General features: G+C 45.1%; 2 protein-coding genes across 2 annotated transcripts; both read left to right on the top strand.

The window, feature by feature from the left end:
* Positions 1-17,501: 17,501 nt before the first annotated feature.
* LOC130367482 (securin-like) lies at positions 17,502-49,201 on the top strand. Its single transcript, XM_056569906.1, has 6 exons — positions 17,502-17,577; positions 38,336-38,425; positions 41,273-41,406; positions 46,256-46,337; positions 48,686-48,865; positions 49,140-49,201. Exons 2-6 carry the CDS (start codon positions 38,350-38,352, stop codon positions 49,199-49,201), a joined length of 534 nt encoding a protein of 177 aa, XP_056425881.1. The 5' UTR covers positions 17,502-17,577; positions 38,336-38,349.
* Positions 49,202-67,639: 18,438 nt separating this feature from the next.
* LOC130267252 (protein spinster homolog 1-like) lies at positions 67,640-70,939 on the top strand. Its single transcript, XM_056516692.1, has 2 exons — positions 67,640-67,754; positions 69,337-70,939. Exon 2 carries the CDS (start codon positions 69,362-69,364, stop codon positions 70,874-70,876), a length of 1,515 nt encoding a protein of 504 aa, XP_056372667.1. The 5' UTR covers positions 67,640-67,754; positions 69,337-69,361; the 3' UTR covers positions 70,877-70,939.
* The last annotated feature ends 1,150 nt before the right edge of the window (positions 70,940-72,089 follow it).

The raw sequence follows: 72,089 nt of genomic DNA, 5'->3' as shown, positions 1-72,089 counted from the left end.
TAGTGTAGTGTAGTGTTTTTAGGGTACAGTCGCACGGGCGGGGGTTCACAGTAGTTTCTCGCTGGCAGTTTGAGCTGCAGCAGAAAGTTTGCGGCAGCTCAAACTTGCAGCCAGATACTTAATGTAATCCTCCGCCCATGTGAGTGTACCCTGTACGTTCACATTGGGGGGGGGGGGGGGGGGGGCATCCAGCTGTTGCATAACTACAACTCCCAGCATGCCCGTTGGCTGTCGGTGACTGCTGAGAGTTGTAGTTTTGCAACAACTGTAGGCACACTGGTTATGTATCACTGAGTTTGTGACCTAACTCAGTGTTTCACAACCAGTGTGCCTTCAGCTGTTGCAAAACTACAACTCTCAGCAGTCACCGACAGCCAACGGGCATGCTGGGAGTTGTAGTTATGCAACCAGCAGATGCACCACTACAACTCCCAGCATGCACTTTAGCTGTTTGTGCAAGCTGGGAGTTGTAGTTATACAACAGCTGAAGGTACAGTTTTCCATAGAAAAAATGTGCCTCCAGCTGTTGCAAAACCATAAGTCCCAGCATGCCCATAAGGGAATGCTGGGAGTTGTGGTGGTCTTCCTCCTGCTGTTGCATAACTACAGCTCCCAGCTTGCCCTTTTTGCATGCTGGGAGCTGTTGCTAAGCAACAGCAGGAGGCTGTCACTCACCTCCAACGATCCACGCCGGAGAGTCAGTCCCGCCGCCGCCGCTGCTCCTGGGGCACCGATCCCAACATTAACGCCGGGGATCGGGGTCCCCAGCACCCGGGGTCGTCTTCCCGCACCCGCTCACATCCTCCAGAAGAGGGGCGGAGCGGGTGCGGGAGTGACACCCGCAGCAGGCGCCCTGATTGGTCGGCCGGTAGTTCGGCCGACGAATCAGGGTGATCGTGAGGTGGCACCAGTGCCACCTCACCCCTGCAGGCTCTGGCTGTTCGGGGCCGTCAGAGACGGCCCCGAACAGCCAGTAATTCCGGGTCACCAGGTCACTGGAGACTCGATTGACCCGGAATCGCCGCAGATCGCTGGACTGAATTATCCAGCGATCTGCGGCGATCGCCGACATGGGGGGGCATAATGACCCCCCTGGGCGATATGCCGGGATGCCTGCTGAACGATTTCAGCAGGCATCCGGATCCGGTCCCCAACCGGCTAGCGGTGGGGGCCGGAATTCCCACGGGCGTATGGATACGCCCTCGGTCCTTAAGGACTCGGGTGGCAGGGCGTATCCATACGCCCTATGTCCTGAAGAGGTTAAAGGGCCAGCAGCATGTCTAATGTGCTCTTGCATGCGTTTTTTATGGGACCTTTTGGTGGAACCCACATATGTTAAGTGACATTGTGTGCACATGATTTTATATAAAACAAAAGTGCTATCACAGTTTATAAAGTTGTGAATGACATGGCATTTGCCATCCACCGTACCTTCTATTTTCTGGCATTTTTCGGCAAAGGGACATACCACACACCGCGATTTACCGCACTTGTGGAAGCCCTTGGTGCTAATCCACTGGGTGGTAACACTAGCCGTGTCCACCATACTGGGAACAAGGAGATTGGATAGAGTAGGTGCCCGCCTCGCTGCAAATCTCACACCTGACTTTATAATCTCCCCTACCGTGGGATCTGTTGATAGCAAAGGTAAGTGTTTAATTACAATGCGTTTGATGTAATTAAATTCTGGACTGTACGTGGTGACAAATGTAGGACAATCTTGTGATTCAGTTGGTTGCTTACTTGTAAAAAGGGATTTTCGATCCATAGGATCCACTCTCGACCAAGCTTTTTTCAAGAGCCATCCAGGGTAACCTCGAGCCGCCAGGCGTGTGCATGCTGCATCAGCTTCCCTGCGGTACACCTCGGCGGAAGAACTGTTCCGCTTAATTCGTATAAGTTCACCTACTGGTATGGCTCTTACTGTTTGTTTGGAATGGCATGAATTCGCCCCTTCGGATGGTATTGCCTGATATCTTTTTTCTGTAAGGATCAACCTCAATTTTATTTGTATCAGGGTTGCCACGTAATATGACATCCAAAAAGGGGGTTTCACTTTTACACCATGTGTGGGTAAACGTAAGATTGAACTGATTATTATTGATATATGTCATGAATGCATCAACGGTCAGATGGTCAGACGACCAAATGATGACCACATCGTCTACATACCTCCCATACCATGCGAGGCATGTGGAAAATGGATTGGTGTCAGAAAAAATAAACTGCTCCTCCCACCAAAAAACAAAAAGCTTAGCCCAAGCTGGTGATGACTTTGCTCCCATTGAAGCACCCGTGCGCTGCAAATAAAAATTGTTACCAAACATCAAATAATTGTGTTTTAACACAAAATCTACCACCTCAATAATGTAATGTCTCAAATCCACAGAATATTTAGAAAATCTCATCAGTATATCCGAGATAGCTGATAATTCCAGGTTTTGCGGAATACTGGAATAGAGCGATTCAATGTCACAAGTAAGCCACGACAGAGAATCGCTCCATGTGAATTCATCCATGATTTTTAGCAAGTGCTTAGTGTCCTTGATATAACTTGGGCATTGCATAACCAGAGGTTGCAGTACTGAGTCCAACCACTCGCATAGGTGCTCCTTAAGGGATCCGATCCCCGCCACGATCGGACGCATCGGCGGCGGGAATCGGTCCTTATGCAGCTTGGGTAGCGAGTGGAAGATAGGAATAATTGGAGCAGGCACGAAAATATAATCCACTTCTTTTTGGGTCAAAATAGATCTGGCTTTCCCCTCTTCCAACAGAGTCAACAGTTCTTTTTTAAAAGGTTCAGGTTGGATCCCCACAAAGTTTAAGGTAAGTTTTATCATAAGATAGTAGATTTTCATTTAAATTGATATACAGTCCCGTGTCCATACATACTACCGAGCCGCCTTTATCGGCGGATCGGATCGTCAAATTTTTGTTTTTCTTTAATTTCTTTATGGCAGCAGCCTCCTTTTTATTCAAATTAGGACGAGTTGTATTGGACATTACTTTTCATTGTAGATTAACCAAATGTTTCATGATAAGGTCCTGGAACCAATCAAAAATTGCTGGTCTGGTCTGTATGGGGTAAAAATTTTGGTTTTTAGTGGAGAAGGTATGTGCAGTATTCACTTCATCACAAATTGATATCCCACTATTTTCAAGGAGACAGAGATCTCTAAAAGCAATTTGTTCTGCTAACGTATGCATTAGTGGTAAATCAGGGTTTATAGAAAGTTGAGGTGGGTCCGATGGTTCATCAGCATTTTCCACAAAAAAATGTTTCTTAACTGTTAAAGTTCTCACAAATGTATTTATATCCAAAATTGTCCGATAAACATCAAAATGATGTGTAGGAGAGAAACCCAGTCCTTTCCACAGGACCGAGGTTTCTTCGTCTGTAATGATTTGTGCAGAAATGTTAATGACTTGAAAATCCTCTTTTATTACTTTTTCCGTTTGTCCTTGTTACGCTCCGAAGCTCTTCTTCCTATGTTTTCTGCCACCGCGCCTTTCTCGTTTTTTGACTGTCTTCTCGCATTGCGATTCATGTGAGTGTTCACATATTGCGGTTCTGAGTCCCCGCTAGTGTCTGTGGTATCTGAACAATCTGAATTTTCAGAAAACTCCTGGTCAGAAGAATTAAATTCACATGGAGCGATTCTCTGTCGTGGCTTACTTGCGACATTGAATCGCTCTATTCCAGTATTCCGGAAACCTGGCATTATCAGCTATCTCGGATATACTGATGAGATTTTCTAAATATTCTGTGGATTTGAGACATTACATTATTGAGGTGGTAGATTTTGTGTTAAAACACAATTATTTTATGTTTGGTAACAATTTTTATTTGTAGCGCACGGGTGCTTCAATGGGAGCAAAGTCATCACCAGCTCGGGCTAAGCTTTTTGTTTTTTGGTGGGAGGAGCAGTTTTTCTGACACCAATCCATTTTCCACATGCCTCGCATGGTATGGGAGGTATGTAGACGATGTGGTCATCATTTGGTCGTCCGACCATCTGACCGTTGATGCATTCATGACATATATCAATAATAATCGGTTCAATCTTAAAGGGGTATTCTAGGCAAAAACTTTTTTATATATATCAACTGGCTCCAGAAAGTTAAACAGATTTGTAAATGACTTCTATTAAAAAATCTTAACCCTTTCAGTACTTATGAGCTTCTGAAGTTAATGTTGTTATTTTCTGTCTAAGTGCTCTCTGATGACACCTGTCTCAGGAAACGCCCACTTTAGAAGAGGTTTGCTAAGGGGATTTGCTTCTAAACACGGCGCGTTGCCCGAGACAGGTGTCATCAGATAGGACTTAGACAGAAAAAAACAACCTTAACTTCAGAAGATCATAAGTACTGAAAGGATTAAGATTTCTTAATAGAAGTAATTTACAAATCTGTTTAACTTTCTGGAGCCAGTTGATATATAAAAAAAAGTTTTGGCCTGGAATACCCCTTTAAGTCCCAGGATGCCCTTGGTCCTAGTGGGGTTAAAAGGTCAAAAGATTAAAATATATAAACTAAGAAGACACTGTGAAGTACGGGGATATACTCGGCAGGCCTGGAGAAATATTTTTCTAAAAGATGTTTTTATGTACTTGATGTATTTCTAGGTGTATATTAATATATATATATATATATAATGTGTCAAAGAATAAAGCAGCACTCCTAAAGCGTGAGTAGGTGCCTCCAGCTAGGATCCGGGTCCAGGATCCTGCATACGTAGTTCCAAGGAAAATGCTGTGGCACTCAAGGTATGGTGAAAAAATGAAAACTATTTATTCATCCCAAATGTGCAAAGAGCAGCGTTTCGATGGTCTCACACCATCATTATCAAGTGGCTTGATAATGATGGTGTAAGACCATTGAAACGTTGCTCTTTGCACATTTGGGATGAATAAATAGTTTTCATTTTTTCACCATACCTTGAGTGCCACAGCATTTTCCTTGGAACTACGTATGCCGGATCCTGGACACGGATCCTAGCTGAAGGCACCTACTCACGATTGGAACTATATATATATATATATATATATATATATATATATATATATATACACAAATCAAAAAATATGTTGCAGTCTCTTGTAATACCTTTTTTATTGGACTAACAGAATTTTGTAGAGACAAGCTTTCAGGATTCCTCCCTTTATCAAGTCCAATAGTCAAGGACTAATGATCAAAGGACTTGATAAATTATCAGGGAGGAATCCCAAAAGTTTGTCTCTACAAAATTCTGTTAGTCCAATAAAAAAGGTATTACAATCTGCATCACTGGACTAATATGGCTACTCACATTTACTATACAGATATACACATACCTGAAGATGGTTTAGAACCCTGTGATGTCACACATGCTTGTGATGATGTCAGCGTAAGCCGTACAAGGAGGTGCGAGCCGGCTGCAGTCTCTTCAGTGTGTTTTGCATTCACAACCTGTGGTGCAAAGTGTTTCTTAGAGAGTTTCTATTTGCGATAGAGAATTCAAGATTTTGACCGTTCCTTGTCTGAAGAGAGAACCACAAGGTAAGTCTCAGCCTCTTCTATTCATACATACACAGGGCTTTTTGTTTGACAGTTTTTTTTTTATTGTTGTTGCTTTTTTTTTTAGCAAAAAAAAACAAGTAATTAATTTCCAAAAGAAATAACAAAAGTTATATTTCTCATAGCATTATGAAAATACTTGGCTTATGCATTAAACATAATAAAACGCACATATAGTATCCATAGGCGTGCGCACAGGGTGTGCCGGGTGTGCCCAGGCACACCCTAATCACCGCGGCCGTGGAGCAAAAGGGGCAGCTGCCCCGGGCCCTGTAATTCCTGGGGGCCCGAAAGCAGCTCGCCCCATGGGCCCTGATAAAGCTGATAAAGGCTGGCGGGCCAGGTGTCAGGGGCCCGGCCAAAATGTTAGTGGGAGGGGGACCAGGGGGAAGGAGAGGGCCCGGGGGGGGGGGCGGGTTTGCGCCGCACGCTACCTTTTTATGTTCGCCGCCGTCGTCACTCATCCCCAGGCAGCCAGTACCGCAATGGCTGTCTGGGAGATGGTCACGTGACGTGCGACGTCACGGGCGGCATCATAGAGAGGAGCGGAGCAGAGAGAGTCTCCCGCTCCTCTCAGTCCCCACACGGCCGCTTCCAGGATCCAGGCCGCAGCAGGGGACCCACCGCCGGATATGTGAGTATGTATAATGTGTGTGTGTGTGTGTGTGTGTGTGGGATTATATAATGTGAGGGGGGATTTATTATATAGTGTGGGGGGGATTTATTATATAATGTGAGGGGGGATTTATTATATAGTGTGGGGGTGGGGGGGATTTATTATATAATGTGAGGGGGGGATTTATTATATAATGTGAGGGGGGATTTATTATATAGTGTGGGGGGGATTTATTATATAATGTGGGGGGGGGGGGTTATATAGTGTGGAGGGGATTTATTATATAGTGTGTGTGTGTGTGGGGGGGGGGGTGGGGGGTATTATATAATGTGAGGGGGGATTTATTATATAGTGTGGGGGTGAGGGGGATTTATTATATAATGTAAGGGGGGATTTATTATATAGTGTGGGGGGGATTTATTATATAATGTGGGGGGGGGGTATATAGTGTGGGGGGGATTTATTATATAGTGTGTGTGTGTGGGGTGGGGGGTATTATATAATGTGAGGGGGGATTTATTATATAGTGTGGGGGGGATTTATTATATAGTGTGGGGGGGATTTATTATATAGTGTGGGGGGATTTATTATATAATGTGAGGGGGGATTTATTATATAGTGTGGGGGATTTATTATATAATGTGAGGGGGGATTTATTATATAATGTGGGGGTGGGGGGATTTATTATATAATGTGAGGGGGGATTTATTATATAGTGTGGGGGGATTTATTATATAATGTGAGGGGGGATTTATTATATAGTGTGGGGGGGATTTATTATATAATGTGAGGGGGGATTTATTATATAGTGTGGGGGGGATTTATTATATAATGTGAGGGGGGATTTATTATATAGTGTGGGGGGGATTTATTATATAATGTGAGGGGGGATTTATTATATAGTGTGGGGGGGATTTATTATATAATGTGAGGGGGGATTTATTATATAGTGTGGGGGATTTATTATATAATGTGAGGGGGGATTTATTATATAATGTGGGGGTGGGGGGATTTATTATATAATGTGAGGGGGGATTTATTATATAGTGTGGGGGGATTTATTATATAATGTGAGGGGGGATTTATTATATAGTGTGGGGGGGATTTATTATATAATGTGAGGGGGGATTTATTATATAGTGTGGGGGGGATTTATTATATAATGTGAGGGGGGATTTATTATATAGTGTGTGGGATTTATTATATAATGTGAGGGGGGATTTATTATATAGTGTGGGGGGGATTTATTATATAATGTGAGGGGGGATTTATTATATAGTGTGGGGGGGATTTATTATATAATGTGAGGGGGGATTTATTATATAGTGTGGGGGTTTTATTATATAATGTGAGGGGGGATTTATTATATAGTGTGGGGGTGGGGGGATTTATTATATAATGTGAGGGGGGATTTATTATATAGTGTGGGGGGGATTTATTATATAATGTGAAGGGGTATTTATTATATAGTGTGGGGGATTTATTATATAATGTGAGGGGGGATTTATTATATAGTGTGGGGGTGGGGGGGATTTATTATATAATGTGAGAGGGGATTTATTATATAGTGTGGGGGTGGGGGGATTTATTATATAATGTGAGGGGGGATTTATTATTTAGTGTGGGGGGGATTTATATAATGTGAGGGGGGATTTATTATATAGTGTGGGGGGGATTTATTATATAATGTGAGGGGGGATTTATTATATAGTGTGGGGGGGATTTATTATATAATGTGAGAAGGGAGGAAATTATGCATGTGAGGGGAGGATAATAATGATTATTATAATCCTCCCCTCACATATATGTAACATCTCCCCCTCACATATATAATCTGATAATCCCCTCCTCACATTGATAATCCCTTCACATATAATATCATAATCAGATTATATGTGAAGGGATAATCAATGTGAGGAGGGGATTATCAGATTATACATGTGAGGGGGAGATGTTACATATATGTGAGGGGAGGATTATAATAATCATTATTATCCTCCCCTCACATGCATAATCTGATAATCCCCTCCCCCATACGTATCCTGTACTGATCCTGAGTTATATCCTGTATTATACTCCAGAGCTGTACTCACTATTCTGCTGGTGAGGTCACTGTGTACATACATTACATTACTGATCCTGTACTGATCCCGAGTGTGTGTGGGATGGGGGTGGCGGACCGGGGGGGACCAAAAAAAATTGCTTGCCCAGCGTCCAATCAAAATTAAAGACGGCCCTGTCCATTATACATACACTGTACAGCAATCATACATCCATTATACATACACTGTACAGCAATCATACATCCATTATACATACACTGTACAGCAATCATACATCCATTATACATACACTGTACAGCAATCATACATTCATTATACATACACTGTACAGCAATCATACATTCATTATACATACACTGTACAGCAATCATACATCCATTATACATGCACTGTACAGCAATCATACCTCCATTATACATACACTGTACAGCAATCATACCTCCATTATACATACACTGTACAGCAATCATACCTCCATTATACATACACTGTACAGAAATCATACCTCCATTATACATACACTGTACAGCAAGCATACCACCATTATACATACACTCTACAGCAATCATACCTCCATTATACATACACTGTGACTGTACAGCAATCATACATCCATTATACATACACTGTACAGCAATCATACATCCATTATACATACACTGTACAGCAATCATACATCCATTATACATACACTGTACAGCAATCATACATCCATTATACATACACTGTACAGCAAACTTACCAGTATTATACATACACTGTACAGCAAGCATACCACCATTATACATACACTGTGACTGTACAGCAATCATACATCCATTATACATACACTGTGACTGTACAGCAATCATACATCCATTATACATACACTGTACAGCAATCATACATCCATTATACATACACTGTACAGCAAACTTACCAGTATTATACATACACTGTACAGCAAGCATACCACCATTATACATACACTCTACAGCAATCATACCTCTATTAAACATACACTGTCTGTGACTGTACAGCAATCATACATCCTATCCATTATTAATGGATTGGATGTATGATTGCTGTACAGTCACAGTGTATGTATAATGGAGGTATGATTGCTGTACAGTGTATGTATAATGGATGTATGATTGCTGTACAGTGTATGTATAATGGATGTATGATTGCTGTACAGTGTATGTATAATGGAGGTATGATTGCTGTACAGTGCATGTATAATGGAGGTATGATTGCTGTACAGTGTATGTATAATGGATGTATGATTGCTGTACAGTGTATGTATAATGGATGTATGATTGCTGTACAGTGTATGTATAATGGATGTATGATTGCTGTACAGTGTATGTATAATGGAGGTATGATTGCTGTACAGTGTATGTATAATGGATGTATGATTGCTGTACAGTGTATGTATAATGGAGCCTCCAATCCAAAAAAAAGCCTCCAATCCAAAAAAAAGTTTTAATAAAGTTTTTCATTTTGTTTGTATTGATATTTATGAGTGTAGGTCTGTTTATGTATGTGTGCATGCAAGCAAGAGTGTGTGTGTGTGTATATATATCACACACACACACGCGTGCGCTGCGTGAGTTTGTGCTTTAGGGTGCACACCCTAATGCAATAGGCTGCGCACGCCTATGATAGTATCATGACCAGAGCTTTTTCTTGCAAAACTGCTAAAATGCAATTATGCCCAAAAAAGCCCCCAAGAAAAAGAGTCCTAATTCATGAAGTTCTAAAAGATATAAGTCTATGAGAAAGATTTGGTGGTGTAGTAAAAGAATAACAGAAAGATTAGGGCAAAAATATAATATTATATAATAGAATTCTGTGTGTACTAACAATAGAAATACTCTGGGTACTCCGAAAGGGAAAATTTTCAAATCAACTAGTGGCAGAAAGTCATATAGGGGATGGATAGATCGCAATCAGGTGGGGTAGGTTTATTATTAGTAAATGTATATAGCAGGATAGCCCAATTGTATCTACAGTATGAAGTTCACATGGCCCAGTGACCATACAGCCAAGCCCTTATAATCCACCATTACTGGGACAGATTCAGGGTTATCAGATATTACTTTGACCGGAGAGATTCAGGTTTATCAGATATTACTAGGACCGGACAGGTTCAGGGTTATCAGATATTACTGGGACCGGACAGGTTCAGGGTTATCAGATATTACTAAGACCGGACAGCTTCAGGGTTATCAGATATTACTAGGACTGGACAGGTTCAGGGTTATCAGATATTACTAGGACCGGACAGGTTCAGGGTTATCAGATATTACTAGGACCGGACAGGTTCAGGGTTATCAGATATTACTAGGACCGGACAGGTTCAGGGTTATCAGACATTGGTAACCTCAGGGAAGCTGTCTCCATATAAAACACTTATAGAGAAGCGTCTTCTTCTGAGGCTGCGATGGTCTTAGTGTTATCTTGTGGTTCTGTGCTGGACATTTCTGCTCTGTATGAAGGATCTATTGTATAATGACAGGAATGATGACATGTTGTCTAATGTGTTCACTTATCTCTCTCTCTAGTGTTTTCAGGCTCTGACCTGTGACCATGGCCTCTCCACAAGACCCATTGCTGAAGGAGGAGGAAGAAGCAATGGAGGACCATAGTGATATGGATGTAGAAAAGGGCGATATCCCTGAGAGGCAGAACCTGCCATCTCTAAGCGTGATGTCCACCGCACGTTCCATCATCACCGTAGTGATCCTCGCCTTTGTTAATTTGCTCATCTATGCAAATCGCTCCAGCGTGGCGGGGGTGCTGCCTTATATACAGAAAGCATATGACACCAATGCTAGTCTGTCCGGCTTATTGAATACATTGTTTATTGGAAGCTACGTGCTGGTCGCACCAATTGCCGGATATTTGGGCGACCACTGTAATAAGAAATATACTGTTTGCGCAGGAGTCATCGTTTGGCTGAGCATGACACTTACCCTGTCATTCATCCCTGACGGGTACTTCCTGCTCTTCCTGCTGACGAGTGGACTGGTTGGAGCCGGAGAGGCGACTTTCTGCACCATCGCCCCCTCCATCATTGCAGACCTTTTTACAAGTGACCAGCGGACCCGCATGCTGAACGTGTTTTACTCCGTCATACCTGTGGGCTGCGGACTAGGATACATCATCGGGCCCAAAGTGACTGATGCAGCAAGGGGTGATTGGCACTGGGCATTTCGGGTCACCCCTGGCCTGGGCCTCATAGCTGTGGCTTTGATGATTTTGGTCACAAAGGAGCTTCCAAGAACGACTACAAACGGGAAGAAGAACAACAAATCCCAGAAGTTTGCCAAATGGGCGACAGATGTGAAAAAACTATTTAAAAATCGAAGCTTCATGTTAACCACCATGGGATCGACGGCTGTATCCTTCATAGTGGGAGCCATAGGTGTATGGGGTCCGTCATACCTGACCCACGCACGAACACTCCTACAAGAGAAGGACCCTTGCCGTGCTGAACCGTGTGACTATCACGACATCCTAATATTTGGTGTGGTTACAGTTGTTTCCGGCATTCTGGGAGTTGTAGCAGGGACGGAGATAAGTAAAAGATATCGCAAATCCAACCCACGGGCGGACCCGCTTGTGTGTGGATGCGCGATGATGCTCTCCGCCCCTTTTCTTCTGTTGGCATTGACTTTTGGCAACATCAGCCTCGTTGCCACCAACATCTTCATCTTCATCGGAGAGACGCTTCTGTCAGTAAATTTCACCCTCATATCTGACATTATACTAAAAGTAGTAACTCCGTGGAGGAGATCTTCAGCCCTGGCCGTGCAGATGACAATCTATCACCTCCTAGGTGACGCCGGCAGCCCGTACCTCATCGGCCTGATATCTGACACCTACGAACGAGGATATGCCAAATCCCCTCTTCTGAAATACCGCAGCCTGGAGTATGCCCTCATGACCTGCACCATAATGGCAGTCATCGGAGGGGCCTTCTTCATGGCCACGGCCCTATATATAGAGAGGGATGAAAAAGAAGCAGAGATGGAATCAGAACCTCCGTCATCCTCCTCCTCCTCACTGCTTCCTGCCGATGAGGACCGCGCTTCAGACTGATGAAAAGTCATTGCTTACCTTTATCTGGTTTACTTCATTAAAAAAAAATGAAGAAAAAAATAACTGCATTTGTTCTATGTTCCACTTTACCCCTTATTCTCTACCCAGGGGCGGACACAGACAGCAGAGGGCTGTCCCCCCCCAAAACATCAATTGTTCAGCACCCCCCCTCCATGTGTCACTTACTCAGGTGGACTCCCATATGTCACTTGCTGTATAAGTTTCTAATTATTTATTAAGGCCTCCCATATGCCGCAGCTCATTCAAGCCCCCCACATTAGGTAGCATAGATTCCCAACATTAGGTAGCATAGATTCCCCACATTAGGTAGCATAGTTTCCTCACATTAGGTAGCATAGTTTGCCCACATTAGGTAGCATAGTTTGCCCACATTAGGTAGCATAGTTTCCCCACATTAGGTAGCATAGTTTCCCCACAATAGGTAGCACAGATTCCCCACATTAGGTAACATAGTTTCCCCACATTAGGTAACATAGTTTCCCCACATTAGGTAGCATACTTTCCCCACATTAGGTAGCATACTTTCCCCACATTAGGTAGCATACTTTCCCCACATTAGGTAGCACAGATTCCCCACATTAGGTAGCACAGATTCCCCACATTAGGTAACATAGTTTCCCCACATTAGGTAGCATAGATTCCTCACATTAGGTAGCCATAGCCCCCCCAAACACACAGACAGACACAGACACAGACACACACAGAGACACACTTACCTGCCCTGCACAGCGCTTCTCCTCTCCAGCAGCGGCCTGACGAGTGACGTCACTGACATCCTCCTGAGCGGGTCTCCAGAAGTACGTCACTTGTGCGACGTCCCTCGTCAGACCCCGGTCGGCCGGAGGCAGACTCACTGTCTAAAGTGCCCGCTGCGCTATTATACCCCGCAGCTGCTTTAGAACAGTGAGCAGCAGCGGCGCCAACTCTACCATGAACCTACTAGGCACACAAAAAAAAAGGGGGCAGCAAAATGCTGCCCCTGAAAAGTGCCACCTGGGACTTACGGATCCCATGGTAGGGCCGACCAGAGGCGGCTCTAGACTTTGTGAGGCCTTAGGCGAAACTTGAACATGAGGCCCTGCTTTATTTTCTGCTGAAATTACATGGTGGTCCGGCTGTGAGATGGTTATATTGTGACATCACTGTGTATTATCCCTGTACTGTGACATCACTGTGTATTATCTCTGTACTTTGCCATCACTCTGTGTATTATCCCTGTACTGTGACATCACTGTGTGTATTATCCCTGTACTGTGTCATCACTGTGTATTATCCCTGTACTGTGACATCACTGTGTGTATTATCCCTGTACTGTGACATCACTGTGTATTATCTCTGTACTGTGCCATCACTCTGTGTATTATCCCTGTAATGTGACATCACTGTGTATTAACTCTGTACTGTGCCATCACTGTGTATTATCCCTGTACTGTGACATCACTGTGTGTATTATCCCTGTACTGTGACATCACTGTGTGTATTGTCCCTGTACTGTGACATCACTGTGTGAATTATCCCTGTACTGTGACATCACTGTGTATTATTCCTGTACTGTGACCTCACTGTGTATTATCCCTGTACTGTGACCTCACTGTGTATTATCCCTGTACTGTGACCTCACTGTGTATTATCCCTGTACTGTGACATCACTGTGTATTATTCCTGTACTGTGACATCACTGTGTATTATTCCTGTACTGTGACATCACTGTGTATTATTCCTGTACTGTCACATCACTGTGTGTATTATCTCTGTACTGTCACATCACTGTGTATTATCCCTGTACTGTCACATCACTGTGTATTATCCCTGTACTATGACATCACTGTGTATATTATCCCTCCCTGAACTGTGACATCACTGTGTGTATTATCTCTGTACTGTGGCATCACTGTGTATTATCCCTGTACTGTGACATCACTGTGTATTATCCCTGTACTGTGACCTCACTGTGTGTATTATCCCTGTACTGTGACATCACTGTGTATTATCCCTGTACTGTGACATCACTCTGTATATTATGTGTGTATTATCTCTGTACTGTGATATCACTGTGTATTATCCCTGTACTGTGACATCACTGTGTATATTATCCCTCCCTGTACTGTGACATCACTGTGTGTATTATCTCTGTACTGTGACATCACTGTGTATTATCTCTGTACTGTGACATCACTGTGTGTATTATCTCTGTGCTGTGACATCACTGTATGTATTATCCCTGTACTGTGACATCACTGTGTATTATCCCTGTACTGTGACATCACTGTGTATTATCCCTGTACTGTGACATCACTGTGAATTATCCCTGTACTGTGACATCACTGTGTATATAATCCCTGTACTGTGACATCACTGTGTATATAATCCCTGTACTGTGCCATCACTCTGTGTATTATCCCTGTACTGTGACATCACTGTGTGTATTATCCCTGTACTGTGACATCACTGTGTATTATCCCTGTACTGTGACATCACTGTGTGTATTATCTCTGAACTATAACATCACTGTGTTATCTCTATAATGCAACATCACTGTTGATACTTACACTTAACTGTGACATCACTGTATATATTAAACCTGTATACCCTAATGCCACTGTACATATTTACATTGCACTGCGAGTGACAATACAGGGTAAATATGCACAGTGACATCACAGTTCAGAGTTAATATAAACAGTAATGTCTCTGTACAGGGACAATAAACAGTTTTGCCACTACAGGGTTAATAAAAGCAGTGTTGTCACAGTAGAGGGTAACTATACAGTGATGTCATTGTACCGGGAAAATATACACAGTGAAGTCAGCATTCAAGAAAAATAAACTGTGATGTCACTACAGGGTTGTTATACACAGTGACATCAAATTACAGGATGAAGCACAGTGATGTCACAGTTTATTATGAAGCACAGTGATGTCACAGTTTATTATGAAGCACAGTGATGTCAGTTTATTATGAAGCACAGTGATGTCACAGTTTATTATGAAGCACAGTGATGTCACAGTTTATTAAGAAGCACAGTGATGTCACAGTTTATTATGAAGGACAGTGATGTCACAGTTTATTATGAAGCACAGTGGTGTCACAGTTTATTATGAAGCACAGTGGTGTCACAGTTTATGATGAAGCACAGTGATGTCACAGTTTATTATGAAGGACAGTGGTGTCACAGTTTATTATGAAGGACAGTGGTGTCACAGTTTATTATGAAGCACAGTGATGTCAGTTTATGATGAAGCACAGTGGTGTCACAGTTTATGATGAAGCACAGTGATGTCACAGTTTATTATGAAGCACAGTGATGTCACAGTTTATTATGAAGCACAGTGATGTCAGTTTATTATGAAGCACAGTGATGTCACAGTTTATGATGAAGCACAGTGATGTCACAGTTTATTATGAAGGACAGTGATGTCACAGTTTATTATGAAGGACAGTGGTGTCACAGTTTATGATGAAGGACAGTGGTGTCACAGTTTATGATGAAGCACAGTGATGTCACAGTTTATGATGAAGCACAGTGATGTCACAGTTTATTATGAAGCACAGTGATGTCACAGAGACTACAGAATGTACAACTGTACGTATGATGACGATGGCGGGATGCTATTGAAACGTCACACATACATGGGGAAATAAAACACTTTGTTTTTGCACCTTATCTGGGAGTGCCGCTAGATCTTTAGTTTTGTAGATAGATAGATAGATAGATAGATGATATATAGATAGATAATAGATATGAGATAGATAGATAGATAGATAGATATGAGATAGATAGATAGATCGATCAGTGTATCCCAACCAGGGGGCCTCTAGCTATTCCAAAACGACAACTCCCAGCATGTTTTTGGCTTTATGAGCATACTGGGAGTTGTAGTTCTGCAACAGCTGGAGGCCCCCTGCTTGGGAAACACTGCTCTATCTATCAATCATCTATCTATCCATCTATCGCCTATCTATCTATCTATATCATATCTATCATCTATTTATCTATCTTTCTATCTATCTCATATCTATCTATATATCATCCATCTATCTTTCATCTATTTCTCATCTATCTGAGATAGATATGAGCTAGATAGATAAATAGAAAGATAGATAGATACATAAATAGATGGATATAGATAGATGGATAGATAGATATGAGATAGATAGATAGATAGATATGAGATAGATAGATAGATAGATAGAAATGAGATAGATAGATACATAGAAAGATATATAGATACATAAATAGATAGATATAGATATATGGATAGATAGATATGATATAGATAGATAGATATGAGATAGATAGATATGAGATAGATGATAGATAGATAGGAGATAGATAGATAGATATGAGATAGATAGATGGATGGATAGATAGATATGAGATAGATAGATAGATAGATAGATAGATAGGAGATAGATGGATAGATAGATAAAAAAAAAAACTCCAGAAGAGCAGCACAACAAAATTATGAAAACCAATGCAATGGTGCATGCTGGGTGTGGACCTTGGTGAGAGATTCACTTGTACTAGTAAAAAGCAAGAGACCAGCAGCACACAGAAAAATTAGTGCAAAAAAGGTGGAGATTTATTGCATTATCCCAGTGTACAAGCTCCTTGAGAACGGCGACGAGAGGTCGCTGAAACCTCACTTCTTTTGTACACTGGGATAATGCAATAAATCTCCACCTTTTTTGCATTAATTTTTCTGTGAGCTGCTGGTCTCTTGATTTTTTTTTATTTTTTTTTTGGATAGATAGATAATAGATAGATGATTGATATAGATCAGTGTTTCCCAACTAGGGGGGCCTCCAGCTGTTGCAAAACTACAACTCCCAGTATGCTCATAAAGCCAATGGAATGCTGGGAGTTGCAACAGCTGGAGGCCCCCTGGTTGGGAAACTGATCTATCTATCTATATCATATAAATTTATCTATATCATATCCATCTATCTATATAATATCCATCTATCTCCTATCTCTCTATCTATCTATCTATCTACCGTGTTTCTCCGAAAATAAGACCGGGTCTTTAGTCCCCAAAAAACCACTAGGGCTTATTTTCAGGGTAGGGCTTATTTATTTATGGGGGGCTGCAGGAGTGTGGAGGATGGGGGGCTGTAGCAGTGTGGAGGATCTTCTACACTTCTACAGTGCTCCCCACCCCTCTGCCATAATAAACTACAGTACCTTACACATTTCATCCACCGGGGGAGACGAGCATTTCCCCACCTTTGTATGTACCGTAGCGTCCGCAACTTGTTCTGTACTTGTACTGTACGGAATCTCCTTCTGTTGCCTGTTGCTTAGCAGCCGGTGGCAGGGACACGTCCGTGACGTCGGCCGTGCATACGCACGGACGTTTTAAAGCAACAGCGTCCCTGCTCCGGCTCAATTACGGTAACTTGCTGCGACCAGCTAAAGGAGGTGAGGGGAGGTAAGTGGGGGAGGGGCTGGTGTCTGGTCTGCGGGCATTACTGGTGGCCGCGGCCCGCCAGTTGATTACCCCTGGCCTAGGTCTTATTTTCGGGGTAGGGCTTATATTGCAGCCCACCCTGATAATGCTGCTAGGGCTTACTTTCGGGGTAATATCTATCTATCATCTATCTATATCATATCTATGTATCTATCATCTATCGATCTGTCTATCATCTATCTATCCATCTATTTATGTATCTTTCTATATATCATCTCTCTATCTATATATCATCTATTTATCTATCTTTCTATCTATCTCATATATATATATATATATATATATATGTGTGTATCTATCTATCTATCTCTCATATCTATTTATCTATCTATCTCTCATCTATCTGAGTGAGATAGATAGATATGAGATAGATAGATAGATATGAGATAGATATGAGGATAGAATTCCAGGAGAGCAGCACAACCAAAAAGCGAGACAAAGTAGAGATAAGGTGCAAGCTGTGTGGGAACCCGGGTCAGGGGATCCGCTAACATAAAAATCCAGAAGAAAGCAGTACACAAAGGTATTCGTGTCAAAAAAGGTGGAAGTTTATTCCATTAATCCAGTGAACAAAATGCGAGCAACGTTTCTGTGACCTCACGTCACCGTTATCAAGCTCAAGTGCAGAATCACATGTGGGTGTTTAAATACACATCAGTGTTACATCATTAACCAATCAAATACAAGGTAAACAAAGACATGTGCTTACGATACATACAGTGGTAATAAGGCATCATCTATAAATGCAATATACATTCAATGCTGGTGCAGTGATAAAAGTGCCATACATAGTGCACGTGCATGAGTGCGGCGATCTGCCTGAAAACAGTAGTGCATTCATGTAAAATAAATATAATTGGGCGCTTACCCGGCAGAGCTTACTGGGACTACACGTATGTGTACTAGAGCGTGGGTCTCCGGAACTGCGCGGCTGCAGCATACCCTATACAGAGGTTGTGAGAGGTGGAAGGAATGTGGTGAGGAAACCCGCCTATGGCAGGGGTCCATACACCACTATACCGAATAGGGCACTCTCCAAGTTAATTCTGGGAGAGTGACCCTGTGTACACCCGTGACCCACGAACCATCCTGTGAGATTAGGGGAGCCATGCCAGCTCATTTCTGCTTATGCCCACGCCTATGAACGCAAGACATCCGCCATTATTAATTTCTATACACAGTATGGGCAAGTTTGCCCTCCTCTAAGATGGCCCTTACTTACTCTTGATCAGTTGTGCGCAAGCGCACACAAAATACAGAGTCCAATACTTCATTGGCTGCTCTTCTCTGGTGAACTGTGCTTCCGATTGGCTGGCAGGCTGCAGCCGCGCAGTTCCGGAGACCCACGCTCTAGTACACATACGTGTAGTCCCAGTAAGCTCTGCCGGGTAAGCGCCCAATTATATTTATTTTACATGAATGCACTACTGTTTTCAGGCAGATCGCCGCACTCATGCACGTGCACTATGTATGGCACTTTTATCACTGCACCAGCATTGAATGTATATTGCATTTATAGATGATGCCTTATTACCACTGTATGTATCGTAAGCACATGTCTTTGTTTACCTTGTATTTGATTGGTTAATGATGTAACACTGATGTGTATTTAACCCCTTAAGGACCCAGCCATTTTACACCTCAGGACCCGGCCATTTTTTGCACATCTGACCACTGTCACTTTAAACATTAATAACTCTGGAATGCTTTTAGTTATCATTCTGATTCCGAGATTGTTTTTTCGTGACATATTCTACTTTAACATAGTGGTAACATTTTGTGGTATCTTGCATCCTTTCTTGGTGAAAAATCCCAAAATTTTATGAAAAATTTGAAAATTTAGCATTTTTCTATTTTTGAAGCTCTCTGCTTGTAAGGAAAATGGATATTCCAAATAATTTTTTTTTTATTCACATATGCAATATGTCTATTTTATGTTTGCATCATAAAATTGACGAGTTTTTACTTTTGGAAGACACCAGAGGACTTCAAAATTCAGCAGCAATTTTCCAATTTTTCACAAAATTTCCAAACTCACAATTTTTCATGGACCAGTTCAGGTTTGAAGTGGATTTGAAGGGTCTTCATATTAGAAATACCCCACAAATGACCCCATTATAAAAACTGCACCCCCCAAAGTATTCAAAATGACATTCAGTCCGCGTTTTAACCCTTTAGGTGTTTCACAGGAATAGCAGCAAAGGAAGGAGAAAATTCACAATCTCCATTTTTTACACTCGCAAGTTCTTGTAGACCCAATTTTTGAATTTTTACAAGGGGTAAAAGGAGAAAATGTATACTTATATTTGTAGCCCAATTTCTCTCGAGTAAGCACATACCTCATATGTCTATGTAAATTGTTCGGCGGGCGCAGTAGAGAGCTCAGAAGCGAAGGAGCGACAAGGGGATTTTGGAGAGTACGTTTTTTTGAAATGGTTTTTGGGGGGCATGTTGCATTTAGGAAGCCCCTATGGTGCCAGAACAGCAAAAATCCCCCACATGGCATACCATTTTGGAAACTAGACCCCTTGAGGTACGTAACAAGGAATAAAGTGAGCCTTAATACCCCACAGGAGTTTCACGACTTTTGCATATGTAAAAAAATAAAAATAAAATTTCACTAAAAGGTGTGTTTCCCCCCAAATTTCACATTTTTGCAAGGGTTAATAGCAGAAAATACCCCCCAAACATTGTAACCCCATCTCTTCTGAGTATGACGGTACCCCATAAGTTGACCTGAGGTGTACTATGGGTGAACTACAATGCTCAGAAGAGAAGGAGTCATATTTGGCTTTTTGAGAGCAAATTTTGCTCGGGGGCATGTCGCATTTAGGAAGCCCCTATGGTGCCAGGACAGCAAAAATCCCCCACATGGCATACCATTTTGGAAACTAGACCCCTTGAGGTACGTAACAAGGAATAAAGTGAGCCTTAATACCCCACAGGAGTTTCACTACTTTTGCATATGTAAAAAAATAAAAATAAAATTTCACTAAAAGGTGTGTTTCCCCCCAAATTTCACATTTTTGCAAGGGTTAATAGCAGAAAATACCCCCCAAAATTTGTAACCCCATCTCTTCTGAGTATGGAGGTACCCCATAAGTTGACCTGAAGTGCACTACGGGCGAACTACAATGCTCAGAAGAGAAGGAGTCATATTTGGCTTTTTGAGAGCAAATTTTGCTCGGGGGGCATGTCGCATTTAGGAAGCCCCTATGGTGCAGGACAGCAAAATAACCCCCACATGGCATACCATTTTGGAAACTAGACCCCTTGAGGAACGTAAGAAGGCGTAAAGTGAGCATTTACCCCCCACTGGTGTCTGTCATATCTTTGGAACAGTGGGCTGTACAACATTTTTAATTTGCACAGCCCACTCTTCCAAAGATCTGTCAGACACCTGTGGGGGGTAAATTCTCACTGCACCCCTCATTACATTCCGTGAGGGGTGTCGTTTCTGAAATGGGGCCACATGTGGGGTTTTGTTTTTTTTGCGTTTGTCAAAACCGCTGTAACAATCAGCCACCCCTGTGCAAATCACCTCAAATGTACATGGCGCACTCTCCCTTCTGGGCCTTGTTGTGCGCCCCCAGAGCACTTTGCGCCCACATATGAGGTATCTCCGTACTCAGGAGAAATTGCGTTACAAATTTTGGGGGGCTTTTTTCCCCTTTACCTCTTGTCAAAATGAAAAGTATAGGGCAACACCAGCATGTTAGTGTTTTTTTACACTAACATGCTGGTGTAGACCCCAACTTCCCCTTTTCATAAGGGGTGAAAGGAGAAAAAGACCCCCAAGATTTGTTAGTCTATTTCTCCCGAGTACGGCGATACCCCATATGTGGCCCTAAACTGTTGCCTTGAAATACGACAGGGCTCCAAAGTGAGAGCGCCATGTGCATTTGAGGCCTGAATTAGGGATTTGCATAGGGGTGGACATAGGGGTATTCTACGCCAGTGATTCCCAAACAGGGTGCCTCCAGCTGTTGCAAAACTCCCAGCATGCCTGGACAGTCAACGGCTGTCCGGCAATACTGGGAGTTGTTGTTTTGCAACAGCTGGAGGCTCCATTTTGGAAAGAGTGGTGTACCAGGCGTTTTTCATTTTTATTGGGGAGGGAGGGGGGCTGTGTAGGGGTATGTGTATATGTAGTGTTTTTTACTTTTTATTTTATTTTGTGTTAGTGTAGTGTAGTGTTTTTAGGGTACAGTCACATGGGCGGGGGATTACAGCGAGTTTGAGCTGCCGCACAAAATTTGCTGCATTGCAAACTTGCAGCCCGATACTCACTGTAAGCCCCCTGCCCATGTGAATGTACCCTGTACATTCACAGGGGGGGGGGGGGGGGGACCTCCAGCTGTTGCAAAACTACTACTCCCAGCATGCCTGAGAATGTTAGGGAGTTGTGGTTTTGCAACAGCTGGAGGCACACGGGTTGGGAAACACTGAGTTAGGAAACAATGTTTCCCAAACAGTGTGCCTCCAGCTGTTGCAAAACCACAACTCCCAAACATTCTCAGGCATGCTGGGAGTAGTAGTTCGGCAACATCTTTAGAGCCAGATGTTGCCGAACTACAACTCCCAGCATGCTTGGAGTTGTAGTTTTGCAACATCTGGAGGACTACAGTTTGCAGACCACTAATACAGTGGTTCCCAATCTGTGCCCTTCCAGATGTTGCAAAAGTACAACTCCCAGTATGCCAAAACTGTCCAGGCATGCTGGGAGTTGTAGTTCTGCAACATCTGAAGGGCCAGATGTTACAGCACTACAACTCCCAGCATGCCTGGACAGTAAGGGCATGCTGAGGATGTGTAGTTTTGCAACATCTGGAAGGGCACAGTGGTCCAAAAACTGTGGACCTCCAGATGTTGCTAAACTGCAACTCCCAGCATGCCCAGACGCCAAGGGCTGTCTGGGCATGCTGGGAGTTGTAGTTTACAGGGTCCTATTACAGCAATGCATGTCGCTTTACGGCGACGTGCATTGCTGTAAAGGGCCCGACCGCGGCTGAAGATCTACTCACCTGTCGCCGCCGCCATCTTCCTCGCCGGGATCCGGGTCTTCAGGGACGAGGTAAGTACCGGGGCCGGTCCCCAGCACTCCCCCGTCCCCCGCAGCGTCCTCCGGTCTTCCTCCCGTCCTCTCCGGACTTTCAGGGGCCGGGCAGGACGGGAGGAAGTAACCGCCCCCCCTCCTGCGATTGGTCGGTTAACTAACCGACAGATCGCAGGGTATAGGAGGAGGTGGCCGGCTTGCCACCTCGCTCCTATACGTTAGCATGGTCCTGGCTGTCTGTGACAGCCGGGATCATGCGAAATTACCGGGCGGTCGGGTCCCAGAGACCCGATCAGCCCGGTATCGCCGCAGATCGCAAGGGCGATTTCCCTTGCGATTTGCGGCGATCGCCTACATGGGGGGCCTACATGGCCCCCCTCGGCGTTTGCCCTGGATGCCTGCTGAAGGATTTCAGCAGGCATCCAGTTCCGATCTCTGCCCGGCGCGCGGCAGAGACCGGAAAACGCCAGGACGTACGGGGACGTCCTGGGTCCTTAAGAGGTTAAACACCCACATGTGATTCTGCACTTGAGCTTGATAACGGTGACGTGAGGTCACAGAAACGTTGCTCGCATTTTGTTCACTGGATTAATGGAATAAACTTCCACCTTTTTTGACACGAATACCTTTGTCTACTGCTGTCTTCTGGATTTTTAGATATGAGGATAGATAGATAGATATGAGATAGATAGATAGATAGATAGATAGATAGATAGATAGATAGATAAGATAGATATGAGATAGATATGAGGATAGATAGATATGAGAAAGACAGATAGATAGATGCATAAATAGATGGATATAGATAGATGGATGGATAGATATGAGATAGATAGATAGATAGATCAGTGTTTCCCAACCTGGGGGCCTCCAGCTGTTGCAAAACTACAACTCCCAGTATGCTCATAAAGCCAAAGGAATGCTGGGAGTTGTAGTTTTGCAACAGCTGGAGGCCCCCTGGTTGGGAAACACTGAACTAGCTCCCACTGTCTCCTACAACTTTCCCCCTCTCCCCCAAGCAAGTTACTTACTTTAAAAGGGCAGCATCAGCAGTGGGCACTGGGCAGGTAAGTCTTTCATATTGGTGGTGTCCGGGCCTGTATACACACAGCGGGCCTGCTCCACAAGGTCCAGCAGCAGCATACAGGGGAGTGAGAGAGGGGGAGGAGCTTCCTGTTGCTCTTCCCAGTCTGCATAGCGCGGCCCCTGCGTGGTGACAGGGCTGCAGGCTGAAGATTTATTAAAAAAAGGATGCCGGAATAGATGGCTCCGGGGGGCGTCGGGTGCAGCGGGGGCTCGGGCCCCTTACTGGTGGCCATGAGAGCTGCTCGTGACCTACTGCTTCTAGGGGGGGCACAAGGGGGGGGGGGCAATCATGATGTAGGGGGGCGGGCCGTGGCCCCCTCTGGGCCCCCTAACCCCGCCCCCCCTAACCGCGCCCGCCCCCAGAGACGCCACTGGCTGCAGGGGTGGTTGAACGCAGCGTCCATCCGGGTGCTGTGAAACTTGCTGTGGTCGGGGAATATGCGGTGGTATGTGGCCTAATGCTCGCCTCTGGGGCCGGACCTGGAGAGGGCAGCGGGCCCCCTCTCACGCTGGGCCCCTGTGCAGCTGAACCGGCTGCACAGGCGATATGTCCGCCCCTGCTGGGCAGTGTACGGCCCGACAGTCAGCGCGGGCCGGTCAGAGTCAATCAAAGGGCCATATGTGGCCCACAGGCCGTACAATGCCCAGGTCTGCTTTAGAGCATACAGCAGCTGATAATCACTGGAATGATTAAGATTTTTAATATGTCATTTACAAATCTGTTTAACTTTCTGACACCATTTGATAAAAAAAAATAAAAAATTCCACTGGAGTACCCTTTTAAGTTTTGATTCAGATGCTCCAGTGACGATTGTGTGTTTTCTTGGACACTCATACATCCACCAGGCGGCTCGCCACCAGGGTGAGTGGTTTCTTGGAGGAGTATTGGTGGCCTGAGAAGATCGTGGGTGCTTCTCAAAGAGGTGGATATTGCAAGGACAGTCCGTTCTCCGGTAGTATTGGTTATTCATGGTGGGAGGAATGATCTGTGCTTCCTCAGTCCCGGCATAGACTACCCTCATACGAGAAGACCTGGAAAGACTCCTGGGCTTCTTTTTGGATTGTGGTTCAAAATGTCCCTAGAGTAAAATGACAAGGGGCCAGGGAGGCTGAGGCCATTGAGCGGTTTCGCCTCACTGTGAATTCAAGGATTTCACTGTTTGTGGTCGTATGTCACAGGCAACTGGAAGGTGACAGGCATCTTATGATTTCTGATGGTGTCCATCTCAATGACATTGGCATGGACTTCTTCTTCCTCTCAAGCCTGCAGCACTGTGTGAAGCGGGGGTTCTCTGCCTTTATTGGGGGCAGTGGTTTGTTGCCATTGCACTGTAGTTATCAACGTGTCTCAAAGCATTTGATAACTGCCCGAAAGAAGTGTGGAAACCAATCATGTAACAACCTCCCCTCCCTTTTTTGGCTGTGTGCCGTAAGTGTGGTCTGCCTTGGTGTGGATTTATGCCATGGCAGACCACCTTGCGCCATAAAAAGCCTGCGCCAAACAGAAAAAAAAGCTTCCTAAATGATAAATTATAAAAACATAATGGGGGAATTTAACAAATAGCTATGAACGACCACCTAGGCCAGTAAAATAGAATGTTGTTGCATGGTTTATTTATGGAGCCGTCACGCCCCCTCCCATACACTTGCATTGAGGGGGTGGGGCTGACGTCACGAACTCCCCAGCGCTGGCTCCAGCATTCAGAACAATTTGTTCCAAATGCTAAGCAGTGGAGTACCCCTTTAATGAAACATAGGCTTTGCAAGGTGCTATGGGGGAGATTTATAAAATCTTGTGTAGAGGAAAAGTGGTGCAGTTGCCAATAGCAACCAGTGAGTCTCATTTTAGAGAGGAGTTTCTAAAAAGCAATCTAGTTGCTATGGGCAACTGCACCACTCAAAAATGTCTATGGGCAGAATGGACCCTCTAAGAGTAGAGCATAAGAGGTTTGAGATTCTGCAGAGGGGGAGACATGGCTACATGAGAAAATTAATAATTTGATGGTCTGGGACAAAAGGAATGAGGGATGTCTGACCCAAGAAGACAGTCACTGGACTTTATATACCCCAATATTATAGTAATGATAATTTGTCTGCATACAGTGGTTTTACTTGCTAACAGTATGGTAGCATTCAGGATGTGGTGGTATTTGTCTATTGTTTGGAATCAGCTGTGGTATACTGGGTAATTCTACAGGTGACAGGTCCTCGAAGCAGTAATAGTGCGACAATATTTTGTCATCCTGTGGTGGTAATGGGGTTGTCCTTTAATGTTGGTTTCGGTACAGGTTCGTTTTGATTAAGGGGTATTCCCAGTTATATCACAGATTAGATCATGGGAGTCCATGTTTGGACACAGAACTGTTCTAAACCTTTGTTTTGAATGCTGTGGCAAGTCATGTAGGCACACCTCCGTCCGTACATGGGAGTAGTGGTGTACATGTAGTCAATATAAAACTAAATCCCTTTAAGGGTACATTCCCACACGGCGTATTTGCTGCTGCGTATTTTATTTTCTCTGTTGAAGTCAATGGGTAGGAAAATACGCAGCACCAAATACGCAGCAAATACGCAGCAAAATACGCTGTGTGGGAACGTACCCTAAGGGTGCGTTCCCACATTGCGTATATGCAGCATATTTCACGCTGCGCAAAATACGCTGCATATTCCTTGCTCACTATACACAGGGCTTTCTGGCAGCAGCCCTATGTGTGCAGTGAGTTTTGGAGGGGGAGCCGTGTGTCCGTGGCACATGGCCCCGCCTCTAAAATTCACTACATGCATAGGGCTGCTGCCGGAAAGCCCTGTGTATAGTGAGCAAGGAATACGCAGCGTATTTCCTGCTGCTGTAAAAATTTTTTTTTTTCAACTGCCAAATGAGAGAAAACACCAATACAAAACCCATATGGCATTTTTTTATGGTGTTTTCTCACTCCCATAGACTTTGCTGGAAAAACATCATAGTCTCAACATGCTATTTAAAAAAAAAACTGCCACTGAGCCCAAAAAGGCAGAAAAATGCCAAACAGAGTGAAAACCTGCCAAAAAAAAATTACTAAGTGGATATAGCATTTTGCTCTTCCCTATTGAATTGAAGCTAACATCTGGCTGCAGCATTTTTGCCCAGAAAAAACACAAATGCTACCAAACTTGCATTGAGGGGCAGAGCGTGACGTCACACGGGGGTGGAGGCGTGACGTCACACGGGGGTGGAGGCGTGACGTCACACGGGGGTGGAGGCGTGACGTCACACGGGGGTGGAGGCGTGACGTCACACGCCGACGGCCCTGTGGTTGCCGGTAATCAGACCTGGAGCGAACGTGCTCCTGTCACTGATTTAAACTGGGGTGCTGCGTGCAAGATCACGGGGGTCCCCAGCGGCGGGCGCGATCAGGCATCTTATCCCCTATCCTTTGGATAGGGGATAAGATGTCTAAGCACCGGAGTTCCCCTTTAAGGCTATGTTTACATTCCATGATCAGCGGAGCACCGCCAGAACATACTGGTGCTAGGACCGCACGGAAATAGACTGACTCTGGCAATGTATTTCCATGCAAACGCCGCAGAAACTTTGAACATGTTTAATGTTATGTGGACGCCGGAATCAGGATTTCCGCACCAGAAACTTCTGCTGGAATTCTGCTGTCTGCACAGTGCAACCAAGGAACTCTGGTGCTGTGGAATTCTGCACGGAAATTCTGCCATGTGAACATACCCCTAAATAACACACAAGTCCTGAGCAGACCATTGAAATGAATTGCATCCATCCCATTTTTGGAGAAATGCCAACGTGTGGACCCTGCCTAAGAATGTTACACTGGCAGATTTCTTGCAGATCTCCATGTATGTTTTGAAGCAATCTCATTCAGACTAGGTTCATATTGCGTTTTGCTTCTCCCTCACGTTGGCATCCCACCATGAAATGGATGCCGAGATATATTGTAGTGGAGCGCAGGGTATGCGATTCACGTCAATGGCCCAAACTGATTCACCTACTGACTCCTGTATTCGCTATTTTATCGGGGGCTGGACAATGCAGAAAACCCCGCTTTAGAGTCAGGGAATTTCTCATATACTTTGGAAGCTTTTTTCCTTTCATATTTGTCGCATGTCTTAGGCGCAGGCATTTTTCACGCTAATGTTTTGCAACATTTAGTTTAGAGCAATCCTGACAGAGCTCTGGTTTAGAACACTTTCCGTTTTGCCTTTAGCAGTGGTTAGGAATTTACTAAGTGCGGCTTTTAAACTTGGGCGCATTTTGTTGGCGCTAAGAGATCTGACAGGGCTCAAAGCCACATCAAGGCAGACCACACTTGAAAAACCGACATCCCACAGCCAAAAAAGTCTTCACTCAGGTTAAAATCATTGACCAAGAAGGAATATTTAGCACCCTAGTTATTAAATGCTGTGCGCCACTTTGATAAGTCTGGCCCAACGGCGCCAAATCACAACCCGAAGAACGGACAGGAAAAAACGTGGGCTATTGAAATGAATAGCATTAGCTGCTCTCCACAGCAGTATGCATCAGCGGATACCTGTCATGGAAAGGAAAAATACTCATTTTACAGGATTTCTTTTTCTGTAACAACCCTGCTGTGTGTGAATGTTCCCTAATGAGACAGCACAAGTGTGGAAGTGGTTAATTAGATTGATTGATCAGCTGATATTCTGAATAAAAAGGTCAAAGGGCTTCATTTTTCCAGATAATGACTGGTTGGAGTGGTGCCTGCAGTGTGGCTGTGAGTATTGTTGGGGGAAGGGGGGATGAAGGTTATGAGAGGAAAAGCACTTTAAGGGTGAGTTCACACCCCGATTTTCTATACAGTTTTTGGATGCGGTTTTAAAAAAAAAAAAAAAGTATGCAACTGTATAGAAAACCGTGCCCATAGACTTTCCATTCAAAACTGTATGCACCATATTGTATATGGTTGTCTCCGTTTTTCACACCACACGGTTTTTTCCCTTTTTTTTTTTTTTTTGTGGACAGAAAACCGTGGTAGGCCCGTCAGCAATTTCCCGTCAGAACTCGGTCAAGAAGGTGACCGTTTTGACCCGTAACGAGTCACTTTCTTGTTACGACATCATGACCTGGCTCGGTCGGTATGGGGATGTGACGGACATGCCCAAGAAAAACATTGATGAGCACGAGGATCTGGTCCGGGGCCTGGACGTTTTCCGTCAAACTCAGGCGTTCAGGGAGTACGGTTGCCCACATTCCGTTAGCCGCCTTCCTTGGACGTGACAGGATCCAGGTCTTCTACCAGGGGCAGCCTAAGGTCTGTCACAGGTGCGGTAGCCCCACCCATTTTAGCGCAGCCTGTACTGTACAGGTCTGTGCTTTGTGTGGTGGGGTGGGTCATCTGGCCGCATCCTGTAGGCAGATCCGCTGCCATCTGTGTGGTGTCCTCGGGCACCCTTTCAGCCGTTGTCCTAGCGCCTTCGCCCGTGCGGCGGCCGCTCCGGCTGGGGAGAGCTGTGAAGTTGCCTCGGCTGGAGAGGGTACGAGCAGGGATGGGGGCGCACCAGGGCTAGTGAGGAAGAAGGGCCCCGCCAAACTAAGGCGGGAGGAAAATCTGAGGAGGAGTAGGGAGCAGGAGAGTGCCCAAGTGACGGGGGTAGCTCCGGCCCCTGCTCCTGAAGCTGGCCCTGAAATGACTGAAGCCCTGGAGGAGGACGTGCTGGATGAGGAGGTCAGGAGACTGGGCGAAGAGGAAGGCAATATGGCCAACTCTTCCGATTCCTCCCACTATGAAAGTGTGGATGAGGAGAGTGTAGAGAAGGCCAAAAAGAAAGACAAGGGCAAAAGGAAAGGGAGAAAGAAGAGGTCCAAGCCCTCTCTCCCTCGTACTGCGGGCCGGGTCCAAAGCGGAAGCCTGACTGCCCCCCCTCTGGTTGACCTGTCAAACCGGTACCTCGTCCTTGATAACATCTCCTCCCCCTCCTTGGAGGGGGAAGGTGAGGGCGAGGTGCCTAGGGAGAGAGAGCCTCTGGGGGGAACTGGGCCCTGTCCTGTTGAGGCACCTTCCTCAGAGGGCAGGGCTAGACCGGGGTCGGACGGAGACGGGGACCATATGGACCAGAGTGAGTCCAAAAAAAGGGGTAAAAGCGGTCCTGCCCTTTCTTCTTCTTCTGGGGATGAGGGCACGAAGAAGAAGGGGAAGAAGAAATAAAGGTGAGGCCGTCTAACTTAATCACCCATGATGGCGGCACTCACCCCATTGACGCTGGCATCCATTAACTGTGCCAGCATAAAGTCTGATACGGCTAGATTCGCAGCCTTTGATTTTCTCGGCCGTGTTGAAGCCGACATTTTGTATCTGCAAGAGACCAGGTTGTCAGATCTAGCCTCCCTGGTAAAAGCCAGAAGAGAGTGGAGGCGCGGGCCCTCCCACTGGTCTCTTGCGGCTGAGCCGTATAGTGGGGTGGCGGTCCTTTTTACCGCTCCGGTTGAATGCCGACGGGTTATTGAGTTAGAAATGGGGAGGTGTCTGATCTTAGATGTCCTCATGAAGGGGCAAGAGCTCCGGCTCATTAACATCTACGCCCCACAAACCAAGTGGGGCCGCAAAGATCTCTTTGAGGATTAAGCCCTTCCTTTTTACTAGCCGGCAAATGATTTTTGGAGGGGACTTCAATAATGTCACGAGGTCCCAAGATAGGAGAGGTTCCAATGGTCCGCTGGCTTACGATAGCGTGGCCCTCAATAATATAGTTTGGGAAGCTCGCCTAGAGGACGCCCACATCCGGAGCCCCTCAGGCCACGTGGGTTTCACCTATCATCAAGGTAGCTGCAGGTCTAGGATAGACAGGTTTTATTTAAAGGAGGAAGCCGTCTCTTCCGCAGTGTCCGTGGTTGAGGTGGAATTCTCCGATCACTGTATGATTTTGTTTTCCTTGAATGTTTCAGAGACCCCCCAGATGGGTAAAGGTTATTGGAAGCTGAATTCGTCCCTCCTGGAGGAAGCGGAGATAAGACAGTCCTTTGAGGATTTTCTTCAGAGTCAGGTACCTTTACTGGACTTTTGTAGTAGTAAGTCAGAGTGGTGGGAGATATTCAAGAAGCGGGTTGCGGGGTTCTTCCGCCAGCTCTCGAGCCTCAGGTCCCTGAATAGGTACCGCCTGTATCAGGGTCTGAGGAGGAAACTCGAGCTCCTTGTCTCGACTGGAGGTAGCCGGGAGGATATCTCCAGAGTGAAGTCCTTGCTGATGAGGTGTCAGTACGATAGACACGCATCTTTGGTTTTTGAGAGGGATTACGGGAGGTACAGCTCGCCCGACCCTTACAGGAACTGTAAGATGTCAGTGAGTAGTAAAGTGGTCTCAGGACTGATTGATAGTATGGGATCTCTGAATCTGTCCAGATCAGGGATCCTGGAGGTCGTCAGATCATTCTACTCGCACTTCTTGGGAAGGAAGGATCTAGATCGAGACGGGATGTCGGCTTTCCTGGCTGAAACTATTCCTGAGCCAGGGGGTAGACCCCTCTCTTGATGTTTTGGCAGAAGAAATCAGGGAAGAGGAAGTGAGACTGGCGATCGAGGGGCTCGCCCCCAAGAAGTCGCCAGGTCCGGATGGCTTAACATCCGAGTGGTACAGGACCTTTAAGGAGTCTTTAGCTCCCCTCTTGACTGAGGTATTCAATGAGTGTCTCTCCTCGGGCACTCTACCAAAGTCAATGAGGAGGTCAGCCCTGATTCTTCTGTCAAAGGGTAAAGATCCTAGCCGGATTGAAAATTGGAGGCCCATAGCTCTTCTCAATACGGACAGGAAGCTTCTGGCCAAGATACTGTTTAATCGGTTGGTGAAGTTTGCACCCCGGCTCCTTTCGGGGGCCCAGCACTGCTCTGTTCCAGGCCGAAGCACCTTAAGTGCTGTCCTCAGTGTCAGGGAGGCAGTGGAGCGGAGTAGTGCGGGTCTCTGGAAGGGGTACATGCTGTCCTTGGATCAGGCCAAAGCATTTGATCGGGTGAACCACGAGTACCTCTGGTCCGTCCTCCTGAGATATGGCTTACCGAGCAAATTTGTGAATTGGCTTGTCACCTTATATGCAGGGGCAGAGAGTTTCCCGCTGGTGAACGGTTGGTCTGGCCGCTCTTTTGAGGTGGGGTCCGGAGTCCGTCAGGGTTGTCCTTTGAGCCCGCGGTTATACGTGTTCGCAATCGATCCCTTCGTCCGGAGGGTAGATTGTGGGCCGTTGGCGGGAGTCGGGATGACTCTGGCGGAGCCGGATGTCGCCCAGAGAGTGGTGGCGTACGCTGATGATGTCACTATTTTCGTCTCCTCACGGGAGGAGGTCGATGTGGTGATGTCAGAGGTGGACCGCTACTCGGAGGCATCCGGGTCCAAGATCAACCGAGATAAGTGTGAAAGTCTCTGGCTGGGAGGGGGAGATCCCACGTTTGATCTCCCGGACACCCTTCCAGGGCTCCAAGAGTCAGCAAAAATTCTGGGCATCACATTCGGCCAGGATGACTATCCCACCAAAAACTGGGACGGTAAGCTCCAGGATGCCACTCAGAGGGTGAACCAGTGGAAGGGTTGGTCTATGACCCTCAGGGAAAGGGTACACCTGATCAAATCGTACCTGCTCCCCTTGTTTATCTATCTGGGCAGTGTATGTATCTTACCAGAGGCTTACTACACTAGGGTCTACAGCCTGTTTTTCCAACTGTTATGGGGGAACAGGTTGAACCTAGTCAAGAGGGAGGTTACGTACCGCACGAGGAGACTAGGGGGGTTTATCTATGGTAAACCCTGTGGTGTTCTTAACGAACACCTTCTTGAAAGCCAACATTGCAAACCTCTGGAAAGAGAGGGCTCCTCCGTGGGTACTCTCCTGCAAGGAGTGGTTTCGGCCTTTCTTCCAGGAATGGGAGACAGGAGGGCAAGCGAAGGACCTCCGTACGCCCCATGGATATCTTCCAGCTTACGCTACCCCGACTCTGAAGGCGATACGTCGGTGGGGTCTGGGAGTGTGGGAGATCAGGACCCAGTCAAGGCAGTTCCTTGACAAACGGGTTCTGTTGACCCACTTCCAGAAGCCTCTGGCGCTCAGGGACTGCCCAGGTCGGGATCTGAGGGTGGGGTTGTATCTTTTAAACATGAAAAGGATCCCCCAGAAATTTTGGGACTTGGCCTGGCGCTGCTTTCAGGGGAAGCTATGTGTAAAGGACAACCTGAAGTACAGGAACTCTGATGACCGGGGATGTCCCCGAGAAGAGTGCGGGGACATGCTGGAAAGCATGGACCACTTCCTGCTTCATTGTCCCTTTAACATAGGGGTCTACAACAGGGTGGGCGCTTCCATCGGCTAGAGTCAACTTGCCGGCCGTGCCTATCCGGAGTGGGCTTATGGGGCATTCAGGAACCTAGGTGGCAGAGATCGGGGCACTTTATTCTTAGTCAGTTTAGTGGTTAGGTACTACACGTGGAACGCACGGTGCTTAGTGTCGACCCAACAGAAAATCCTCTCCGAGGTGGAGGTCTGTAGGAACATCACCGGTGACCTTGGGAAGATCAGGTCTTTGGAGTATGGCAGTCTTGGTACCAGTAGGGCATCTCTCCTGTGGAGAGGTTTCTCATTTCATGTGCCCTAGGTACTAAACCTTTTGGGTAGAGTACCTTTTATTTTGGTTAGGGGCAGTGTTATAGGGGTAGAGATAGGGTGAGGGCAGGGTCAGATTTATTGTAGGGATATAATTAGGGAGAATTGTAGAGGGAGTTAGGGAAAGAGTATAAAATGATTTATGTATCAGGTCTGCCATCCTTCTCCCTGGTGGTGGGCTGATTCATGTGCACATTAGCTTTTTGTTTTGTTTTCAGTAGACATGGTATGAAGGGCTTACAGGCAACCAAACTTGGGCCTAAAAGGGGTTGTGATTAAGAGTGTATAAGTTTGTATATAAGTTGGTTGGGAGGAGTGTTAGGTGGGGAGGGTGTATTTGTGGGTGGTGGTTTTGTGGTGTTTTGGGGTCCTGACATGGGTCAGTTAAGGACTGGACTTCGAGAACTGTATGGACGGTATGGACTCTGACCCATGTACAGGAGGGGTGGTGTGGGTGAGGGGACAGTTTTAGTGTAGGTGTTTTCCGTTATTTTCTGTAGTATACTTTTGTGTGTTTTCAGTGATTTTTGTATATCTTGTGTTTTGTATATATTGGGTTTTGTATTTATATTGTTTTATATTCTATAGTGTATAGTGTCAGTCGGGTCAGTAGTTAAGTGGTGTCATATGTGTTTATGTGTATATATATATATATGTGTGCGTTTGTGTATATACGTGTGTGTGTGTGTGTGTGTGTATGTGTGTGTGTGTGTGTATATATATATATATATATATATAAATATATATATATAATATATTTATATATTTCCAAAAAACCAACAGAGCAGCACATCCAAAAGGCAAATAAGTAAAGCGGTGCCAGCGGCGAAATAGCCCGGTCAAGGCGGTCACACATCCAAGGTAGTAATCCGCAGCACTCCAGGAGTAGGTGCAAAAATAAAGTGCTTTATTCCATACTAATACAGAGCAACGTTTCAGCTGCCATGCAGCCTTTCTCAAGCCTTTCTAATATATAATTACCGTATTTATCGGCGTATAACACGCACTTTTTAGGCTAAAATTTTTAGCCTAAAGTCTGTGTGCGTGTTATACGCCGATACACCCCCAGGAAAGGCAGGGGGAGAGAGGCCGTCGCTGCCCGCTTCTCTCCCCCTGCCTTTCCTGGGGTCTAGAGCGCTGCAGTCGGCCCTTTTCACCCCCTGGTTATCGGCGCCGCTGCCCGTTCTGTCCCCGCTGCCCCGTTGCCTCCCCCCATCCCCGGTGGCATGATTACCTGAGTCGGGTCCGCGCTGCTCCAGGCCTCCGACGTGCGTCCCCGGCGTCATTGCTATGCGCTGAACGACGCGGCGCATGACGTCAGAGCGCCGCGCCGTGCATAGCAACGACGCTGGGGACGCACGACGGAGGCCTGGAGCAGCGCGGACCCGACTCAGGTAATTATGCCACCGGGGATGGGGGGAGGCAACGGGGCAGCGGCGCCGGCAATGGGTGCACCTGCCCCTTCTCTCCCCCTGGCTGTCGGCGCCGCTTCTCTCCCCCTGGCTATCGGCGCCGGCACCGATAGTCAGGGGGAAAGAACGGGCAGCGGCGCCGTTAACCAGGGGATGAAAAGGGCCGACAGCAGCGCTCTAGACCCCAGGAAAGGCAGGGGGAGAGAAGCGGGCAGCGACGGCCTCTCTCCCCCTGCCTTTCCTGGGGGTATATCGGGGTATACACGCGCGCACACACGCACCCTCATTTTATCATGGATATTTGGGTAAAAAACTTTTTTTACCCAAATATCCTTGGTAAAATGAGGGTGCGTGTTATAGGCCGGTGCGTGGTATACCCCGATAAATACGGTGTATATGTGTGTGTATATATATATATATATATATATATATATATATATATACATACATACATGTTTGTGTATAAAATGTTATATTTTATTTTTTCCTCCTTGGGGGGGCTGCTCCCCTCCGGTGTCTCTGCTCTCCTCGCCTCCGGCTTCGCGGTCTCGCTTTTTGGCGGTGTTGGTTCTGGCTTGCTCTTTTTCGGTCCGGCGCTCGCCGGTTTCTGGGCCGCGGATCCTCTCTGGCCGTCCTCGGCTCCTTGCCGTGCTGGGCGTGCTTCGCGGGCCTTGCGGCCGTGCGGGGGCGGTGCGTGGGGCTGGGCTCTTTGAGCCCTCTCTCCGGCCGCATCTCTGCGCTGCTTTTCCCTGGCCTTCTTTCACCTGTGGATCTCTGGCTGGGAGGCAGAGTGTTATTTAGTAGCAAGTTGTCCTGAAATTATTATTATTTTTTTTTTTTCCCCTGGGTAAAGATAATTTTTGAGTTACAGCCAAGTTGTGCTACTTTTATGTTCCTTTTCTTTTGTTTTATAGCCAAGTTGTGCTTTATTTTATGTTTTATATATTTTTATAAGCCAAGTTGGGCTATTTTTATGTTCTTCTTTTTGGAATGCGTGTTTGTGTGTGTTATTTTGTCTTTTGGTATGGGAAAAAAGTAAAAGTATATTTTAGTAAATTTGGGTTGGCCGGTTAGGCAGATTTTGTTTTTGTAATTTTATTTGTTATGTTTGTTATAGCTGGTTAAGCTTGTTTTTGTTTTATGTTTTGTATCAGATTTGTTTTTCATTTTTATAATAAAAAGAGTTACAGCTCCCAGCCGATCTTGCTTGCTTTTATATGTAAGAACTTGCTTTATCTATATTAGTGATCTACCTATTTTTCTTAAATTTTCACTATTTTTGAATGACATTTTGGTGCCTTTAGAACCAATTACCAGGTTTCCATAGAGTTCAGGTCTCCACATACAATGGTCATCCTGGAAGCAATTAATATTGTAACTTGAGGGACCACTGTATTGGGAAATTTGGGCTTCTACATACTGATGCAAAATAGTGACTAAATTATTGCAGTTTGAAAATGTCTGATAAAGCAAAGCGTTAGCGCTATACTCTGATCTACAAACTGTAGAAAAGGACAGGAGTCCTGCACTCACCGTGTAAGACCTGGTTATTCAGCTCCCATCTCGGGCCGCTCCTCCTACGGTAGGGAAATCAGGACAGCGTGGGGCGCTCAGAGGCAACTGCCGCAAGTTTCATGCATAGGAATGCGATTCGTCTGGCCGGACGAAGCGCATTCCTATGCGTGAAACCGCCGGCAGTCGCGTCTCAGTGCCCCACGCTGTCCTGATTTCCCTACCGGAGGAGCGGCCCAAGATGGGAGTTGAATAACCAGATCTTACACGGTGAGTGCAGGACTCCTGTCCTTTTCTACAGTTTGTACATTATTGATTCCTGTTTATTATCCTATCACTGCCGTGTATGGTTGTATCTGGTTTCCTACCTGAAGTGAGGATCTCCATCTCGTGGTTGTGAGGGCTATAGGTTTCGGTGCCACTGTTTTGGGTCTTTTTTTTTGTAGGGCTATACTCAGATCTACTTTCCTCTAGACGTTGTTTTGCTATTTATAAGAATGTCTCTTGCCAAGCTGTTTTCTTAAAGGGTAGCTCCCACCAGCCTATTTTTTTTTTTTTTCTGTCCTTGCCGATTGCCAATCTATCCCTAACCCCCTCCCTGCTTTTAATTTTTATTTTTACTATATTAAAAATGCCTTTTGTCTGCCTGGCAGTGTGCTCACTACCAGGCAGACTTCCCCAGCAGGCACCACGTCACTGATGCCTGCTGGGGGGGGACTTCTGCCCTTAGTTCATCTACACAGGGTGCCTCCAGCTGTTTCATCACTACAACTCCCAGCTTGCCTTACATCTACTGGCTGTCAGGGCTTGCTGGGAGTTGTAATATTGAAACAGCTGGAGGCACCCTGTGTAGATAAACTATTAGTTAATTACATGCGGCGCTAGCCAGTCGCCTCCCCCCCCCCCCCGCCATACCCCGTTCCCTCCATCACAACCCCCCCCCCCCATTACACTTACTGCAGAGTCCGGCAGCGGGCGTGCAGGGACAGCGGCGGCGATGTGCGGGACGAGTGGCCTCCCAGCCAGTGGCCGGGGACCCAATGCGCTCGCTCCCTGCCTGTCTGATTGACAGGCAGGGAGCGAGCGCAGACTGAATGAAAAAGGACCGATGCCCGTCCACATCAGTCCTTTTTCTAGCGTGATGTCACGCCAGGCTGCAGACGGCCACTAGGAGGGAGACCCCCTAGTGGCCGGTTTTCAAATGTAAATTAAACAATTTTAATAAAAATAAAAAAAAGTTATAAAAGTATATTAAAATATGTTGTAGTACATAAATACTACAACATATCAAAAAATAAAGTTGGTGACAGTGCCCATTTAATGCTTTCCCTGACAAACGTTTTTGTTCCTCCATTTATGTGAGTGACTGGTGTAGTCTGCAGGTAAAGCTGTGGGAATTATTAGAGGATTGGAATGGTTTTCTTGTGGGTGTATGTTGTCATTTTGTTGCAGTGTGCTTTTGTGCCTAAGTGTATGGTAGTGGATTCCTTAGCCTGATCTTTGCAATGGTTAGAGATTTGTGATGTGCGAGAATTGCAAAAACTGGGTGCATCTGTATTTAAAAATCACCTCATGCAAACAGCTTCCATACTTCCATATACAGACAATAGGAGATGCTGCCATGGAGTGTTCTCAGATGACTTAAAAAGTGCGCCAAAGTTATGCCTGTGCTTTCTCAACTATGGCACATCACGACAAAGACAAGAGAACAGCCGCCTCCTACATGCAACTATCTATAAATATCCAAAGTATTCCGGATGTAGGGAGAACTGTAGTGTGGTACTCCCGGGTTTACTTCTGCCTGCCAAATGTTATTTACCAATGCTTTTTACTTGATTTTGCTGTCAGGTCTGAACAGGAATATGGAAGCCATCATGTGGTTTGAAAAGGAAAATGGTGACCTCTGCCACCTTTCTTCCAAGGCTAATCGAGGCCCTTGTAAGTTAACACTTAGTGCTCCGTGTTCTACACAAATATGCTATATTTACATTTCTGCTGCTGGATGTTAATGGAAATAGTTGACAAAATATTAGTGATTTTCCTAATGGATTGAGCTAAGGTGAAAATTATTTTTTTTCTTTTCCCTTCACAGTTGTGGCCTCCTGTCCTTGCTCTGTTAAAACTAAAAGTGCCAAAATGTGAACTTAGTAGCACGCAAACTGTGCCTGCAGCTCTAAATATGGGTGTGGTGTCCCGGTAGTGTATTTCATACGCTACCTTTGTAGAGGTCCCCATAGTCAGAGTCCCTAGGAACGTCTGGGTCCCTCTCCTATAGTTATCCCCTTGCCACCCCTCAGTTAGTCTATAACTATATAGAAGTTCTTATAAATATAAGTATAAATGTGTATATATTTTATTGCCTACCTGTTCAGCGTAGCAGGACCTGCGGGTCACGTGATTAGTTTAGAACTCTATGGTTTTGCTACAGGACCTTTTGGAGGTTCCCATGACGTGTTCACCCACAATGCAATGTAACGGTGAGTGACAGTTGTTATAGACCAATCCAAAACGGCCAGCCCCTGCCCATATAAGGGACCTGCACCATCTTGATAGCTCCCTTGGGTTGCTGACTTTGGAAGAGGTAGGACCTCCGCAGCTTACAAGACGACTTACGAGGCCAAAGCCTTGCGGCCTCGGCCTCTAACATAGCGGATATACTAAGCAATTCCCCGCTACTCACCGCAAGATCACTGGACCTAAACGCACCCTTAACTCCTTCGGGACGGAGCCCATTATAACCCTAGGGACGGGAGCATTTTTTGCACATCTGACCACTGTCACTTTAAGCATTAACTCTGGGATGCTTTTACTTTTCATTCTGATTCTGAGATTGTTTTTTCGTGACATATTCTACTTTGTTAGTGGTAATTTTTTGTCGATACTTGCATCATTTCTTGGTGAAAAATTTCAAAATTTGATGAAAAAAATGAAGCTCTCTGCTTGTAAGGAAAATAAATATTTTGATATACAATATGTCTACTTTTATGTTTCCATCATAAAGTTGACATGTTTTTACTTTTGGAAAACATCAGAGGGCTTAAAAGTTCAGAAACAATTTTTCACAAAATTTTCAAAATCGGAATTTTTTAGGGGCCAGTTCAGTTTTTAAGTGGATTTGAAGGGCCTTCATATTAGAAATACCCTATAAATTACCCCATTATAAAACTGCACCCCTCAAAGTATTCAAAATGACATTCAGTAAGTTTGGTAACCCTTTAGGTGTTTCACAGGAATAGCAGCAAAGTGAAGGAGAAAATTCAAAATCTTAATTTTTTACACTCGCATGTTCTTGTAGACCCAGTTTTTGAAATTTTACAAGGGGTAAAAGGAGAAAAAGCCCCCCAAAATTTGTAACCCAATTTCTCTCGAGTAAGGAAATACCTCATATGTGTATGTCAAGTGTTCGGCAGGCGCAGTAGGGGGCTCAGAAGGGAAGGAGCGACAATGGGATTTTGGAGAGTTTTGCTGAAATGGTTTTTGGAGGCATGTCACATTTAGGAAGCCCCTATGGTGCCAGAACAGCAAAAAAAAAACACATGGCATACTATTTTGGAAACTACACCCCTGAAGGCACATAACAAGGGGTCCGGTGAGCCTTAACACACCACAGGTGTTTGACGACTTTTCGTTAAATTCGGATGTGTAAATGAAGAAAACATTTTTTCACTAAAGTGCAGGTTTTTTCCCCAAATTTACCATTTCTACAAAGGGTAATGGGAGAAAAATCCCCCCAAAATTTGTAACGCAATTTCTCCTGAGTACGGAGATACCCCATATGTGGCCCTAAACTGTTGCCTTGAAGTGAGAGAGTGCCATGCGCATTTGAGGCCTAAATTATGAATTTGCAGTAGGGGTGGACCCGGTTACAAGGATGGGGCTTGTCTCCACCAAAACCCTCCAGCTGTTGCAAGACTCCCAGCCTGCCAGGACAGTCTATGGCTGTCCGGCAACACTGGGAGTTGTGGTTTTGCCACAGCTCAAGGTGCCGTTTAGGAAACCCTGACGTTTTCCATTTTTATTGGGGGGGGGGGGGGGGGGGTCGACGTGTAAGGGGTGTATGTGTAGTGTTTTACTTTTTAGGAAACCCGCTGTAAACCCGCCCGTGTGAATGTACCCTGTACATTCACATGGGGGGGGGGGGCAATGGATACGCCCTTCGTCCCCAAGGAGTTAAATCCAGCGGATCTATGCTACAAAATCCCTAAGAAGCTAAATTGAGCTTATCTGATCCCAACCAACTGTCAATCGCTGCTCAGCTATTTGCATAGAGACTGTTATCTGAACTTGTTACTATTGCTGCGTGTACAGAAATTCTTCAGTAAAAGTTCCTCCAAGTTTTAAGGTAACAGTGCTTGTGGACAATCCTTTATTTCTGCATCACCTATTGCTCTTGGGAAGGGTGGCAATAGGCCTATCAATAATACAGCATTTAACCCTCACCCTAGCGTCACGAGTGACAAGGGTTAACAGTGCCCTTTACTATCCCAAACAGCAACACCCTAACTACCCTACACCTCACAAGGCTTTATCCCCCCAAGTTCACCACATGTGTTATAGTAATACCTCAATCACATGCATCATGGCACACAAATGTGTTTATATAGAACCTTTAGGCTTTTTGTATTCGTACTCTCGTGAGCACCAATTCAGTATGTGTGACAACCGGGTGTTGGGAACACTGGTATCAGAGCATCCACTGGGTCCTACTTTGCTTTCTTAAGATAAAAAACTTTTTGTGATGTGTGCACTGAAGGACATTGTTCATCTGTTCTAACTTTCTTGTAGCAGCGCAGCTTTCTAAAGGGTTCTTACAAGTGCCTAAAGGAAAAAACTTCTCTGTGGCTAAACCTCAAGCACTTAGGAAGGCACTGGGAAACATTAACCAACATGTCCAACCCAAGAAATCTGCTTCAACAACGGTAAGTTGGTTTGATGTTAAAGCAGTAAGGAAAGTTTATACAACCTGGTGCACAGTGTATGGTATACTGGTCCCAACCCCTCCCACCTGAGGACATGCCCTGTTAAATTTCACTGGGTTGACTGTTATTGCAGATTAGAAAAAAACTGAGCTAATGGTAGGAACACACTATGTTCTGGCCACCAGTGTTGAGCGGCATAGGCCATATTCGAATTCGCGAATATTCGCGAATATATGGACGAATATTCGTCATATATTCGCGAATATTCGCATATTCGCTATATTCTCGTTTTATTTTCGCGTATACGAAAATTAACACGTGTGAAAATTCGCATATGCGAAAATTAGCATATGCTAATTTTCGTATATGCGAATTTTTGCACGCCAGTCTCACACAGTAGTATTAGAGCCTTCTTTACACCACACAAGCTGGAAGCAGAGAGGGATGATCACTGTGATGTGTACTGTGAAGAAAAAAAAAAAAAAACGAATATTCGTAATTACGAATATATAGCGCTATATTCGCGAAATTCGCGAATATGCGATATTCGCGAATAATATTCGAATTGCGAATATTCGCGAGCAACACTACTGGCCACAGTGGATTGTATCTGTTGGCATCCCGATGAGAACAGGATGACGACAGATCCTCTTAATGGGAGAAGCCCACCCCCATTCATTTCTGCTGTGGCACTGAATCATCCCTAGTGACTCCGTTCGAGACATATGTGCTATTTTAAGTGCATTCATGACGAGCTGTTGCGCTTTTGAAATGGCGCACATGTCCCGAAAGGAGTGACTAGGTGACTCCTTTTGGCCATAGAATTGAATGGGGGTCCACTGCACCCGTGAACAGTATAAGTCAGCATCCCGTTTTCGGCGGTATGTTGGCAGATACGATTAACGGGGGGCCATAACTTAGTGTTCCGACCAGGGGTCAAGTCCGGGGAAAAAGTGTGGGAACTCACCCAAAATTTACAGTTAAAGGGATACTACACATCTTATCCCCTATCCAAAGAATTGGGGATATGTCTGATCCCGGGGATCCCAACACTGGGGACCCCCACGTTCTCCCTGCTGCACCCGGCATTCGTTTAGAGCATTTGGGTACAGCGCCAGAGGCTCGTGACATCACGGTCATGGCCCCTCAATGCAAATCTATGCCTCCTCCCATAGACTTGCATTGAGGGGGCATTACTGTGACATCACAAGCCTCTGCCCCACATCACCAGTCATCCAGCTCGGAGCAAAGCTCCCTCCGTGCACCGGATGACTTGGGTGCCACAGCAGAGATCGCGGGGGTCCCCAGCAGCGGGACCCCCACGATCTGACATCTTATCCCCTATACTTTGGATAGGGGATAAGATGTCTAGGGGCGGAGTTCTCCTTTAAGGGCTGGTCCTGCAGGACTCCTGCCAATGGGAACTGCGTTCCTGCTGTGGAAAATGTGCAGGAACTCCGTTCCCATGAGTTCCTGCAGGACTTGAGCCCTGGTTCCGACCCTTAGTGACACTTGTCCTTAGGTTGTGTGGTATTGCAGTTTAGTAGTATTGAAGTTGATGGAGCCAAGGTCTGTCCGTCTGTCCGTCTGTCCGTCTGTCCGACCTAGTGCTTGGTTTCCTTAACACTAATTTCTCACAAAGGAACATGTTCAAATTTTCTGCCGCAACCCATGAGCAAAAGCCCATGTGTCAATAGGACTACTGCTTATTTCTATAGAAAATTATTCAGATTCAGCACTTCTTCCCAATTTAACATGGTGCAGATCAACAGGGATTCAAGGAAAATACATAGTGTGAATATACCCTAAAGTTCCACAAATATAAATGTCTTATCTATTCCTTACCTACCTACACAAACTTTCCTTCGGAATGCAACAAATTGTAATAACTTCCCCTTGACACCCTGCATAGTAAGTGGGTGAGAGTAGAAAGCCCCTCTCTCTGCACCAACATAGGCAAAAATGCACCCAGGATCCAGAGCAAATGTGCTAGGTGTAGCAATGATGGTACCAATATGTTGTATATGATAAAAATACTAAACATATACAATAGTTTATGCATGAGACTGTACAAATATTCAAGGGGTAAATATTACAATCCTACTGTCACCAACCAAATCCCGTGTACCAAGACCAACATCACAGTATACAAGGAACAAACGATACTGCCATGACCACATCATGACCACATAATGGCTAATATCATCACTGTTAAAATAAAATATCACTATACAAAGACCAATACTCCCTCCCTTCCCCCAAACAAAAAATGGAGCTGTATAGTCGGTCATCTCTGCAGACTGTACAAGTGATCAGTGAAGTTACATCCAGTGACTCGCATTGGGCATCTTCTTCTGATCTGTTCACTGTTCTTCTCCTCAATCTGGCCCATCTTGAGGGTGCGTTTACATGTGCATATTTTTGCTGCAGATCTTGCTGCTGCAGATTTTGCTGCCCATTGACTTTAATGGGCAGCAAATCTGCAGCAAAAATGTGCACGTGTGACTTCTCCCAGCCACAACTTGTCTCTAAAACCTGACTGAGAAACATTTCAGGCTCTGCATTTCCCCCACACAGTAATGGTGCCCCCTATAAAGGTTAGGCCCTAGGAGAAAACACAATACTCACCTGTCACACCTCTTGCTGCTTCTCCCTTGCAGGGTTTTTTCCTAAACTTCTGGTGCAGGTAGTGTACCAAAATCCCATCTGCTGACTTTAACTTCTTGATGCACATAAGTGAAAGTTTTCTGGTGACATCTCTACAGTAGAGTTGGGTAACTTGCATATTGTAACCATCTAAAGGTATTAAAGCCGGTTTAAATAAATCTTTTTTTTTTTTTTTTTTTTGGAAAAAAAATTTGAAATATAAAGAAAATATATAATTACACACTGATCAAAAAAAATAAAGGGAACACTAAGCTGACATACCCTAGTTCTGAACTATCTAATCGTATGAAATACTTTCGTCTTTACATAGTTGAATGTGCTGACTAGAGATGAGCGAGCTTACAGTAAATTCAATTCGTTACGAACTTCTCGGCTCAGCGGTTGCTGACTTTTCTTGCATAAATTAGTTCAGCTTTCCGGTGCTCCGGTGGGCTGGAAAAGGTGGATACAGTCCTAGGAAAGAGTCTCCTAGGACTGTATCCACCTTTTCCAGCCCACGGGAGCACCTGAAAGCTGAACTAATTTATGCAGGAAAAGTAATCAACTGCCGAGCCGAGAAGTTTGTGACGAATCAAATTTACTGTAAGTTCGCTCATCTCTAGTGCTGACAACAAAATCACACAAGTTATCAATGGAAATCAAATTTGTCAACCCATAGAGATCTGGATATAGAGTCACAATCAAAGTGAAAAACCACACTACAGACTGATCCAACTTTGATGTAATGTCCTTTTTTAAAGAAGTTAAAATGTGGCTTAGGTGTGCGTGTGTGTGTGTGTGTGTCCTCCAATTTGCCCGTATGACCTCCCTACAATGCCTGGGCATGCTCCTGATGAGGTGGCGGATGGTCTCCTGAGGGATGTCCTCCCAGACCTGGACTAAAGCATCCACTAACTCCTGGACAGTCTGTGGTGTCACGTGGCATTGGTGGATTGAGCGAGACATGATGTCCCAGATGTGCTCAATCCGACTCGGGTCTGGGGAACAGGCTGGCCAGTCCACAGCATCAATGCCTTCCTCTTGAAGGAACTGCTGACACACTCCAGCCACATGAGGTCTAGCATTGTCTTGCATTAGGAGGAATCCAGGGCCAACCACACCAGCATATGATCTCACAAGAGGTCTGAGGATCTAATCTCAGTACCTAATGGCAGTCAGGCTACCTCTGGCAAGCACATGGAGGTCTGTACAGCCCCCCAAAGAAATGCACCAACACCATTACTGACCCACTGCCAAACCAGTCATGCTGAAGCATGATGCAGGCAGCAGAACGTTCTCCACGGTGTCTCCTGTCTGTCACATGTGCTCAGTGTGAACCTGCTTTCATCAGTGAAGAGCACGGGGCGCAAGTGGCAAATGTGACAAACTTGGTGGTCTCTGGCAAATGCCACAGGTCCTTCATGCTGTTGGGCTGTAAGCACAACCCCCACCTGTGGATGTCAGGCCCTCATGGAGTCTTTCTGACTGGTTGAGTGGACACATGCACATTTGTGGCCTGCTGGAGGTCATTTTGCAGGGCTCTGGCAGTGCTCCTCCTGCTCCTCCTTGCACAAAGGCGGAGGTAGCGGTCCTGCTGATGGGTTGTCTCCCTCCTACAGCCTCCTCCACGTCTCCTGATGTACTGGCAGGTTTCCTGGTAGCGCCTCAATGCTCTGGACACAACGCGGACAGGCACAGCAAACCTTCTTGCCACAGATCGCATTGATGTGCCATCCTGGATGTGCTGCACTACCTGAGCCATTTGTGTGGGTTGTAGACTCAGTCTCATGCTACCACAAGAGTGAAAGCACTGCCATAAAAAGTGACCGAAAACATCAGCCAAGAAGCATAGGAACTGAGAAGTGGTCTGTGGTCACCACCTGCAGAACTACTCCTTTATTGGGGGCGTCTTGCTAATTGCCTATAATTTCCCAGTTGTCTGTCCCATTTGTACAACAGCGTGTGAAATTGATTGTCAATCAGTGTTAATTCCTGAGTGGACAGTGTGATTTCACAGAAGTGTGATTGACTTGGAGTTACATTGTGGTGTTCCCTTATTTTTTTTGAGCAGGGTATATATAAAAACATTTTTTAATGTTGTTTACATGCTGCAGATTTTGACTTGTAATCCCCAATATCTTCTCTGAAAAAATGGTGGCTAGCCAAGCTCGTTCTGACCTACAAACTTCTCTTCATACTACAGGTGGTCAAAAAGGATAACTTGGTGAAGCAAAGGTGTGAGAAGTATCCTGAAATAGAGAAATGCATGCCATATAACCCTCTGGGTACTATGAACTTATCAGGGTGTTTTTATTTTAATTTTATTTTTATTGCTTTGGTTCATGTATTTAATGGGATATGCATTTAGTTGTCCAGGTATGTATAAAATGTTATATCGTTTCTTTTTTCCAATGAGTAGGCTTAAAAATTTCCCTACATTTTCTATTTCATATAAAAAAATAAAACAAAAATAAATTTTTATATGAGATATATATATATTTTTTGCACCTGAGCCTGTAGGGTTACTATTGACATTCTGGACTAATCACCTCTTAAGCATATTACAAATGTGTCTTGACATTTTGTCTTTATGCAGCATATAGATTTACAGATACATACGTAGTATCTCCCAATAGCAGACACTCACTAGGGGGGGAAAGTGTTGGCTATTGATATGTCCCCTACTGTGCAAATCACCCCCCTTTTAATCCCCATGCCATTTCATTCTCCCTGTGTCACTTTATTCCCCCCCCCCCCATGCCAAATAATCTCCCCTCATCTCTTGTGCCATATTCCTTCCTTCCTCCCTGTTCTTACCTGACCAGCAGGGTTGGGTACAGGGGCTCTCAGCGGGTTTGATGTTTTCCTGTTGTCGTCCACACTGCACTCACTGTGCTGCGGGCACTGATGAGTAGCACTCCAGATGTCACTAGTCAGTGCCCGCTGCTGCTCTCAGTAAACGCAGCAAAGAGGAGGTCAGGAGAACGCTAAACCCGTTGCGAGCCCCTGCACCTGAGCATGCTGGCTAGGTAAGAACAGGGGGAGCAGGGAAGGGGAAAGGAATGATGTGGCTCAGAGGGATATAAGGGGAATGAAATGGGGGGGGGGTTAAAGAAGGTGGTGAATTTGCACAGAGGGTAATAAAAGGGAATTACATGGTACAGGGGGATTGGGGGGGGGTTGAGATTGGTACGGCTGGTTAACTTACAGAAGCTGCCTTCTGCTTCTGTGCTGTGGCTGCTGCAGGGAGGTGCAGCAGGGACCAGGGCCTCTGACTGGGGTATTGACTGTACCTCCCTGTATAAAAGGTAGGGCTGGCAGACAAGCCTGATTGTCCCTATTGCATGTGTCTGCTATTGGGAGTGTCCTCTATTCAGAGGGTGCAAATACAGGGTGGGCTATTTATATGAATACACATTAGTAAAATGGGAATGGTTGGTGATATTAACTTCCTGTTTTTGGCACATTAGTATATGTGAGGGGGGGTGGACTTTTCAAGATGGGTGGTGACCATGGCGGCCATTATGAAGTTGGCCATTTTGAATCCAACTTATTTGTTCAATAGGAAGAGGGTCATGTGACACATCAAACTTATTGGGAATTTCACAAGAAAAACAATGATGTGCTTGGGTTTTAATGTAACTTTATTCTTTCATGAGTTATTCACACATTTCTGACCACTTATACAATGTGTTCAATGTGCTGCCCATTGTGTTGGATTGTCAATGCAACCCTCTTCTCCCACTCTTCACACACTGATAGCAACACCGCAGGAGAAATGCTAGCACAAGCTTCCAATATCCGTAGTTTCAGGTGCTGCACATCTCGTATCTTCACAGCATAGACAATTGCCTTCAGATGACCCCAAAGATAAGTCTAAGGGGGTCAGATGGGGAGACCTTGGGGGGGGGGGGGGCATTCAACTGGCCCACGACGACCAATCCACTTTCCAGAAAACTGTTCATCTAGGAATTCTCAGACCTGACACCCATAATGTGGTGGTGCACCATCTTGCTGGAAAAACTCAGGGAATGTACCAGCTTCAGTGCATAAAGAGGGAAACGCATCATCATGTAGCAATTTCGCATATCCAGTGGCCTTGAGGTTTCCATTGATGAAGAATGGCCCCACTATCTTAGTACCCCATATACCATACCATCAATTTTTTGCAGTCTCGGAGGGATCTATCCAATGTGGGTTAGTGTATGACCAATAGCGGTGGTTTTGTTTGTTAACTTCACCATTCAACAAAAAGTTGGATTCAAAATGGCCACCATGGTCACCACCCATCTTGAAAAGTTTCCCCCCTCACATATACTAATGTGCCAAAAAAACGGGAAGTTAAAATCACCAACCACTTCCATTTTAAGGTGTATCCATATAAATGGCCCACCCTGTATATCAAGTCTTATGGGACTCTGCCGGGGAATAAAAAACTCCACTATTGGGAGGTGTCCGCTAAGGGAGATTTTACTTTACTTTATTTGCTTTTGTAAATTAAAAATATCTTAATATAAATCCCCTGACTAGGAAAGAGCAGTGATTAACTGAAGGCTTTTAAAACCTGTTGTATCTTGTTGGGTTCCAGATCATTCTCATAAACATTTTTGACAAAATCTCATTGTCTTAACAGATTTTGAAACCTTTGATGTTCCTGAAGAACATAAGCTCAGTGACCGCTGTCTTGCTGGTGTTCCGCTCTTAGTTTTAAGGGTTGACGCAAATAACTCTGAATCTCTTGACAGTCTTGTGTTTTCACCAATGGAAATCAAACCAATAAACTATGGCAAGTACCTGGGGTCTAAAGGTTACAGTATGTAATATCTTGGGGCAAATACTGAGCCAGTCTGAGGTCTAAGAACGTGTCTAAAGGTGCTATTGTAGATTTCTCTGTTTGGGAATGGAGTTCTATATGGGTTTCTGTAGAAGGAATGAGAATTGGCCACCAGATGCCCAAACTAAGTAATTTGGTTTGTAGGTGTTGTCCAAGAGTAGAAATCCTCTTCCCTGCATTGCTTTACTAATAGCAGAACAAGAATAGGTTACTTAAGTCAGGTTTTAATTGATCATTATTGATTTTATTCCAGATGCCTTTGAGATCTCCAGCCATCTGTTTGAAGACATCACTATTGACTTACCTAATCTTTGACTTTTTTAAATGTAAATGTATGCCTTATTTAAATAAAGTTTCTTTTAATTTAACAAAGCTTTTGACCTTACTACCTATATTTTATTGTATGTCATGAAGGAGTCGGTGACAAACTGTAAAACATCAATGTTTTTATAGATCTAATAATCTATTTCGCTATTTGCTTAAGCTATGATCTAGATGCAGAGCCTTGCTGCCCCATATGACCAACATCCCTTATGCAGCCCAGTAAAATGGGTACTGTTGGTGTTTATGGTACTGACCCATACGCCATTCTCTTGCTATGCTATCTCTCAAAATTGGGATAACAGTTGGTCTATACTGACATATGGTTTTGGTTTCACGTGGGCTGCACACAGCAGCATATAAACATCCATGTTGGGGATGAAAGGCCTGGCCTGACCACAAGTCTGATGATCCAGACAGACAACTGACAGGTGTTGGTGTGTATGTATCAATCTCTGAGGGAACCTCTTTTATTTAAATCTCTCGTGACCCTTGACTGATCTAGTCCATCATGGTGCCACTGAAAGTGTGTGGACCAGGTTCCTGACTAGCCCGCTTCATACTGGCTATTAACCCTTTAAGTCACCGCTGTCAAAGTTGATGGCTGTATCTAAGAGTACCTTTTTGAACAGTTCATGGTCTAGTGGGGGCAAGGCATTGTAGAAGTAGCCCGAGGGCTTTCTCCTGTGCTGCTTCTGTTGTCATGGGGGGTGGGGAGAAGTAGCATTTGCCGATGGGCCACATGAGCACAGGAATCATGGTAGAGGGCCTCGGGCAGCCTGATCTACATTAACCTCCACTAAAGCAGTTGTAAAGTCATCAAAGATCTTACTCAGATTTCACCTCAGTTTCAATACCCTGGTTATCAAAGTATGTATGGATGTTGTTCAAAATGGGGAGCAGGAAAAAACAAAAGGGCGAAAAATGGCTTGGTCCTCAAGGGGTTAATGATAGCTGACTGGCACCCCCGCAACATTCAATTCTATATCCTAGACACCCTTAATCTGGCCCTGGGCATTGAGTCCACCCCAGCGATTCCACAAACTATACCATCTGACAGTACAATTTAATTCCTGCAGTGCCCACACCTAGAAGGGAGAAGAGATCACATGACCACTTGTGACCTGTGAAGAGATGCGAGAGAAGGCTGGACTGGGCAGCAGAATGTGACACGTCCCTGTACAGCTGCTCTGGAGGAACTGAGTGGTGTATGTACGGGCAGGTACTTGTGTGAATAATGTACACCACATCTACATCATGATTGAGAGGGCATATATTTGGCTAGTGACAACAGAGGGGGAGCTGTAGGGGCTACCAGGGGCGGCATTATGACAGGGGGTGTTGTGGCTACAGAGGGGGACATCATGCCTCCTATGTAGTCATTATGCCCCCCCCCCCATACACAAAATGAGCCCTGTGGCCAGTAAAATGCCCACTGTGCAGTACAGAGGGCATATTAATGGATGCAGAGGGGGCATTATGACTATGTACAGAGCATAGTAGAGTGGGTATTGTACATGGGGCATATTACTGGCTACAGAGGGGGATTATGACTGTCAGGGGCATATATATATCTATCCAAAAAGAAGCTCAACTTGGAACGGTCATGCAATATTGAGTGGTTCTGCCCCTTTTGGCTCCCCCCCCCCTTTGATATACCCTCCACCCCTGCATAGCCACACCCAGTTATGCTATCCGCTCAGATTTGTGGGGGTTCCTTCACCCCCTGTCCATGGTTCTTTAGTTGATTGAGTAGGCTCTACCAATGGAGTGCAGATTGCACGGATCAATGCAGTCCAATATAACTGCATTTATCTGTATGACAAAATCTAATGATTCCTCCTAAATGTCCTAAGGGAACTAAAAAAAAAACACTTTCATAAGTTCAAATTGCTTCCATTTTCCATTAAAAAAAAAAAAAACCATATTGGGTATGGCCACATGCCAAATTGTCAGAAGTTGTCCCCTACACTAAATGGCATAAACATAATAATAAGCAATTCTGGGGTTAGTCATTTTCTTTGTCAAATCCCAGAAGAATGAAGCAAAAAGTAAACAGTCTGCAATACCACAATGATATAGATAAAAACAAATCATGGCACAAAAAGAGCCCTCATACAGCCCTGTATAGTTCACTACTGGCAGTTGATGCTGCTCACAGCCTGTCACTGAGTGCAATGCAGAGTACATCAGGAGAACGTCAAACACTGAGAGCCCCTGAGCCTGCTGGCCAGGTAAAAAGAACAGGTGGAGGAGGGAAGGGGAAAAGAGGTGTGGCACAAGGCGTGGGGGGGATGATTTGGCACAGGGGGATAAAGGGGAATGAAATGGCACATGAGGGGGTCAAGCGGAAATAATGAGGCACGGGCCAATAAAAGGGGGATGATTTTGTGGTCGCCCAGAACAGAAGTGGCCCTATTAGGTGGACTCAGTCCAAGTCCCCAGGCCTCCACACTCTTCAGGACTCTCATAACCCAGTCTGTCATGTAAAGAGTTAAAGACACATTAACATGAATATAGTACATTAAATATTGTTGCCAAGTCTTTGTAACCAGGGAAGGTGCCAGTGATCATGAGACTTGTTGGTGACCTATGGGACCCTCCAAATTGCTCCAGGTACACTACAAGTCCCAGCGAGTCTCCTAAAGTCACTTGTCATCTCCTTGGGCCTAAACTGAGCTGTAAAGTCTAACATCTGTCTGCCTCAATAAAGCTGCCGTTGTTCTGTAACTTTGATTATTTGCCCTGCACCTGGCCCAGGAACCAGTGGCCATACCTCGGGTGGTGTAGAGGATAACTACGCCCTGGCATCACGAACACAAGGGTTACTAACATCTGCCTTAAGAGTTACAACATCTGCCCTTCCTCCAACACCCTGACCACAACTTTTGGCATCATAAACAGGATACTGGTGCGCGCTTTATGCGAACACCCCCCCCCCCCAGTCTAAACTGTCTGTATTGCCAAAAATTCTCATGTCCATGCGAAAAGAAATTGCGCCAAAATTCTACGGGACATTATCTACGAAAACTTGTATGTCTAGAGGCGCTTATGAAATAGAGGGGGAGGTGAAGGAACGTTTATTGTCTGCCATTGAGAACAATGTTGAAGTTGTGCCCACTATGTAACTTGTAAGATCCATACTGAAGCTACGCTACGTTGTAAAATGCTTGCCGTAAATTTATTTGTGTTGTCCACAGTGCTCTCTGCTGACACCTCGGTCCATGTCAGGAACTGTCCAGAGTAGCATAGGCTTGCCATGTGGATTTTCTCCTGCTCTGGACAGTTCCTGATATGGGCATCAGGTGTCCGCAGAGAGCACTGTGGACAACATAAAAAAATAAAGATTTTCCTCTGTAGCAAACAGCTGCTAAAAAGTACTGAAAAGATTAAGATAATTTTAATAGACGTAATTTACAAATCTGCTTAACTTTCTGGCACCAGTTTATAAAAAAAATATATAAAATAAATGCCACCCCTTTACCCCTTTTAAAGCTGTAGAAGAAAAACGTGTGAAAAAGTCCTACGAGGGTCCGCATCCCGCCCCTGGGCGTGGAAGTCAAGTTGCAGTCTCAAACCCGAAGTGGAATCAGAAAGGTCTGCCCCTTGTTGCCGGGGGGAGCGGAAGTAAGGGACGGGCCGCTGACATACTACTTCCCGGTAGCCATCTTGCCGAACATAAAAGGAGCAGCACTGCTGGACCTTTTTCAGTCTGCAGGAAGTTGGTGAGCAGAGCAAGATGATGGAAGCACAGGAGAGCAAGAGATGCGACAGGTGCAGCAATCAGACACCAAAAATTTGGAAAGCCTGTATATTCACATGTTGGATCACTTCAGAGCAGGAGAACCACCCCTTGAGAGGCGACAAGCCAAAGTAATTATATTAGACAGAGTCCGGGGGTTCAGAACCTTAATGGACTGCTATCATGGGGGCACCGTCCTTGTGAACTGTTGGGCAGTCAAGAGAGACTACCTTCCTACATATTTACTCTCCTTGGAGAGTGGGGAGATAGTGGAGTACACCCCAGTCCGCAGTGCAAGAGGAAAATTGGCTGTGACAAGACCCAAGAACCCCACATAGCTCCCCTTTGTCTCCTTCCCCTCGGAGGATTGGGAGTCGGATCCCTTTGGCCTATGACCTCCACAAGTCAAAGGTCAAGTTATGGAGGAAGAGTTCCTGCCCGAGGTGCCCGTCATGGCACCTAAGTACCGCCCAGAAACAGTCATCTACAGATGTGCCCAGGCCTACTCCTGGCATTGTGGAGGTTTGGCCTGCTCAATGGGCACCAACTAAAGTGCCTCGGTCCACTCCTGTTGAGTAGGAGGTTTGGCTGGCCCAACAGGCACCAACACTTTGTCCCCCAGTGGCACAAGCTGCTGTGGTACAGATGGTGGTAACAGTGAGCCCCACCATCACTGATTTCAAGCTATCCCAGGTTTCTTTGAACACCCGAGTCAGTCCCTTGGAGGGCGCACAGTCACGTGATCCCCCCCCCCAACATGTCTCAGCCTAGAAAGCACCATGATAGACGAGGCTGCGATGGAAAGTTTCCAGGATGAACTCACCTGTTCTAATATTGTTTTTCTTAATATTCTGTTGTGAGACTAACATTGTTTTGTGGAGTACCACTATTGTTTTCCAGATTTCACTGTAACGTTTAAGTGATGTGCCTGGCAGACTAGCCAAGAACTACTTGTAACCAGGATGTGTAAACTTATGTGCCCGGCTTAAGCCGTAATCTTTTACTACAGACTCTTGAGTACCAGTACTATAATTTACCTAAGAGAGTAATATATTGTTTGCTGCTTTTGCACAAATGTGTGCACTTCCGGATATTGGTGTAAAGTTGATCTACTGGGACGATATTGTAATAAAGTGTATATAATATGTTCGCACAATTGTCTATAATGTCTAATGTTTTCTTCCAGCCATGGCAGATGTACAGGCGGTATCCTGAACCCTTCAGGAAAAGCATATCTATTTACCTCATTGCCATGAAATACACTAAGTTAGAGAAAATACCGATATATCATAGTCAATAGTCAAAAACATACTATTATTGTCTAGTCTTCAGCAAATGTTGTCCATTGTAATTTCATATACAGATAGAAAGTCAGTATATATGTACACTAGTGAGTAATGTAAATATTGCATTTAATGTACAGAAGATAGTCATGTACAATATTCAGCTAGGACTGTAGCCTTATAGTCATTATATACTCAGTCCATAATAGTCTATAAAAATGTGTGGTGACTGGGTGAGGCAATGGTGTTACAGGGTCTGGTGGTATTAACCCTTGATTTGTCGTGACGCCAGGATGCGGTTGTTTTTTATAGAAGGTCCTACTGACAACTGACCCAAAAACGGCAGGATTTATGAGATAACTGGAACTTTTACTTAAAGGGGTACTCCGGTGCTTAGACATCTTATCCCCTATCCAAAGGATAGGGGATAAGATGCCTGATCGAGGGAGTCCCGACACTGGGGACCCCCGTGATCTTGCACGCGGCACCCCGTTTGTAATCCGTCCCCGGAGCGTGTTCGCTCCGGGACTGATTACCGGCGATTACAGGGTGGGCGGCGTGTGACGTCACGCCCCCGCCCCCGCGTGATGTCACGCTCAGCCCCTCAATGCAAGCCTACGGGAGGGGGCATGATAGCTGTCATAAGCTGTCATAAGGGAGGCTGGAGCTACTTGTGACAAGGGGACCTCTCTCTCTGGGCTTGAGGAAGAAGAAAAGGCAGCTTCAGCCGGTGTACTCACATCAGATTCTTCTGTAGGAATCTCAGCCCAGGATCCCCATGTCCTGTGGTGCAGGGACAGTCTCACTGGTGGTGCTGTCGCTGATGTCCCTGGTGATGCCTCTTTCGGGGTAGCTGGCCACTGGTAGCGGGGGAATGTCGCAGGCCTCCTCGGCCCCAAGAGACAACTGCTGCAAGCGGTCAGCAAGTTCTTGGAAGAGTTGCTCCGTCGCCATCTTGGTGCTTTCCTCAGATATTGTGGTGGGCTCCGCCATCTCCGTGCAATAGAGGTCTGGCCGTGTGGCTTCTTTTATATGAGGCTTCCACAAAATGGCCGCCAGCCGGAAGGACGTCATCAGTGCAGCTCTGACTTCCTGTCCCCCGGCAAACACAAGCAGAAGATAACAGTTCCACTTTGGCATAGGAACAGCTACACGATGTCCACGCCCAGGGGCGGGACGCAGACCAGCGCGGAACATTTTGGTGTACTTCTCGGGTTCTTCTTTAACCCCTCCAGATACGGTCTGCAACAGAGCACGTAGCATGGCTTCGTTCCTTATTTTACACATAGCCACAATACAAAATTCTTCACCTCCCCCTTACTTTTTCTTGTGCCACGGCCAAGCACAACCTCAGCAATAAAGTCCCGTACACTTTTGGGCGCAATTTCAATCGCTACTTGCGAAAATCCTGGACAGTATTCTATACACATTCTTGCATAGGGGGAGGACTGCGGCACTTGCTATAATGGTATACACCCGTTTTTCATTGTGGGTAGTCAGGGTAGCAAAGTTATTAAAGGCACACACCCGTATCCTGTTCGTAGGACGCCAAAAGACTTGTGGTGACTTGGTGAGGCAATAGTGTTACAAGGTCTGGTGGTATTAACCCTTGATTTGTTGTGACGCCAGGATGCGGTTGTTTTGTATGGAAGGCCCTGCCGACAACCTGCTCAAAAACGACAGGATAATAAACGGAATGTCCATAGCAGGATTTATGAGATTACTGGATCTTTTACTTAACTTCTTGAGCAAACAGTCTTTACAAATATACAGTTTCTCCTGAGGTAACCGGGATGCAGGTTCCTCACAGGCTTGGCTGGGACTAATAGTCTTGAGCTTTAAGCAGACCACTGTGTCCAGCAGGAAGAAAGCGAATTTGGAGACTACAGCACCTTATATACTAGGGGTCTGGACTAATCCCATTGGTTGTCAAGCCTGGAGGTCCTGAACCCAGAGAACTCTGGGTACATCACATGAGAGTATCACATGACCCCGGAAGGTCCTAAACATTTGTACAACCATTATAATGTATCACATGTCCTAGGAAGGTCCTATACATTTGCACTACCTCCATATATACAGACTGAGCAATATACATTATATCTTTAAAGGGGTGCTCCGGTGAAAACCTTTTTTCTTTTAAATCAACTGGTGGCAGAAAGTTAAACATATTTGTAAATTACTTCTATTAAAAAATCTTAATCCTTCCTGTACTTATTAGCTGCTGAATACTACAGAGGAAATTCTTTCCTTTTTGGAATGCTCTCTGATGACATCACGAGCACAGTTCTCTCTGCTGACGTTATAATAATAATAATAATAATGCTTTATTTATTGTTAGTCCTTAGTGGGATTTGAACCCAAGTCCCCAGCACTGGCAAGGCAGCAGTGCTAACCACTGAGCCACCATGCTGCCCTTAGCATACATCTGCTATGCATGGTTGCTAAAATGGACAGAGATGTCAGCAGAGAGCACTGTATTCGTGATGTCATCAGTGTTCCAAAAAGAAAGGAATTTCCTCTGTAGCATTCGGCAGCTAATAAGTACAGGAAGGATTAAGATTTTTTAACAGAAGTAATTTACAAATATGTTTAACTTTCTGCCACTAGTTGATTTAAAAGAAAAAAGGTTTTCACTGGAGTACCTCTTTAATGCATTATGCGAGACGAGTAAAGGGTAAACCCTGTAGAAGAGCCCTGTGGCTCTGAGGTGACTTAAGACAGGGACAGGACAAGGTCCTGTACCGGGACACCACAAATGTGTCATTTCTAATGCCTACTGTTTTCCTGTCCACCATGCACAGAGTTCTCTTGTGGCCAGAGAGAGCACCTGAAGAGTGTAAGTAATACATAAAAATGGCAGAGCTATTGCGTATATAAATTGTTGTCATGTATTGTAAAAATGTTAATACAGTATAACTGCTTGTCAATTGTTGCGGGGAGAAGTAGCACTTCTCGTGGGCACAGGCATCATGGTAGAGAGCATCAGGCAGCCCGATCCAAACACTAACCTTCTTTAAAGCAGTTGTAAAGTCGAAAGATCTTACTCAGATTATTGTTAATTTCAACTCAGTTTCAATAGCCTGGTTATCTGAGTATGTATGGACATTGTTCAAAAAGCCACATGAACTCTTTTCCCTAGTAATCAGTCCTGTGAAGGACATTGGTGCAATGCCCCAGGAGCTGTTTACCCTCATCTTGGGCCAGTGGCCTTGTTCTTCGTCCGCCCTAAAGGACTGCACGCAGAGGACGGCTTTATTTAAGAGGGGGAGTTTGAGGTGGCCCAGTACAGAAGTGGCCATTCTGTACACTATTGATCCTATCAGGTGGACTCAGCCCCAGTCCCCTGGCCTCCACACTCCTCAGGACTCTCGCCACCCAGTCTGTCATGTAAAAAGTTTATGTACTATATTCATGTAAAAAGACAAGAAGCGCTCCATAGTGCATTAAAAGGGTAATATAACTAAGCCGATATTATCGGATGCGCTTACCCAATAGGTTGTGCAAAGTCAGGCACAACACTGTAAAAGGTATTCCACAATGCAGCCAGTCCCACCACCGCAACGGTGTAGCAAATGTAGCAAAAACCTCCAAGGAGGTTATTGCTACATGTACTATATTCATGTTAAGGTGCCTTTAAGTATTGGGACCCCTCCGAATTGCTCCCTTATATAGCAGGGAGGAGCTAGCCCAGTTGAGTTGTTCTCTGAGTGCAGCTACAGTGGAGTCATAAGGGGTGATGATTAAACGGCACTGGAAGATTGTACTGCAATATTGCTTTTTTATCATGTTTTATAGGTAATTACACTGGAGGAGGTACAGTACAGTATTAGGTCATTTAGAAATATTTTTGAGCCTTTTTTCCCCAGTAGGGGACATCTCTCAATAGCAGACACTTTTTGTTTTCTCAGTGTGTGCCCACTATTGAGAGAGTCTACTGTATTTGGTTTTCGATCACGCCATGTACCCAGTGTAGAGAATATGGTCACTGATGCTCTTTCTCATTCCGGTGGATGTGTCCAGGGGGGAAGCTGTAGGGTCTTTTCTGCCCCTCATGGAATCCTCGGTGGCGGCGGCTGCCACTTGTCATCATCCCACACCCCCCCTTCATCATCCCCCTGTCATCATCCCACACACCCCCCCTTCATCATCTCCTTGTCACAATCCCACCCCCCTTCATCATCCCCTTGTCATCATCACCACATGTCATCATCATCACCGCTTGTCAATGTCTAATACAGTGGTCTTCAACCTGCGGACCTCCAGATGTTTCAAAACTACAACTCCCAGCAAGCCCGGGAAGCCATCGGCTGTCCGGGCTTGCTGGGAGTTGTAGTTTTGAAACCTCTGGAGGTCCGCAGGTTGAAGACCACTGCGGCCTTCGACATCATCCAGCCCCTTCTCACCCCCTTTAGTTCTGTACTCATCTCCGCTCGGCGCTGGTCCGGTGCTGCAGGACTGTCCGGTGGGGAGGTCATCCGGTGGGATAGTGGTTCCGGGCTGCCATCTTCATCGGGGGGGCCTCTTCTCCGCGCTTCGGGCCCGGAAAAGAGGCGTTTCCTTGACAATGACGCAGAGGGACGTTGGTAATGAACGTACCTCTGCATCGTCGTCAAGGCAACGTGACTATACCGGGCCCGAAGCGCGGAGAAGAGGCCCCCCGATGAAGATGGCAGCCCGGAATCACTATCCCACCGGACGACCTCCCCACCTGACAGTCCTGCAGCACCGGACCAGCGCCGAGCGGAGAGGAGTACAGAACGAAAGGGGGTGAGAGGGGCTGGATGATGTTGAAGGCCGCAGTGGTTTTCAACCTGCGGACCTCCAGAGGTTTCAAAACTACAACTCCCAGCAAGCCGATGGCTGCCCGGGCTTGCTGTGAGTTGTAGTTTTGAAACCTCTGGAGGTCCGCAGGTTGAAGACCACTGAGGGCGGAGAGTTCACTCGAGTATAAGCCGAGAGGGGTGTTTTCAGCACGAAAAATCATGCTGAAAAACTCGGCTTATACTCGAGTATATACAGGGGAATGCTGGGAGTTGTAGTTTTGCAACAGATGGAAGTCCCCAGGTTGGAAAATACTGACTAAGGCAGTGTTTTCAAAACAGTGTCTCTCCAGGTGGTCCAAAACTACAACTCCCAGCATTCCCGGACAGTCTCTAGCTGTCAAGGCATGCTGGAAGTTATAGTTTTGCAACAGCTGGAGGCACACTTATTTGTAAACACTGGTGTAACACTGGAGGCACACTGATTTGTAAAACTGGTGCTGAAACAATGATGACACTGAGCGCACCGTGATTCACTCACCTGCAGGAAAAGCAGAAGGCGGCGAACAGAGAACGGGACACCAATATTGGAGCAACGGGGGAGCATAGACAGTTGAGTTAGTTTCTTTTGGAATAATTTTCATCCCTGGCACAGTGGATAAAACTAAAATAAAATACTAAAAAAGCCAGCAAGTAGAAGTAAAACGTCCGTCTTTATTCAGGGTTCTTCCTTAAAAGCCTTCACGGTGGCAGACAAACCGTGAACATATCAAAAATATGAAATATTGCACAAACAGAGGGGGGTCCCAAGCATGGCTGACGCGTTTCTGATCTATCGATCTTTACTCATAGCCTGTAGATCCTCAAATGAGGCACCCTTATATACTCCAGGGCATTTTCCCCATTTCCACAGGAAGGGGAGGGACAGGTCCACATCACATGTGCGCGTGATTAAAACAAAAACAAAAACATGGGACCAAACACAGATAAATTATTCGGAGACATATCAGTAATGTAATATTAAATCTGTTTTGCTATTTAGACCATGGGGTTGAATGCAATTCAAAAGATAAATCCACATGATTTCCCTATTGTGGAGGGATCGAATATGGTCACCTCCCCTTTTATTTAGGTTCACCTTCTCAATGCCTGAGAACCTGAGGGAAGTGGTGTCTGAATTATGACATATTAGAAAATGTTTAGATATGTTAGAAATGTTCGAGCTTAACCCCTTCAGGATGGAGCCCATTTTGGCCTTAAGGACCGGAGCGTTTTTTTGCACATCTGACCACTGTCACTTTAAACATTAATAACTCTGGAATGCTTTCAGTTATCATTCTGATTCCGAGATCGTTTTTTTGTGACATATTCTACTTTAACATAGTGGTAAATTTTTGTCGATACTTGCATCTTTTCTTGGTGAAAAATCCGTAAATTTGATGAAAAATGTGAAAATTTTGCATTTTTCTAACTTTGAAGCTCTCTGCTTGTAAGGAAAATGGATATTACGAATACATTTTTTTTTTCACATATACAATATGTCTACTTTATGTTTGCATCATAAAATTGATGAGTTTTTACTTTTGGAAGACACCAGAGGGCTTTAACGGTCAGCAGCAATTTTCCGATTTTTCACAAAATTTTCAAACTCAGTATTTTTCAGGGACCAGTTCAGGTTTGAAGTGGACTTGAAGGGTCTTCATATTAGAAATACCCCATAAATGACCCCATTATAAAAACTACACCCCCCAAAGTATTCAAAATGACATTCAGTCAGCGTTTTAACCCTTTAGGTGTTTCACACGAATAGCAGCAAAGTGAAGGAGAAAATTCACAATCTTCATTTTTTACACTTACATGTTCTTGTAGACCCAATTTTTGAATTTTTACAAGGGGTAAAAGGACAAAATTTTTACTTGTATTTGTAGCCCAATTTCTCTCGAGTAAGCACATACCTCATATGTGTATGTAAATTGTTCGGCGGGCGCAGTAGAGGGCTCAGAAGGGAAGGAGCGACAAGGGGATTTTGGAGAGTACGTTTTTCTGAAATGGTTTTTGGGGGGCATGTCACCTTTAGGAAGCCCTTATGGTGCCAGAACAGCAAAAAAAACCACATGGCATACCATTTTGGAAACTAGACCCCTCGGGGAATGTAATATGGGATAAAGTGAACCTTAATACCCCACAGGTGTTTCACGACTTTTGCAAATGTAAAAAAAAAAAAAAAATGTTTACCTAAAATGCTTGTTTTCCCAAAAATTTTTAATTTTTAAAAAGGGTAATAGCAGAAAATACCCCTAAAAATTTGAAGCCCAATTTCTCCCGATTCAGAAAACACCCCATATGGGGGTGAAAAGTGCTCTGCTGGCGCACTACAGGTCTCGGAAGAGAAGGAGTCACATTTGTCTTTTTGAAAGCAAATTTTGCTCTGGGGGCATGCCGCATTTAGGAAGCCCCTATGGTGCCAGGACAGCAAAAAAAAAAACCCACATGGCATATCATTTTGGAAACTAGACCCCCAGGGGAACGTAACAAGGTGTTAAGTGAACCTTTATACCCCTCAGGTGTTTCACGACTTTTGCATATGTAAAAAAAAATTATTTTTTTTTACCTAAAATGCTTGTTTTCCCAAAAATTTTACATTTTTAAAAAGGGTAAAAGCAGAAAATACCCCCCAAAATTTGTAACACAATTTCTCCCGAGTACGGCGATACCCCATATGTGGCCCTAAACTGTTGCCTTGAAATACGACAGGGCTCCAAAGTGAGAGCGCCATGCGCATTTGAGGCCTAAATTAGGGACTTGCATAGGGGTGGACATAGGGGTATTCTACGCCAGTGATTCCCAAACAGGGTGCCTCCAGCTGTTGCAAAACTCCCAGCATGCCTGGACAGTCAACGGCTGTCCGACAATACTGGGAGTTGTTTTGCAACAGCTGGAGGCTCCGTTTTGGAAACAGTGGCGTACCAGACGTTTGTCATTTTTATTGGGGAGGGGAGGGGGGCTGTATAGGGGTATGTGTATACGTAGTGTTTTTTACTTTTTATTTTATTTTTTTGTGTTAATGTAGTGTAGTGTTTTTAGGGTACAGTCGCACGGGCGGGGGTTCACAGTAGTTTCTCGCTGGCAGTTTGAGCTGCAGCAGAAAGTTTGCGGCAGCTCAAACTTGCAGCCAGATACTTACTGTAATCCTCCGCCCATGTGAGTGTACCTTGTACGTTCACATTGGGGGGGGGGACATCCAGCTGTTGCATAACTACAACTCCCAGCATGCCCGTTGGCTGTCGGTGACTGCTGAGAGTTGTAGTTTTGCAACAACTGTAGGCACACTGGTTATGTATCACTGAGTTTGTGACCTAACTCAGTGTTTCACAACCAGTGTGCCTCCAGCTGTTGCAAAACTACAACTCCCAGCATGTACGGTGCATGGTGTACGGTGACTGCTGAGAGTTGTAGTTTGCAACAGCTGGAGGCACACCGGTCGTGAAACACTGAGTTAGGTAAAAAAAAACTCTGAGTTTCACAACCAGTGTGCCTTCAGCTGTTGCAAAACTACAACTCTCAGCAGTCACCGACAGCCAACGGGCATGCTGGGAGTTGTAGTTATGCAACCAGCAGATGCACCACTACAACTCCCAGCATGCACTTTAGCTGTTTGTGCAAGCTGGGAGTTGTAGTTATACAACAGCTGAAGGTACAGTTTTCCATAGAAAAAATGTGCCTTCAGCTGTTGCAAAACCATAAGTCCCAGCATGCCCATAAGGGAATGCTGGGAGTTGTGGTGGTCTGCCTCCTGCTGTTGCATAACTACAGCTCCCAGCATGCCCTTTTTGCATGCTGGGAGCTGTTGCTAAGCAACAGCAGGAGGCTGTCACTCACCTCCAACGATCCACGCCGGAGAGTCAGTCCCGCCGCCGCCGCTGCTCCTGGGGCCCCGATCCCAACATTAACGCCGGGGATCGGGGTCCCCAGCACCCGGGGTCGTCTTCCCGCACCCGCTCACGTCCTCCGGAAGAGGGGCGGAGCGGGTGCGGGAGTGACACCCGCAGCAGGCGCCCTGATTGGTCGGCCGGTAAATTACCGGCCGACGAATCAGGGCGATCGTGAGGTGGCACCAGTGCCACCTCACCCCTGCAGGCTCTGGCTGTTCGGGGCCGTCAGAGACGGCCCCAAACAGCCATTAATTCCGGGTCACCGGGTCACTGGAGACCCGATTGACCCGGAATCGCCGCAGATCGCTGGACTGAATTGTCCAGCGATCTGCGGCGATCGCCGACATGGGGGGGGGGGGGCATAATGACCCCCCTGGGTGATATGCCGCGATGCCTGCTGAACGATTTCAGCAGGCATCCGGCTCCGGTCCCCAACCGGCTAGCGGTGGGGGCCGGAATTCCCACGGGCGTATGGATACGCCCTCGGTCCTTAAGGACTCGGGATGCAGGGCGTATCCATACGCCCTATGTCCTGAAGAGGTTAAAGGGCCAGCAGCATGTCTAATGTGCTCTTGCATGTGTTTTTTATGGGACCTTTTGGTGGAACCCACATATGTTAAGTGACATTGTGTGCACATGATTTTATATAAAACAAAAGTGCTATCACAGTTTATAAAGTTGTGAATGACATGGCATTTGCCATCCACCGTACCTTCTATTTTCTGGCATTTTTCGGCAAAGGGACATACCACACACCGCGATTTACCGCACTTGTAGAAGCCCTTGGTGCTAATCCACTGGGTGGTAACACTAGCCGTGTCCACCATACTGGGAACAAGGAGATTGGATAGAGTAGGTGCCCGCCTCGCTGCAAATCTCACACCTGACTTTATAATCTCCCCTATCGTGGGATCTGTTGATAGCAAAGGTAAGTGTTTAATTACAATGCGTTTGATGTCATTAAATTCTGGACTGTACGTGGTGACAAATGTAGGACAATCTTGTGATTCAGTTGGTTGCTTACTTGTAAAAAGGGATTTTCGATCCATAGGATCCACTCTCGACCAAGCTTTTTTCAAGAGCCATCCAGGGTAACCTTGAGCCGCCAGGCGTGTGCATGCTGCATTAGCTTCCCTGCGGTACACCTCGGCGGAAGAACTGTTCCGCTTAATTCGTATAAGTTCACCTACTGGTATGGCTCTTACTGTTTGTTTGGAATGGCATGAATTCGCCCTTCGGATGGTATTGCCTGATATCTTTTTTCTGTAAGGATCAACCTCAATTTTATTTGTATCAGGGTTGCCACGTAATATGACATCCAAAAAGGGGGTTTCACTTTTACACCATGTGTGGGTAAACGTAAGATTGAACCGATTATTATTGATATATGTCATGAATGCATCAACGGTCAGATGGTCAGACGACCAAATGATGACCACATCGTCTACATACATACATACCATGCGAGGCATGTGGAAAATGGATTGGTGTCAGAAAAACTGCTCCTTCCACCAAAAAACAAAAAGGTTAGCCCGAACTGGTGATGACTTTGCTCCCATTGAAGCACCCGTGCGCTGCAAATAAAAATTGTTACCAAACATAAAATAATTGTGTTTTAACACAAAATCTACCACCTCAATAATGTAATGTCTCAAATCCACAGAATATTTAGAAAATCTCATCAGTATATCCGAGATAGCTGATAATGCCAGGTTTTGCGGAATACTGGAATAGAGCGATTCAATGTCGCAAGTAAGCCACGACAGAGAATCGCTCCATGTGAATTCATCCATGATTTTTAGCAAGTGCTTAGTGTCCTTGATATAACTTGGGCATTGCATAACCAGAGGTTGCAGTACTGAGTCCAACCACTCGCATAGGTGCTCGTTAAGGGATCCGATCCCCGCCACGATCGGACGCATCGGCGGCGGGAATCGGTCCTTATGCAGCTTGGGTAGCGAGTGGAAGATAGGAATAATTGGAGCAGGCACGAAAATATAATCCACTTCTTTTTGGGTCAAAATAGATCTGGCTTTCCCCTCTTCCAACAGAGTCAACAGTTCTTTTTTAAAAGGTTCAGTGGGATCCCCACAAAGTTTAAGGTAAGTTTTATCATCAGATAGTAGATTTTCATTTAAATTGATATACAGTCCCGTGTCCATACATACTACCGAGCCGCCTTTATCGGCGGATCGGATCGTCAAATTTTTGTTTTTCTTTAATTTCTTTATGGCAGCAGCCTCCTTTTTATTCAAATTAGGACGAGTTGTATTGGACATTACTTTTGATTGTAGATTAACCAAATCTTTCATGATAAAGTCCTGGAACCAATCAAAAATTGCTGGTCTGGTCTGTATGGGGTAAACATTTTGGTTTTTATTGGAGAAGGTATGTGCAGTATTCACTTCATCACAAATTGATATCCCACTATTTTCAAGGAGACAGAGATCTCTAAAAGCAATTTGTTCTGCTAACGTATGCATTAGTGGTAAATCAGGGTTTATAGAAAGTTGAGGTGGGTCCGATGGTTCATCAGCATTTTCCACAAAAAAATGTTTCTTAACTGTTAAAGTTCTCACAAATTTATTTATATCCAAAATTGTCCGATAAACATCAAAATGATGTGTAGGAGAGAAACCCAGTCCTTTCCACAGGACCGAGGTTTCTTCATCTGTAATGATTTGTGCAGAAATGTTAATGACTTGAAAATCCTCTTTTATTACTTTTTCCATTTGTCCTTGTTACGCTCCCCGAAGCTCTTCTTCCTATGTTTTCTGCCACCGCGCCTTCCTCGTTTTTTGACTGTCTTCTCGCATTGCGATTCTTGTGAGTGTTCACGTATTGCGGTTCTGAGTCCCCGCTAGTGTCCATGGTATCTGAACAATCTGAATTTTCAGTAAACTCCTGGTCAGAAGAACTAAATTCACATGGAGCGATTCTCTGTCGTGGCTTACTTGCGACATTGAATCGCTCTATTCCAGTATTCCGCAAAACCTGGCATTATCAGCTATCTCGGATATACTGATGAGATTTTCTAAATATTCTGTGGATTTGAGACATTACATTATTGAGGTGGTAGATTTTGTGTTAAAACACAATTATTTGATGTTTGGTAACAATTTTTATTTGCAGCGCACGGGTGCTTCAATGGGAGCAAAGTCATCACCAGCTCGGGCTAACCTTTTTGTTTTTTGGTGGGAGGAGCAGTTTATTTTTTCTGACACCAATCCATTTTCCACATGCCTCGCATGGTATGGGAGGTATGTAGACGATGTGGTCATCATTTGGTCGTCCGACCATCTGACCATTGATGCATTCATGACATATATCAATAATAATCGGTTCAATCTAAAAAAGGGTATTCTAGGCAAAAACTTTTTTATATATATCAACTGGCTCCAGAAAGTTAAACAGATTTGTAAATTACTTCTATTAAAAAATCTTAACCCTTTCAGTACTTATGAGCTTCTGAAGTTAAGGTTGTTATTTTCTGTCTAAGTGCTCTCTGATGACACCTGTCTCGGGAAACGCCCAGTTTAGAAGAGGTTTGCTATGGGGATTTGCTTCTAAACACGGCGCGTTGCCCGAGACAGGTGTCATCAGAGAGGACTTAGACAGAAAAAAACAACCTTAACTTCAGAAGATCATAAGTACTGAAAGGATTAAGATTTTTTAATAGAAGTAATTTACAAATCTGTTTAACTTTCTGGAGCCAGTTGATATATAAAAAAAAGTTTTGGCCTGGAATACCCCTTTAAGTCCCAGGATGCCCTTGGTCCTAGTGGGGTTAAAAGGTCAAAAGATTAAAATATATAAACTAAGAAGACACTGTGAAGTACGGGGATATACTCGGCAGGCCTGGAGAAATATTTTTCTAAAAGATGTTTTTATGTACTTGATGTATTTCTAGGTGTATATATATATATATATATATATATATATATATATATATATATATATATAGTTCCAAGCGTGAGTAGGTGCCTCCAGCTAGGATCCGGGTCCAGGATCCTGCATACGTAGTTCCAAGGAAAATGCTGTGGCACTCAAGGTATGGTGAAAAAATGAAAACTATTTATTCATCCCAAATGTGCAAAGAGCAACGTTTCGATGGTCTCACACCATCATAATCAAGTGGCTTGATAATGATGGTGTGAGACCATTGAAACGTTGCTCTTTGCACATTTGGGATGAATAAATAGTTTTCATTTTTTCACCATACCTTGAGTGCCACAGCATTTTCCTTGGAACTACGTATGCAGGATCCTGGACACGGACCCTAGCTGAAGGCACCTACTCACGCTTGGAACTATATATATATATATATATATATATATATATATATATATATATACACACACAAATCAAAAAATATGTTGCAGTCTCTTGTAATACCTTTTTTATTGGACTAACAGAATTTTGTAGAGACAAGCTTTCAGGATTCCTCCCTTTATCAAGTCCAATAGTCAAGGACTAATGATCAAAGGACTTTATAAATTATCAGGGAGGAATCCCAAAAGTTTGTCTCTACAAAATTCTGTTAGTCCAATAAAAAAGGTATTACAATCTGCATCACTGGACTAATATGGCTACTCACATTTACTATACAGATATACACATACCTGAAGATGGTTTAGAACCCTGTGATGTCACACATGCTTGTGATGATGTCACCGTAAGCTGTACAAGGAGGTCTGCGCCGGCTGCAGTCTCTTCAGTGTGTTTTGCATTCACAACCTGTGGTGCAAAGTGTTTCTTAGAGAGTTTCTATTTGCGATAGAGAATTCAAGATTTTGACCGTTCCTTGTCTGAAGAGAGAACCACAAGGTAAGTCTCAGCTTCTTCTATTCATACATACACAGGGCTTTTTGTTTGACAGCTTTTTTTTATTGTTGTTGCTTTTTTTTTTAGCAAAAAAAAAAAGTAATTAATTTCCAAAAGAAATAACAAAAGTTATATTTCTCATAGCATTGTGACAATACTTGGCTTATGCATTAAACATAATAAAACGCACAGATAGTATCATGACCAAAGCTTTTTCTTGCAAAACTGCTAAAATGCAATTATGCCCAAAAAAGCCCCCAAGAAAAAGAGTCCTAATTCATGAAGTTCTAAAAGATATAAGTCTATGAGAAAGATTTGGTGGTGTAGTAAAAGAATAACAGAAAGATTAGGGCAGAAATATAATATTATATAATAGAATTCTGTGTGTACTAACAATAGAAATACTCTGGGTACTCCGAAAGGGAAAATTTTCAAATCAACTAGTGGCAGAAAGTCATATAGGGGATGGATAGATCCCAATCAGGTGGGGTAGGTTTATTATTAGTAAATGTATATAGCAGGATAGCCCAATTGTATCTACAGTATGAAGTTCACATGGCCCAGTGACCATACAGCCAAGCCCTTATAATCCACCATTACTGGGACAGATTCAGGGTTATCAGATATTACTATGACCGGAGAGGTTCAGGGTTATCAGATATTACTAGGACCGGACAGGTTCAGGTTTATCAGATATTACTAGGACCGGACAGGTTCAGGGTTATCAGATATTACTAGGACCGGACCGGTTCAGGGTTATCAGATATTACTAGGACCGGACAGGTTCAGGGTTATCAGATATTACTAGGACCGGACAGGTTCAGGGTTATCAGATATTACTAGGACCGGACAGGTTCAGGGTTATCAGATATTACTAGGACCGGACCGGTTCAGGGTTATCAGATATTACTAGGACCGGACAGGTTCAGGGTTATCAGATATTACTAGGACCGGACAGGTTCAGGGTTATCAGATATTACTAGGACCGGACAGGTTCAGGGTTGTCAGATATTACTAGGACCGGACAGGTTCAGGGTTATCAGATATTACTAGGAACGGACAGGTTCAGGGTTATCAGATATTACTAGGACCGGACAGGTTCAGGGTTATCAGATATTACTAGGACCGGACAGGTTCAGGGTTATCAGATATTACTAGGACCGGACAGGTTCAGGGTTATCAGATATTACTAGGACCGGACAGGTTCAGGGTTATCAGATATTACTAGGACCGGACAGGTTCAGGGTTATCAGATATTACTAGGACTGGACAGGTTCAGGGTTATCAGATATTACTAGGACCGGACAGGTTCAGGGTTATCAGATATTATTAGGACCGGACAGGTTCAGGGTTATCAGATATTACTAGGACCGGACAGGTTCAGGGTTATCAGACATTGGTAACCTCAGGGAAGACGTCTCTATATAAAACACTTATAGAGAAGCGTCTTCTTCTGAGGCTGCGATGGTCTTAGTGTTATCTTGTGGTTCTGTGCTGGACATTTCTGCTCTGTATGAAGGATCTATTGTATAATGACAGGAATGATGACATGTTGTCTAATGTGTTCACTTATCTCTCTCTCTAGTGTTTTCAGGCTCTGACCTGTGACCATGGCCTCTCCACAAGACCCATTGCTGAAGGAGGAGGAAGAAGCAATGGAGGACCATAGTGATATGGATGTAGAAAAGGGCGATATCCCTGAGAGGCAGAACCTGCCATCTCTAAGCGTGATGTCCACCGCACGTTCCATCATCACCATAGTGATCCTCGCCTTTGTTAATTTGCTCATCTATGCAAATCGCTCCAGCGTGGCGGGGGTGCTGCCTTATATACAGAAAGCATATGACACCAATGCTAGTCTGTCCGGCTTATTGAATACATTGTTCATTGGAAGCTACGTGCTGGTCGCACCAATTGCCGGATATTTGGGCGACCACTGTAATAAGAAATATACTGTTTGCGCAGGAGTCATCGTTTGGCTGAGCATGACACTTACCCTGTCATTCATCCCTGACGGGTACTTCCTGCTCTTCCTGCTGACGAGTGGACTGGTTGGAGCCGGAGAGGCGACTTTCTGCACCATAGCCCCCTCCATCATTGCAGACCTTTTTACAAGTGACCAGCGGACCCGCATGCTGAACGTGTTTTATTCCGTCATACCTGTAGGCTGCGGACTAGGATACATCATCGGGCCCAAAGTGACTGATGCAGCAAGGGGCGATTGGCACTGGGCATTTCGGGTCACCCCTGGCCTGGGCCTCATAGCTGTGGCTTTGATGATTTTGGTCACAAAGGAGCTTCCAAGAATGACTACAAACGGGAAGAAGAACAACAAATCCCAGAAGTTTGCCAAATGGGCGACAGATCTGAAAAAACTATTTAAAAATCGAAGCTTCATGTTAACCACCATGGGATCGACGGCTGTATCCTTCATAGTGGGAGCCATAGGTGTATGGGGTCCGTCATACCTGACCCACGCACGAACACTCCTACAAGAGAAGGACCCTTGCCGTGCTGAACCGTGTGACTATCACGACATCCTAATATTTGGTGTGGTTACAGTTGTTTCCGGCATTCTGGGAGTTGTAGCAGGGACGGAGATAAGTAAAAGATATCGCAAATCCAACCCACGGGCGGACCCGCTTGTGTGTGGATGCGCGATGATGCTCTCCGCCCCTTTTCTTCTGTTGGCATTGACTTTTGGCAACATCAGCCTCGTTGCCACCAACATCTTCATCTTCATCGGAGAGACGCTTCTGTCAGTAAATTTCACCCTCATATCTGACATTATACTAAAAGTAGTAACTCCGTGGAGGAGATCTTCAGCCCTGGCCGTGCAGATGACAATCTATCACCTCCTAGGTGACGCCGGCAGCCCGTACCTCATCGGCCTGATATCTGACACCTACGAACGAGGATATGCCAAATCCCCTCTTCTGAAATACCGCAGCCTGGAGTATGCCCTCATGACCTGCACCATAATGGCAGTCATCGGAGGGGCCTTCTTCATGGCCACGGCCCTATATATAGAGAGGGACGAAAAAGAAGCAGAGATGGAATCAGAACCTCCGTCATCCTCCTCCTCCTCACTGCTTCCTGCCGATGAGGACCGCGCTTCAGACTGAGGAAAAGTCATTGCTTACCTTTATCTCGTTTACTTCATAAAAAAAAAAAATTAAGAAAAAAATAACTGCATTTGTTCTATGTTCCACTTTACCCCTTATTCTCTACCCAGGGGCGGACACAGACAGCAGAGGGCCCTTGTGCAAAGAATGTGTCTGTGCCCCCCCCCCCCCAAAACATCAATTGTTCAGCACCCCCCCCTCCATGTGTCACTTACTCAGGTGGACCCCCATATGTCACTTGCTGTATAAGTTTCTATTATTTATTAAGGCCTCCCATATGCCGCAGCTCATTCAAGCCCTCCACATTAGGTAGCATAGATTCCCAACATTAGGTAGCTTAGATTTCCCACATTAGGTAGCATAGTTTCCTCACATTAGGTAGCATAGTTTCCCCACATTGGGTAGCATAGTTTCCCCACATTAGGTAGCAGTTTCCCCACATTAGGTAGCATAGTTTGCCCACATTAGGTAACATAGTTTCCCCACATTAGGTAGCATAGATTTCTCACATTAGGTAGCCATAGCCCCCCCAAACACACAGACAGACACAGACACACACAGAGACACACTTACCTGCCCTTCACAGCGCTTCTCCTCTCCGGCAGCGGCCTGACAAGTGACGTCACTGACATCCTTCTGAGCGGGTCTGCAGAAGTACGTCACTTGTGCGATGTCCCTCGTCAGACCCCGGTCGGCCGGAGGCAGAATCACTGTCTAAAGTGCCCGCTGCGCTATTATACCCCGCAGCTGCTTTAGAACAGTGAGCAGCAGCGGCGCCAACCCTACCATGAACCTACTAGGCACAAAAAAAATTAAAAAGGGGGCAGCAAAATGCCGCCCCTAAAAAAAGTGCCACCTGGGACTTATGGTCCCACCGGGTCCCATGGTAGCGCCGACCAGAGGCGGCTCTAGACTTTGTGAGGCCTTAGGCGAAACTTGAACATGAGGCCCTGCTTTATTTTCTGCTGAAATTACATGGTGGTCCGGCTGTGAGATGGTTATACTGTGACATCACTGTGCATTATCCCTGTACTGTGACATCACTGTGTATTATCTCTGTACTTTGCCATCACTCTGTGTATTATCCCTGTAATGTGACATCACTGTGTATTAACTCTGTACTGCGTCATCACTGTGTATTATCCCTGTACTGTGACATCACTGTGTATTATCTCTGTACTGTGCCATCACTGTGTGTATTATCCCTGTACTG

Source organism: Hyla sarda, chromosome 4, assembly GCF_029499605.1.
Source record: "Hyla sarda isolate aHylSar1 chromosome 4, aHylSar1.hap1, whole genome shotgun sequence".
NCBI classification, from domain to species: Eukaryota; Metazoa; Chordata; class Amphibia; order Anura; family Hylidae; genus Hyla; species Hyla sarda.
Note: the sequence above shows the minus strand (reverse complement) of the source record. Positions and strands in the feature narration are given on the sequence as shown.

Coding starts and splice junctions, on each gene's coding strand:
- LOC130367482 (XM_056569906.1), top strand. CDS start 38,350: ATGGAAGCCATCATGTGGTTTGAAAAGGAAAATGGTGACCTCTGCCAC. Junction 38,426..41,272: donor CAAGGCTAATCGAGGCCCTT/GTAAGTTAACAC, acceptor ACTTTCTTGTAG/CAGCGCAGCTTTCTAAAGGG. Junction 46,338..48,685: donor CATGCCATATAACCCTCTGG/GTACTATGAACT, acceptor TTGTCTTAACAG/ATTTTGAAACCTTTGATGTT.
- LOC130267252 (XM_056516692.1), top strand. CDS start 69,362: ATGGCCTCTCCACAAGACCCATTGCTGAAGGAGGAGGAAGAAGCAATG.